This window comes from Primulina tabacum, chromosome 7 (assembly GCF_025594145.1).
Source record: "Primulina tabacum isolate GXHZ01 chromosome 7, ASM2559414v2, whole genome shotgun sequence".
NCBI lineage: Eukaryota > Viridiplantae > Streptophyta > Magnoliopsida > Lamiales > Gesneriaceae > Primulina > Primulina tabacum.
Window position 1 is genome coordinate 30536395 of NC_134556.1, and position 72089 is coordinate 30608483.

Consider the following 72089-nt stretch of genomic DNA (forward strand, 5'->3'; position numbering starts at 1 on the left):
TCATTTTAATTTAAATACTAGAATTATGCATGGTTTATACGTAGTCTAAGTTACGGGTTCTACATACCGATACCGAAAATTTCGGTACGGTATGATACCGTACCGAAATGTTCGGTATACCGATTTTTTCGGTAAGTTCGGTATTTTTTTCGGTACAATTTTTCGGTATTTCGGTATTTTTTCCCACCCCTATACATGACGATACAAAAATACATGAATCCTGTAAACAGCACTCAATAATCCGTGTTACATAAAAATCCCGTAAACAGCACCAAAAACAGTGGTGCCCAACACCATTAACCTCACAAACCCCTGAACCCAGCCGTCCCAATAATAATGCCTAAACAAATACACAAGAAGAAGAAAGGAGCGAAAAAGTTTATAGATTATATCAAGGAAATAATAACTAATATTAAGGGTGATCACGGTGCGATTTTGCGGTGTTTTAAAAAAAAAATCAAACCGAATTTCTATATGCGGTCGGTTAGTATTTTTAAAAAATAATCGCGTTTTACATGTAGAATTAGTCTTACGATTTTGAGCGGTTTCAGGCGGTTGAGGTCGGTTTAAGGTTTTTAAATTAAAAATATTAGAACTTATTTTTCTAATTTATTTGAAAACAACAAAAATATAGTGTTCAAATAATACAAAGATAAAACTAGATAAAATAATAATCAAAATTTAAAACTAAGTTAATAATTTAATAATACAACACACTCACAACAAAAATAATATTTACACTATTTTATCTTCTTTTTTTTATTTATTTTTAAACTTCAAACAAAATTTTGTTGTAAAATAAATAAATACTCTAATAAAAGACTAATATGAAGAATAATTAAGAAGAAAATAAGTTTTCGTTGTAGAACTAATAATTTTGAGAATAATTGAGATATAATGAACGATGACTTCTTTAATTGAATATGTTGTTTACAAATTATTATAATCATAAGTTAAATATTATGGAAAGTGGTTTAGGTAGTATGGTTTGATGATTCTTGACAAAAAAATTAACCGAATCGTGATTTTTATAAAATATTTAAAAAAACGGTGCAATTCAGTTTGGACGATTGATAAAAAATTTTGATCACCCATGACTAATATAGAACGAAGGAAAATTTTTTAAGTGAGGGTAAAATAGTCATTTAATGGTCCATGGTTATATGCCTATATTCCCCAGAAAAAACCTCACTCTTCTTCAGAACCCTAAAAATGGCGGCAAATGAACGTCAATTGAACAAAATCCAAGCTTTTCGTCATCTGGAACTCCGCCTGCTCCGCTGCTCTCTGCCGTCTGACCACCCCTCATCTCCGCCATCCCCCACCAAATCCCTTCCGGCCGTTTCTTCCTTGCTCCCCCTCATAAACGACGTCGTCACGCTGATTGAATCCGGACATTATGCGCAAGCCCTCTCCTCTTCCGCTTCCCAAACTCTATTCTCCAGTCTGCAGTTCAGCTCGTGTGAATCTGCTCAACGATTCTACTCCGAATCGCTACCCCAGTGTGCAAACTCGTTTCTTGATGTTAAAGAAGAAAGCTGGGAGGAGACGTCTGGTAAAGCGTTGCTTGTGGTGGCTGTTGGTGTTGCGGCTTTGCTTGCTTTTACACAGTGCAATGTTACTGGGTCTGTTTCTTATTTCTTTCACACATCCGTGCTTCAGCATATCCTATTTCTGGCATGATTTGTTTTTTCTTATTTTGTCGTTTATAAAAAAAAGCAATAAAAAGGTGCAAAAATTAGATTTTTAAAGCTCTATGTACAAGATTGTATACAATGTTGAAGCTGGATTGCTCTGTTTAAATGTTGTTAAACTAATATTCCAGATTCCTTGCATGATTTTTTTTTAAAATTTTAGCATTGACGTTATTTAGTTTTATCTTATATCCTTGATATACTTCTTATATTTGGATGTCATACACAATTTATTAAGTTTGATTTATAAGATTCCAGTTAAACCCTCTATGTCGGATCACTTGATGATTTTTGAACAATGCAGAAAGACCATGCCAATATTTTGCTAATTAGTAGCTAGTTATGGAATAAATGTTCTATTATACCTGTGTTTAATGGTGAATCAACGTTCACCTTCTTTTTCCGTGCATGCTTGTAATAGGCCACAAGATAAGCTTCCCTTGATGCCACTTGTGGGGCTGCAGAATGTAGAAAGAAAGGCAGAATGTTGTGATTGGGAAGCATGGGCAGTTAAAGAAATGATGTCTGTTGGTTCTGACTTGCATGGAAAATGTTCTAACTTGCAGGTACTTCATGTGTTTTTATCAAGTATTTTCACCATTGTTTTATTTATCGGTTTAAAGACTTATATTATTATGCAAAAGAAATTATATAAACGTTTTTTGACAATCTTTTACATGGTTATTAGGTTTTGAACCGGTTCCTTTCAAACGAAAACTTGTGAGAAGTATGCATGTTTGGAGTGGACAATGTATGAGCATAATTTGAATTTCTGAATTATTTTGACAGCTTTGACACTTCAAGATGTATGATAAGAACCCTGACTATATCTATTTGTGTTATTTGGAAATTATGCCAAAAATATGTCGGGATTTGCAATCAGATGAGAGGAGAAGAGATTTGATGAATTATTTTTGTTCATGTATGTAATGAAGAAACTTTATTTGTTTTTGCTTGACGGCGAAATGCAAACATCATAAGCTTAACTCCGTGATTGGTTTATAACCTCTTGGAAATGTCAGTTTCATCTGGGACCCATATGACTTTTTATTATGCAATTAGCTTTGATCTTAAACTCATCAATGGGCTATGCTCCCATGGCTGGTGTTCCTTTTAATTTTAATCAGCTGGAATACATGCATCAAAACTGTCACAGTCTACTGGCAACTATATTTGAACAGTCATAACTAATTCTGGTGATTTAAAAAATAATTATGTAGCTTAGAAGGTTAGAACAATCATAATACAAGATCCAGATGATCTAAAAATTGTATTTCACTCTGGGTATCTATTATTGTCTTTCTACAGTCTTGGATTTCTTTACATAATTCCGATTCACTATCTCATGGCCTTTTGAATTCAATTTACTGAGACAGAAACGTCCAAGTTTGATGTAGTTTTGGTTATGTCTAAGGTTTTTTCTTTTCTGTCTGGTGGTCACTATGTACCCTTGACTTGTAATCCTTAACCTTCACTTAAGTCTTATCTTTAGGAAAAACATTTGAGTTTTTACAAGTATTGTTATAAATGGTGCTGTTGACTCTTAGATTAGTGATAATTATTTTAATAACTAGAATCTTCTGTTTGAACATGAGACTCTTGTACATATTCTTGTTACCATATTGCAGTTGCAAATGGAATTATGTTTTGATTCGTTTTTCTCTTTGCAGTACTTAATTTTTGCGAAAACTCTGCTAATGAGGACAAAAGATTTGTTATTTGAAAAGTTTTCTTCAATAGACGGAGTAAGAACCATCACATGGTGGTTAGCCAGAGCTCTATTCTTGCAACAGAGATTATTGGCCGAGCATTCCTCATTCGTGTTTGATTTGTTACAAGTCTTTATGCGTGAAAGTTTCTGTCATATGGGCAGCTTGGAGAATCTAAAAGATTATTGGGGCACTAGTGATGATTCTTTGACTATCCTATCAATGCTCCATTTAGAAATGGGGATAATGGAACTATACTATGGGCGCGTGGATTCTTTCAGGCGAGTAGTTATGGTTTATATTTTCTAATTTAAGGTTTGACTTGATGGAATTTCTGCCAATATAATTAGTTTATGAATCGCTTATCAGAATTTAAGAATAGATATAATGTATCTAAGTTTATTTGCATTCTGAGAAGAATGGTGTATGTCTTCTATGGAATTCAAGTAAAATAGCACGGAGATGGCATGTGGTGCAATTAATAAAGAAAGGGTATATCATGGACTGGCTCTTTAGTGAAACCCATGAAAGTATAGCTTAACTGGCAATGGTCCTTGTGTTTGGAAACATCAAAGACATGAAAAGTTGATGGTTGCATGAAACATTTCTCTTTATCACTGAAGTTTAAAAACATATAAATGTTATGAAATATTGTGCTGTTTCACGATTATTTGCAGTTTGATCATAGAACACAAGGATTTCATTGGTGTTCACTTGGATATGAATGAAGCCGCCCAGCGGTCTTGCTCCCCCCCTCCCTTTTCTTTGTTCCTCCTGTTGATGTTACCATTTCTATGTTCATGTTATTTTCTATTTCAATGCATTTACAAACCTTATAGCTAATCATCTTTTGCTAAGCCTGTTGTGGGCGGCATTACTTTGTGCAGTGTGATGCTATGTATTTTGAAGCTCTTTTAAAGAGGCAATTATGAAGCTTGCATTTTTTACTATAGGCTGCATAATGACTATCTTATGCTTGTATCAAATTACAGGAAGCATTTCGAATCTGCTGCAGGGATATCCAATTACAATTTTTTCGTCAGTGGGTCTCTGGGTTTTAGGACCATGCATCAGGTATTCAATTGATATATGATCACTTGAAATTTGTTGGCAATGGTTGGCTTCTTATGCATCCATTAATGACACCTTTGGTACAGGTGGAACCAAAGCCACAGCTTCGCCTTGTTGCAGGAACCAATCATGGAGATGCATGTGCTCCTTTGGGCCACAAGTCAAACATTATTGACAAATATCCATATCAACCACCTCAAGAAACATCCGATGTATTGATGACCCCGAAATTCATAGCAGATATGAGCAGTAGTGCTAGTAGTGAACATGATGTTCAAAATCATGCTATTGCTACCACCCAATTGAAGGCAGTACACCAAGCTATGATTTTGGCCAACTGTCTTTCAATTCAGAAAAGTGCCCGTAATGATGATTTTCAAAGTAAGTAGTCAGTTCAAACACGAGTTTCTCCTTGTTATTCTTTATGTAATTGTAGTAGGGAAAACAACCCGTCACTTAATCAAACAACCATGTTTTACAGCCTAGAGTGAACTGACAAGATCTATCTTTGACACCTCAAACCACACAATTTATCCAATGCAAATAATTTCAACGATCAACCCTAAAAATTTTATGTATCATGGAAAACCCATATTATTTTGCATGAATTCTTTTTGCTATTCAAGAATATTGGTCGGTAATAGCAGTTAAAGACCTTAAAACGCAGAATTTAAAAAAAAAAAACTCTAAACATGAAATGAGGGGAGAGGGTAATACAAAGTGCGAGAGCTTAAGGGGAAGACGAGATGAATAAAGTTAAGGTTCATTGGTGAGCAAGATACTAGTAATGTAGTGCCTTTTCTTGCTTTTTCTTCTTCTGAAATACATGAAGTTGTGCGTTACTTATTTCTTAACCTCTTACAAGTCTGCAAAACGATTTCCAAATATCAAACCAACTCTTGATTTAAAACAAAAACAAAGTCTCCACTCCATTACCCAACCAGAAAGGGGTGCATTCTATTTGTTTTAAATTAGCCAATTTTATCTTGGATTTTTACCCACAAAATTGAAGAAAATTATTGGTCATGTTTATGCATAAAGCAGCTGCATCCTTGCTCAAAACATTAGCACCCAAGAAAAGAAAATCATCAAGTCTTAAGATTCAATGTTGGCAATAAGTCATCAAACTGTTGAGAATGATTGGATCACTTAGTATAGCTGCTTTATCACTAAATATATATAGGCAAATTTGAAGCATAGATATTGAGCAAACTGTCTGGCCCAATATATATTCTTTAAGAACAATTTACTGTTTGTTCTTATGGCCAATGAAATGGATTTTGAAGTATTGTACCTATAAACAACCATGCATTCAGCTATATTGTTCATGCAATTGAGATTCTAGCATTTTAGTGCTGGGAGGGAAATAAAACAGTGGAAATTTATGGGGCAAAAATAGTCGTGCATCTAGTTTTTAAATTGCAAGATATCGTAATATTGCTTATGGTAAATGTACTCCAAATTTACGAAAGTAGCATATTCTTGTGCTACTAATAAATATCCGAAGTATTGCTTCATGAAAGTAGAAGAGTTGTTTTCTATTGTACACATATTTAAAATTATGTTGTTTCAATTTAATTGATATTTCCATTCTAACTACGTTCAGTATAAAAACCTTTATATTGTTTTGTTTAAATACTTATTGTTTAATGTTTGTAATGCAGTATTCATATTCTTTGTCCAACCAAGAATTGACAAAAATAGGTAAAACTTTACCAAAACTGATCATTTTTTAATCATTAATCTTAAGAAATTGTTACGGAAACTATAACACCAAGGATGAGATAGACAATCAAGAGCCTATTTTTGGTTATTTCAAGGTTATTTGATCACATGATAGGGTATCCAATTTTTTCCAGAAAATTTCAAGCAAAACGTAATTCAAAGGATGAAATTGATTAGCTCGTGTACATGATTTATTTAAAGCAATAAAACTTCAGGAACAAAAATAAGTTGTATCCACCATTTAGCTATGCACGGAAACCAGTCATCTCCAAAGTAAAGATCTTATCCTTAAGGCTCCTCTATATCAGAAGTCATTTGTAATGGTTGTTAAGATTGTGTATGCATGATAAAGCCAGTAGCAAGCCGACTCATGATATTTTAGATCATTTTGATTGTGGCATCCTTGTATTGCGATGTAGTTTTCAACATATCTTTCACCGTGCTTAATCTTCATATAGGGTTCTCACTTGTTCTTGTTATTTGTTTTAGAGTGGGAAATGGCTCCGTATATAGAGGCTATCGATTCTCAGCCTTCATCACCATTCATTGTAAGTAAAATGATGCTTATATTTATGAATTTACATCATTTGATTTTATTAGATCTTGATGTGAATTGGCTTTAGTTGCACAACTTTGGATTCAAAGTTCTGTTTATTTGGATGTTTGTGTTGGATTTAAATTTGAAGTCTAATTAGCTTCTGTCAAATAAGAATTCTATTTTTTCCTCTTGGAAGTGGCAATTTGGTATCACTGAAGATGCTTTATTGTTATGATGTGTCCATTGACTAAGGTGATAGTTTCTACTATAACCAATTGGAACGTATCTTGGGCTGAGTTTTTCAGTAGTAGTAGAAGGGGATGGAACATTATACACCGGTAGGTTTTAATCTTTTTATTTTTCCATTTTTAAGTGAGACCGTTGAATCAAAATTCCAAGAAAACTGGCGTATAAAAGTGGTGGCTTTCTTCTATTTGAAATTTGTGTTGATAGCATGCTCTGAATTCAGGAATCATATGTGTCGTCTTATTGGTTATTTGTTATTGAAGCGAGTCTTTGTGAGCCCATATATTTTTTTGTGCTGGAGAACAAAAAACTTATCATTTTAAAAAAAAATTTGGCAGCTTATGCAGCTGGATCTTCCTAGAATTTTGGACAATACGTAGTTGTACCTTGCTAAAGAAGAGTCCAAAAGCGTCCCCCATATTCTGCATAGTTACTTCTTTTATATTATTCATTGATTTATATGCTTGCTATATATGCATATCATTTTTTTTAGGTTGATTCCATCCTGCTCCACTACTTGCTTTTGTCCTAACGTGACTTATGCATTGTATTATCTTATAATGATAGTCGAGAGCACCTATCTATTCAGATTAGTGACTGTATAGATAGGCTACAGGAAGGCGGCTATTTTGATTCCTACATCATGAAGGCCACAAGTGGTCCGGAGGAGCTACGAGCTTTCTATTTAGGATAATCAATGTCAGTAACGATACACTGACGAAGAACAACGGCTCCATACGGGATACAAATACTGGATTGGTTTAGAAAGACCTAGCTCTATCGGTTGTGCTCCTCACCCGAGAAGCATGCCCTTGTTCATTTAACGTTACAATAGTAGTTGATGAGTAATCTGCAAAACGAGTTACTGTTAAAATCGAAAAAACACTACCACACTATCGTCATGACCATATAAATTTCCAATCCCTAACAAAGTATGAAATAGATAAGTGATTAAACTCTGTCAGCTTAGTCGTCCGACTCGCAAATCTGAATTTGATCTTCCCCCATACGTCATCCACGGACTCCGACAAATATGCGAATATTATGTTGTTCCTCTCCAGCCATATTGACCAAAAAATGCAATGGATTACCAGATACCAGAATCTCGTTAATCTTCTTCCGGTGGGCAGGCCCTTCTCCATAATGAACATGTCTTGTGTCTTACTCGGAAAAGTTCATTCAAAGCCCAACTGTTGCAACACTTTAATCCATATACCACTTGAAAAAGAACAATGCACCAATAGATGGTCCTGGTTCTCTCCCTTTAAATTTTCCCCGTGGCCTTCCATCGATAAAAATCGAGAAAGAAACATTAGACACGCACCCATAATCCACCTATTCCATCTATCTCCAAACTCTTTCTTTTGTAACACAAAATCCAGAAATCTCTAGTCGACGTTATCGTACGCCTTTTCCAAGTCAACTTTAAGCGCCCAACCTTTCTTTTTTTTTTTCCCGTCGATATTCATCTACAACATCATTCGCAATAAGGCAACAATCCAGAATCTGTCTTCCTTTAATAAAAGCACACTGGTTCTCCGCTATTGTACTGCCCAATAATTTCTTCAGTCTATTTGTCAAGACTTTGGCCATGCATGCTCGTTGTCAAACTAAGTCATTAACCTTAATCGCTTCTTGTTTCTTTGGGATTAGACAAATATAGGTTTCGTTTGTGATGCCATTAACAACTCCTCCTTCAAAAAATTCAACAAACACCTTCATTAAATCCGCTTTGACCGTATGCCAACTCTTTTGAATGAAAGCCAATGTAAACCCGTCTGGCCCTGGAGCTTTGGATCCATCACTATCAGAAGCGGTTTCTTTTAATCTCTTGCTGGACATCAGCGCTGATACATTACTTTTCCGTGATCTTGAATCTGATAAGATTAAGGTGAAAGGCATTGAAGGAGGGTTTATTCAAAGCAGGATACAGATTCCGTTGGAAGGAGGGAATATATAGATTAGAATTTGGGTAGAATCCTTCGATCCTATAGCTTATGAGCAGTATGAACGGCAAACATATGTCAAGTTGTGGTGGATGGCAAGAGGAACTTGGTGGGATGGGGCAACACAAACATCCACAGGAAACAGATAGGAAAGGCGGAGTTCATAAGCTGTCCTATTAAAGGAAAGAAAGAAACGGGGGTTATAATAGATCAACCAACAAGCACGGAAGACAAGAGGACAAGATTTGGGTATGGGAACAATGGGGAAAGGATGGAAGACGCGCAGAGGTCTAGGCCTTTGAAGGTACAACAGAAACGATCAGCAGGAAAGAGTGAGACTTCGCCACCACAATTGGAGGGAAAAGTGTTCAAGATATTGAGGAAAGTCGTCCCAAAAGAAGCAATAAAATTCAGATGCTCGCCAATTCATTCTATGACTAATACAGACGCCGAGGAGCAAGACAGTAGGGTGGGTGCTGCAAGCAATAATTAACTAGTGCCTACTTATGGGAAAATCTATCGCAGAAGACATAAGAGAGGCCGTGTTGAGGAAAATGTGGGTCATGGCGAAGATGGGATAACAGATTCAGGCCTCTTTAACAGGGAGGATAGCAAGAAGTTGGGGATACATGATTCAGATGACATAGTAGAAATCGAGTTTGATGATTCACAAGACGATTTGCTGGAGATACAATTCCTCAGAGTTTGATAGTCAGGTTTCTTTCCGATCAGAGGAGTCAACTAAAACTGCAAAAGAGGCAGCGGTAATGGAGGGGATGTTCTCACCATCGAAGGGGTTTATGTCTATCACCGAGCCACATCAACCTGAAAATGCGAAACCTAATGTGGGACAGGTACTAACCTGTATTAACTCTTCAATTCTAAATCACTCTTTCAAGATCCATTCTATTCTACCAGCGTCGTTCTCAGTCCTGGGGTTGTCTAGTGGTCTATTAGGAGGAGGGACTGCGAGGGTAGATGTCTTGTCTGTTCCGAGAGAGAAATTTCCAAAGGGGTTGAGGTGGAGAATAATATGTGTGCTGAACTCATTCGAATTCAAGGGCCACCATACTGCTTTGTTGGCTTGAAACGGAAATAGTTCTATCGATTTATTTGTAGAGTTCCCAAGAACGACTTGAATTAGCTCCCAAGAGATATTCACCCTACCTTTGGTAAAAATGAGTGCTTCATGCCACTTCATGTCCGTTCTTAGCCTACCACTGTCCTCCATAGCTTTCAACTGCCCTCGTTTAGGCTCCCTCTCTATTGTTCTATCATCATGTTTTACTGTGTTGATTCTCAGCGGGTTTGAACCGTGATGTAGGATAGGTTGTTGAGTCCTCCTCTGATAACTCCCTGACAGCAACTTCCCCAAGGTAATCGATATGTTCTTCCACCCCCCTGAATTGTATCCGCTGGGCACAATTGTGGTTTGCTTTCTGCCCATCATACAGAATTTGGACACCTCAAGGAATCTTCCATGCTTGTTGGTAATTCTCTGTAATGTGAAAACCGCGTTCCTGCCTCTATATCGATGAAAGTCCGAGCTTGAATAGGGATTATTGATGAAGTCCTTGAATCTTAGGCTTATCCAGCGTTCCTCCTCACGGTCAAAGTCCAGCATGTAACTCGATCTCCTAGTTCTTTCAGCCCACCATATCAAACAGCCCCATTTCCCAACCACAGCGTGAATACTTTGTGTTCAATCTTTATCACTTTGTCCCGTGCTACTAGCCTAGATACAGGGGGCGTTCTCAATCTGCTCGTTGCATGCATTTCTGACGAGGTTAAACCAGTGAGCTATTCCAGTACCAGTCGTAACCGGCGTGCGCCACAAACAAGAGAAAAGGTTCGGCGGAAATATGCGGGAGTGAAGCTAGAGTTTAGTCGCGAACAAGACAGCAGAAAATAAACCCCGACTATAAGAAGACGAAGCCGGTGAAATTGAAAAAAGTTTTCCGGCAACCAGCGGTCGGCGCCGGGACCAGTGGTGAAGGTGTGGTCGACGATGATGGAGGTCAAGGAGCACTGTTTGGGAAAGAGAGTTGGACGGTGGGAAAAAGGTGACACGAAAGGAGAGAGCATTTTTAAAATATTCTCTCTGTGACTAGCTATTATCATTCAACATGAACCTATATATGCATATCAACTGACCTTTAGTTGAGAATCATGTCTTGAAAGAACAAAGGTTGCCGAGTTTGTTTGGATTCCATTTCCACTTCCTAATCTTTTGCTTTTCTTGAGTAGAAAACGACTCGCTTACACCTTTGTTACTTTATTTGCTTTAGATCTCTGCTAATAAAAATCGAAACTCTATGTTTTTCAGCTTCAATGTTTCTGCAACATACTGCGTATCCGGTGGGAGTCCACTCGTGGTAGAACAAAGCAGCGAGCACTAATGATGATGGAGAAAGTGGTAGTTTTATCAGTCATTTCTCTCATTTATGGCAGCACTTTTTTTTACCTCGTGATGTATTCTGTAACCTCTAGGTATCGTTGATCTAATTTTGTGACATCTTCGTATTAAAACTTTTCAAGTAATCAATTGAATGAGACTCACATTTTAAGCCCAATAGGATATATGGGGACGAGGGCCCTTTAGGTGATTAACTCTAGTGTGTATCTCCTGTTTGCTATGTTATTTTTTCTTCCTCGCTCTGTGGCATATAGCATACTTTGACGTGTGTAGCAAAATCTTACTGGGTCTGTCCAGCTCATTTATGAAACAACATTGAGTGGCCGGGTGGTTACCTGTTTATTCGGGTCTAAACTATTACGCCTTTGCAAATTGTCTGCATGGATTGGGGAATTCTTTTTTGTAAATTTTGTTTTGGGGCAGCATTGTCTTCAGATAATTTATATACTTATGTTCGATTTTCACATGATGGGGAAGCATTCCTTTCGTTTTTTGTGACACAAGTCATTCAATTATAGGTGGAGAACATCCATAACCTTTCTCCTGGAGTAGCTGAAAGAATGTATTACTGTTTTGGAGTTAATATGCCTTCAGTTCCTGCACTACGCAAGTATGTAACTTTTTCATTCTAATTCATCTCAAAGCAAAGCTTCACTTGTACTGCATCTGTCTATCATTCTGCTTTCTCCTGCACTTTTTATGCTATTAAAACTTAAAAGAACTTTTCACATTAATTGACCGGCATATCATCATTACATTATTCAGGGAGTATAGTGATCTATTAGTCAGTTGTGGCTTAATAGGAGAAGCTGTTAAAATTTACGAGGATCTGGAGCTTTGGGATAATCTGATATATTGTTACCAGTTAATGGATAAGAAAGCAGCAGCTGTTGAACTCATTAGAGCACGATTATCTGAAAATCCATCCGACCCTAGGTTATGGTGTTCTCTTGGTGATAGTACAAATGATGACGCTAGCTATGAGAAAGCCCTGGAAGTTTCAGGAAATCGGTCTGCTCGAGCTTTCCGCTCTCTTGCTCGCTCTGCCTACAACCGCGGAGACTATGCAAAATCAAAACTTCTATGGGAATCAGCGATGTCTTTAAATTCCATGCATCCTGAGGGCTGGTTTGCATTTGGCGCTGCTTCCTTAAAGGCTAGGGATGTTGACAAGGCACTAGATGCTTTTACACGAGCAGTTCAACTTGATCCCGACAATGGGGAGGCCTGGAATAATATTGCTTGTTTACATATGATAAAAAAGAGAAATAAGGAGGCGTTTATCGCGTTTAAGGAAGCTCTAAAATTGAAGCGTGACAGCTGGCAAATGTGGGAGAATTTTAGTCATGTTGCTGCAGATATAGGAAATTTCAGCCAGGCCTTAGAAGCAGTACAAAAGGTGCTTGACATGACTAAAAAGAAAAGAGTAGATTCTGAGTTGTTGGAGAGAATTATGCTAGATATTGAAGGGCGGGCTTCGACCAGTCCTGTTCAGTTCCTTGTGCCAAATGATGATAGTGAGAATATAGACTCTATCAAGGTTGATTCACTTGTGGATCAACTCAAAGAATCCACAAGAATGGAAGCTGAATCATCAAGAACTCGTGAAACTGAGCATTTGATTAATCTGTTGGGCCAAGTATTAAGACAAATTGCTCAAAGTGGCGGGACTGCGGACTCGTGGGGATTATATGCGCGGTGGCACAAACTGAAAGGGGATCTTACAATGTGCTCAGAGGCCCTTCTTAAGCAAGTTAGATCGTACCAGGGATCCGATCTATGGAAAGATAGGGAACGATTTGTGAAATTTGCTCATGCTTCCTTGGAACTATGTCGTGTATATCAAGAACTTGCTTTGCGTGGCTCCAGCCGTAAAGAACTCTTCACTGCTGAGATGCATTTAAAAAGTACAATTAAGCAAGCTGCTAGTTTTTCTGACACTAAAGAATATAGAGATCTGACTTCTTTGCTCGAAAAGGTGCAAGGTTCATTGAAAGCTACCTCATTGCCTGGTGCATGAAGCTGAACCTCAACATTTTTTGGTGCTAACTAATGCTAGTCGTTCTTCCCCACTATGTCCTATCAATAATGGTCTACGCAGACACAAGCTAGTCCTCGGAAATTGAGATTACATTTGGGGAGTTCAAGAGATTGGCCCTGGATCGGATAGGTGCGTATTTACATCCAATAATCTGTTTTTAAGGATTCTTCAACAATTAAACTATTTACATGTAGGAGTGCTGGTTCGTTTTATGTTACTTATTCAGTTCATGTACAATATGTTTATAACATCGGGTCATTTGCGGAGCTGGCGAAAGATTTTTTTCTGTTTGTTACTTAAAAGGCAAGTTATTTTGAGATAAGGTGTGTGTATGAGCTTATTATTGTACTGCATATCTTGTAGTGATGCTCTAGATCTTCATAATAGTATTTAAAGTTGGTCATGTCAAAATTTCTTATTTGTTAGAAGACTTGGCACTTATTAGTATATATTATACATTAACGAACTTTGTTTGTGAAAGGACATGCACGCTCCCTTGAGACTGCATCTTTCAATTTCACCATATTTAATATCGTTATTTTTGAGTTTTTAAATTCCCACACAATTCAGGTTTGTCAAATTTGTCTTATTTTCATATAATTAGTTAATGCAAGTTTTAGTTTTAACGCTGAACATCTCCTTCAAACAACGGACGAGCACAAATGGTTTTGGATCGAATTTGTTTCGTGTTCTACTAAAAAAATCTTGGAAAAATGAGTACAAAAAATGCAGTCAAATTTCTTCAACTTGCACAGCAAGAACTGAGGTAATTCTTGTGAAAACAGAAAAATAGTGACAAATATTTTGCAGTAGCACCACTAGTTCTTGTCTAATTCCGGCATCCAGGCAGAAAACATCAGAAACTTGTCAATTTGTAGTAGCAGTTGTTTCCATTAAGCAGAACCTGATAGCCATTTCCACAGGGGCACTTGAAATGGAGAACCAAGCAGTTCCCATTCTGCTCCACCCACACAGCTTCCTCCTGAGGTTTGTCCGTTTCGGTCTCGGGTTCGGCCTGGAATATTATCGAATACATACTTTCCGTGATCAGAAATTCGACAAAGATGGCAAATATTACTGAAGGGTTCTTGTTATACTGATAAAAAATGGCCTGCTGGATCAGAAAATGCTACTAAAATAAAGAGGGAATAAGCTCAAATATTCAGCATCATGCATAAACAAGATTACCATATTATCTATTCAGAGTATAAAAAAATCCGTGATCAGAAATTCGAGAATGTTCCGTAATCCAAAAACATCAATACCCAAAAAATCCGAAGAAAAATGAATAATTGGTAAATATTAGTATCAAACTGTAAAATATAGCAAACTTCAAATTCAGGAGACGAAAAATTTATGATAGAAAGAAAGATCAGAAAAGGTGAAACCTTCGGTATGTTTTTACATTCATCTTCTTGATCCTCTTCCTCTTCAGACATGACGTGATTCCACCATTGATTCATCTCACTTAACCTCTCTTTAATTCTCTTCAATCTCTGCAATAAAACCCAATTATTATAAGAACTTCTTAATCAAGAAATAGATGAAATTTTACTAGGAGAACAAACAATCATCGATCAAATTGAAAAGATTCGACAGAGCATTCAACCATGGTATCAGGGCTCTCCCCGAGGCTCAGAGACTCCATAACCTTCCTTGACGGTGGCGGGCGTGGCGGCGTGATGGCGTTCGACGCCTTGAGATTGGCAGCAGGGGTGGGATCCGATATTGTTCGGAGAATTGTTGACGACTCCGCTTCCTTTTTATTGATCACGGGGCCCTCCTGCAATGGCGGGGTCAGTATATGGCCAGAAAAATGAGTTGGCTCGGAGATAGTGCGGCGAAGAGGAAGTGAAGGAGAACTCGGAAATGGGAGTGGAAGCGCAAGAGCGGTGAAACCAAGAAAAGGGTTCGTGCTGCTGTTGTTGTTAGCGGCGGCGTTGGGGGCATGGGGACAAGAGCAGTGGAGGTTGGCCCTCTTAGATGGTTCTTGAAACGCCATTGGAGGGAGGAACTGTCTTTTCTTCGTGTTACTGTATGTAGTGCAGCTTTCAGGTGGCTCCGCGGCGGTTTGGTAGGGTATGGCGGTTGTTTGGTGGTGGTGATGGACGGCGGTTGAGAGGTGCAGGCGGTTCAAAGCATCGGCTTCAAAGTTGGTGTCTTCCTGTTGGATTTCATGGAAGAGGATCGTTTCTTGATCACTCATCTTGATTTCTCTCTGCAGATTTTCAGCTCAGCTTTGTTCGAAAAAAAAAAAAACAGATATTGTTTAAAAATTTAGTCAGCATATATAGTCCGTTGCATGCATTTGTTCTTTTTTTTTTTTTTTTTTTTGAGGGAAAAGAACATTTATGTATTAATCAAGTGAGAAGTAGCTTCAACCATCAACCCAACACGAAGATGATGGTTGAGACAAAACGTAGTGTGTCATACAGTGAATTATTTCGTTCGCACGTCTACTAACATGATCAAAACTCCTAATTCCTAAATCTACTAGAAGCTAGCAGATCCAAAATATTCAACACAAACAATCATTGATCTTTAAGATTTTCAGATCTTCGACACAAACAATCATTGATCGTTAAGATTTTCAGATAAAAAAAGTAACATCTTGAACAACAATTAAAGAATCCGAGAACACCCACACACCACTAAAATTACCTTGCATTGCTAGCCGAATACCAAAATTAATAGTTGTAATCTCTGCTTCCACCACTGCTCCAGGTTGGCGGATGCTCATAGCATATAATACCAAAGAGATCTCGAATCAAAGCACCCACACTATAATTACCAAGGAGATCCTGAAAACCAACATCAACATCAAGTCGCAATTGTCCCAAGGGGGGAGGCTTCCATTTTGTTTTTTTAAATGCTGCTATCAAATACTTTTTATCTTTAAAAATCATATTCATGCAAAGTTCTCCTCTATCTGTGTTATAATAACTCAAATTCGAATCAGATTGAATTCCAACATAATCAGGGCATTGCTCGTCATGTATTGTACTAAAGAATTGAAGTACATCATACAAGGATGGGCCAACAGGTGTGACAGATGGACAAATATGAGAAAATGTTGCATTCCCATCATCACGCTCATCTTCATTTGTTTCACTTGCAATTGTATCAGGTTGAGTAACTATCTTGGTGGCGTCAAGGTGAATATATAATGACAACTCACATGATATTTGTTCTTCAGGTACAACAGGTGTCAATACCTGACCCGAACCACTAGTATGTGCATTCAGTGAACAATCACTACCTGAATGATTTGCGTCAACTGAGTACCATCCTCTTGCACCATAATCTCATCCTCGTGTTGGAATCGGCCAACAAACCTTTTCTTCTACGGTGCCCATAATATACCAATCTCACTCCTCAGTAAAATACTCCGAATTAGAACGATTTTCATCTATTGGTCTGAAAAAAACAACAGTAGAAGTATCATCTTCATCAATAAATCTCACATAATCGAACCCTTCAATTATACATGGAATGTATAATTCAGGAACCTCAACATGTACATTATGCTCGATGAAATCTGTTTCAATATAAAATTCAATACACCACATTTCGTTACTAGAATTCAGCATACACTGCAAATTGTTGTCATCATTGATGTCAAGATGCACTTCTACACGACGTGACTTGTCCATGTAGGAATATGTGAGGCCCAATATCTTAAATTACGTTTAATTACGAAAAAAATGATTTTTTTCAATTTGCAGCGGAAAAATGGTTTAAAATACTTTAAAATGGACCTCAAGGCCTGGAAAAATTTCAGCATGAGCTCCCCATAAAGTGGACATACTAAAAAAATTTAAAATATCTGTCAAAGAAAATAACTCAAGGACGATGTTGGGGTATTCATAAATAAACACATGCAAGTACCGACCAGGCACAAAACATAAACATCACAGACAGTAGATCAAATACTCCGGCAAGGCTCCCAAACAACATAAATTAAATTCAAACAAGCAACGATCAATCCAGATACTAATACAAATACACGGGGTATCTTCTCGAATAATAAAACGTGACAAAAACTGACCACAACTCAGAATATATAAATATTGCTGGCTGAGAGACTCTCACGAACAAAAACAAATAATTCAACCTCAACCACGAGCTCCGTCAGCGGAACCTCTGCCTGCTGCAAAACCACTTGGGAGATCTACTATGGTGCCCAAAAGCAACCACATCAGCCCTCTTCCCCCCCATAAACAACCGAGATTAGGATTCTGATGTGAAACAGTTCAACAAACATAGCCATAACATAAATCATGCATAAATATATATGTAGATGAAATGTGAAATGCATAAACATGGATCAATATCAACGAGGTAAATTGAGCCAAACGAATTATACGATCAACAAGAATAATGCTCGAGCAACACATAGGGGAGTTACATCGTCATGCAGCTAAACCTCCCTGCTAAGTATACGAGATATGACAGAGTGTGCTAATCAACACCCCAACTCGGCCTCCATACAGCTGTAACAGTATATAACAGGAATGACACAAACAAACATAACTGGATATCACAATCTCAGCCCTCACCCCGGGGGATACATTAACAACGGGATTTATCAATTTTAACTAAGATTTCATGTGTATCAATATAGGCCTATCATCCACACACTGATCCCGAGTTATAGAACACTTAGTGCCGAATAAAAATGAATAATAGTAATTGATCAACAAGAATGATAGGGCTCAACATGTATGTAACTCCAGAAAATTTAACGACGTAACCTGAATGCATACAATCTAGGTTTTTTATTTAAGTTATGTGCTTAATGATTTTATGAATTTAGTGCATAATTATTGCATGGTTAGTATTTAATTCACGAGTATTTTAAAGTTTCATGCATTAGGATTTAAGTTGCATTTCGCGCTCGAACGAGGATTAGAGACCGGGGATCAACAAAAATATTTTTATTGAATAATTATTTTTAGTTATTTTATAGGAGGTGTTTTAAGTATGATTTTTGAAAATAGGGCTTGGTTGAGTATTTTTACCCGTCAGGTTATATTTTTAACTGGTACGCAAATTTTAACGATTCAGAGGAATTTTTGAGGGCTCGAGCAATATTTTCTAAAACGTATCAAAACGAAATATTTTTCGAGAGTGTTATTGGGCTTGATGAGTTTATTTTTAAGCATACTAGGCTCAAAACCTTTTTATCCTTTAATTTTCATATTAGGGCCCATTAGGGCTTAATTAATCATTTTAAAAGCCCCATTAAGCCACCCTAAACCTAATCCCCACTTAGCAATCACCCTCACCCTCCGTCAGCGGCCTCTCTCTCTCGTGTTCCTCAACAAAAAATTCCAACAAGCCTCGGCCATTGGTGGTTTCATCAAGGAAGCTTCACCCCTCCTCTCTGTTTCACGTCCCGCACGCGTACCTTCAAACTTTTGATTGTTAATCATCAATGCACGCTTGTACTTTCATTTTCTCCTCATACACATCGTAAGTATGCTGAGTTTTATGTATTTGCATGAAAATTTTATGATCTACCTTGTGTATGCATTTTTATATAAGTTTGACATGAAAAAGTTGCCTTTCACTTGACTCATGCTCACGTTTTATGATTCTTGTGCAAGGGGACTGCTGAGTTTGGTTACTAAGGGGCTGTTCACGTGTAATATATCATGTCAAAGGGCTGGAGCATGTAGAGGGTTGAGTTTGTGCATAGGCCGAATGTTACATCATGTTTGCTTGAGGTGGGGTGGCTCGATCGGAAGTTTTGGGTACACCTGCTGTGCAAGGTCTTCCCTAGCCCTGGACTAGACCCTGGTGGGTCTGAGCTATGGCCCAGAGTGGCTCGAACATTGCTAGAGTTTGTGGAGAAATCGGTCGACGGTGTGTGAGTCGAAATGTGCTGCAGGTGAATGTTTTGGGATGTTTCTCGGCTGTTGGCATGTTGCAGCTTGCATGGGCTTTGGCCGTGAATCAAGTAGGTCCAGGAGGGTCCTAAGGTGGGCTATAAGGGGCTGGTGCATGGCTGGTCCCGTTGGGTGTAGGCTAGGACCGAAAATATGGAAGGTGGAGCATTTAGGGTTTCGAGTGGTAAACTTGCAGATTTTTCCAGCAACTTTCAGCAAGGTACTGGGGGTCATACATGGTCTGAAATTGTTGGTTTAGGGGCTGGTATAGTAGATTTAAGATATGAAGTAAGTTTGAAAAAAAATTTGTTGACTTCGAGTTGATTCGGGTTAAAACCGGGACTCTGGAAAGTTTTAAAACGAATCGTGTAAGTTGTGAAACAGGTTCGAGTTTATGTTTGAGAAATACTTTTAGTTATGTTTTGGGATGTTTTAAGGAGTTTGGTAAGCTTCGGGTCGAAATGTAGAGGTTCAGGGATAAAATGGTCATTTAGGGTTTCCAGGGGCAAAATGGTCATTTTGCACCCGAGTCGAGATTTTAGTTCTGACAGCGCCTTGAGCACAAATTTATCATGTTTTTAAAGGTTATGTATCATGTATATGATTTTTATGAATTATGAACAAAATATGTTGCATGCTGGGTTTTAAAGAAAATTACGTATATGCATGATTTTTGTTAAGTGATGAAAATGATGATGTTTGAAGGATAAGTTTGGTTGTGACTGACGATATATGTATACGATGATAATGAGGCCTAAGCCTAGTGGATGGATAATTATGTTGCTGAGGTCCGACAGCCGCCTGATACCACGGTTATATGTAGATGAATCCATCAAATAGAGCTGATACGAAAGTCACAAATAATTAACGGAATTCAATTAAAGTAAATATATAAGTATATGATGATACGATGAGCTGTTCTTACACAATATGATTTCTCATGACATGTTTGTGTTTATGCTTTTAAGTTCATGAAACACATCTTATTACAGTATTTTTCACTGTTGCATGTTATGTATATATATTTGAGGAGGGGACTGGATACCAAACTCTGAGTAGGCAAGGCTGGATGTGTGCAATAACCCGAGGACCACACTTTTCTGCACATCACGTTTTTATGAGCTTTGAGTAGACATGATCGGTTTTACACGTTACTATGATATGATGTGATTTTCAGCACTTTACTCGTTTTATTTTGTTCATGCATGGTTGAGGGCCAAGTTAGCAAATTTTAAACTACAGTATTTCATCTGTTATTTAATCATGATCCTTTTGTTAAAGGTGTATTTTTCAGCAGTCGTGCATGCATGCAAGATTTTAAATTTAGAAATTGAGTTTACAAAAAAAAATAGATTTAGTATTATTAGTAGATGTTTCAGTTGGTATCAAAGCAACGTCTTGTATAGGGTTGTGCCACCTCCAGCTTCTGCAGCTCAGTATTCAAGTCTCAAGTCTATAAGCTTTTATGTTTTAAATGTCTTAAATGATTTTATTGCTATCACCTGCATGATTACACGATTTACGATTTTCAGTACATGTTTAGATGCTTTCACGATTTAAGAATTTACTATTTTGAAACTAGATTAAATTGCATGATGGGTTACGTTTAGAATTTGGACTGTATTCAGATATCATGCCTCCCAAACGCGACCCCAACGCAAAAAGACAGGACGATATCCCTAGTGGTAAGCCGTTTATTTTTTAGGCAGCCAGACACCAGCAGATTCCACACATTATTTCCTGCGTGTGTGCGAGGAAGCTCGTGAAGAGAGGCTGTCAGGCATTTTTTGCCAGTATTGTATCAGTTTCAGAGCCATCCAGTCAGAGGTCAGAGGATGTTGATGTGGTCAGAGATTTCCCCTGGGTTTTTCCCTGACGATGTTTCAGGCATTCCACCAGACAGAGAGGTGCATTTTTCTATCGAGCTTATGCCAAGTACCGTACCTATTTCTAAGGCGCCCTATCGACTAGCACCTGCAGAGATGAAGGATTTGAAATATCAGATACATGATTTGCTAGATAAGGGTTTCATCCGTCCTAGAGTTTCTCCATGGGACGCACTGGTACTATTTGTAAAGAAGAAAGATGGCAGCATGCGACTCTGCATAGATTACCGAGAGCTGAACATAGTTACGATCAAGAACAAATATCCACTGCCGAGGATTGAGGATTTGTTTGATCAGCTTTAGGGAGCATCGGTATTTTCAAAGATAGACCTCCGGTCCGGATACCATCAGCTGAAGGTTAGAGAGTCTGACGTGCATAAGACGGCATTCAGGACGCTTTATGGGCACTATGAGTTTTTGGTGATGCCCTTCGGTTTGACGAACGCGCCAACGACCTTAATGCATCTAATGAATCGCGTGTTTCAGCTATGTTTTTATAGATGACATACTGATTTATTCGAGGAGCTGAGAGGAGCACAGTCAGCATCTGAGGACCGTATTACAGACTCTATGGGACAGACGACTCTACGCCAAGTTAAGTAAGTGCGAGTTCTGGCTTGACAGAGTGGCATGCTTGTGCCACATTGTATCTCGAGATGGTGTAGAGGTCGACCCCAGCAACGTGGAGACAGTCAGAGATTGGCCAGTGTCTAAGAGCGCCACATAGATCTGTAGCTTCTTGGGACTGGCTGGTTATTACAGGAAGTTTATTCAGGGATTCTTTTCTATTGCGGTGCCTATGACAGCCTTGACAAAGAAGAATACCAAGTTTATCTGGGGAGCAGAGTGCCAGGAGAGCTTTGACAGACTGAACCATGCATTGAACACAACACCAGTTCTAGCTATGCCATCGGGGCATGGTGAGTTTGTGGTATATACAGATGCTTCGAGGCTAGGTTTGGGAGCGATTTTGATACAGCATGACAGAGTTATAGCTTATGCGTCCAGAAAGCTGAAGGTCCATGAAAAAAATTATCCGACTCATGACTTTGAGCTAGCAGCAGTGATTTTTGCCTTGAAGATTTAGAAACATTATCTGTATGAAGAGAAGTGCAGGATTTTCATGGGCCACAAAAGCCTGAAGTATTTCTTCACACAAAAAGAGTTGAACGCAAGGCAGATACAATGGTTAGAGCTAGTTAAGGATTACGATTATGACATTAGCTACCACCCGGGTAAGGCTAATGTGGTTGCAGATGCCCTGAGCAGGAAGCATGCAGTGATTGCTCATTTGTTCATACAGAGACCGCTCCAGGTAGAGATTCAGAGTTTCGAGATTGTGGTTTATGATGGATCGGTTCGGGCACCTGCGAGGGTGCTTCAAACTCAATATTCTCAATGGGCTGTCATAGCTCATGTTCTAAGAATATATACACCGATGAATTAAATCGAGTTTGGTTTCAAACCAAGCGGAAAACACTCGAAATAATCATTTGTTAAGAAAAACTGAGATATTTTAATAACTAATGACTTGTGTAAACTGATCGACTTGAATACGGTGAATCAATTCTGGCTTCTATCAGTTCAGCTATGGACAGAACTGAATTGATATCAGTTGAACTGATCAAATCAGTTTAAAACACAGTTAAACAGTTAATACACAAGATATGTTTATGTATGTTCGGAGACTTCTAAGTAACCCCTTCTACCACCTCGGGTAGGATTCACTAGAAGATTTTGATACAACACTTTGTACAAACCCACCCAACTTATGACTTACTCACTGCTTAACTGAACTCTTAGTCTAGACTGAAGGCATCACCTTCCAGCCAACACTTGTTTAACGTCTATATGTCAAAGAATACATACACAATTTTTGCGTCTTTTTGCAAGACGGTATTGAGTGGTGGTGTGTATGTATGTGTGAGAACTGATATCTGAAAACAAAACGAAAGGTGTTCTCACACATTGAGGGAAATAAGCTTCTATACTAAGCTGATATAACTCGAAGTGTTCCTTCGACTGGGCTGATTGCTTCTTCAAAGCTGATAAGCATTATGCGTGCCTTCTCTGTATTTTATCTTTTCACTCTTCAACTCTCATCATCATCTTCACTGAGCTTCGGCTTCTATTTATAGGCGTTTGGCTGAACGTATAGTGAGACTCGGTGAATGAGTCTGTTGCAGTTTGAATTTGTTCCTCCAAATAATTTTCTGGAACATTTGGCTTTAAGCGCTGCAACGTCTCTTATTGTACCTTGGCCGTACAATAGCTTTTGTACCTTTGTGCACAGCTGGATTAAGCTTGTCTTATCTGCAAACTTGTTCGCTCTTAACTGATGTTCTGAACTGGTGAGGTGAAATTAGTTGACTCGTCAGCTGAACTGGTTTCACTGATTTAGTTGAACTGGTCAGTTGGATCTTCATCAGCTGGCAGGACTTCTAAAGGTTTTCTGCTGAACCACCTATCAACTGGACAATCAGTTGAAGTACTCTTGATACTTCAGTTGTACTGGTTCAGTTCGATCAATCAGTTGACACTTTCAGTTTAAGCTAGGTAACTAATCATTTCGAAGCCTGATCAGTTTCAGTTTCTACGCACTTAGGTAAAATTATTAGAAACACAATAACAAGTTTTGTTAACATCAAAATCAAGATTGCGAAAATGAAATATTCCAACATTATATGACTAAAAATGAAAAATGATTATGTTATAAAAACAAAATGGTAATTTTTTCCCTAATAAAACTGAAATTTGAGAAAGATTACTCTCTCAGGATTATACTTTTTAAATTCTCTTGCAAATATTTTTGCCAGGATAATTCAGAGTGAAAAAATGAACTTCTATGCTTTCCAGCATTCCAACCGCATTCAAACACTTTGCAGCTATTAGCTACGATCTTTAAGTATGTTGATAGATTTTTGGAATAATGTATTACATTTAATTTGGACTAACATAATATTATAGTTTTAGAAGTATAATTTTTTGGAATTTTGCGAAATGATATGTTTTTTTTTTTTTTTTTTGAGATCTGAAAATTATGGAACCAAATGATACGAACATTATGAACTCTACTATGATACGTGACCTAAGAACAATATATGCATAAAATTAAATTAATTTGATATTCACAAAAATTAAGACTATATCACGTATCAATTTTTTTATATGGATCTCATTCCAACACTATCAAACGAAAATATATTATTTTTATGATAAACACATAAGTTTTCATTTCAAATATGTATCAAGTCGACTCATCTCACAAATATATATAGAAACGAAGCTAAGATATATGGAGACAGGTGGTTGCCACCGCCCCCTAAACTTTGTCCCCATAGGTTAGTGTGGGTGAGGGCACCATTTTTATACAAGAATTCGCCATGACCCAAGTGCTATTTTTACCAAGACTTTGCTATTTCAAGTCTTTTAAATGAAATACAAAAATCTACAATATTAGTATCACCTCTTCAATCTCAGTGGTTAATAACACTCTCTGAAAATCTTTATTAAAAAAAATTCTTTCTATCGGAATCCCTCTCTTTTATGATTTTGTTTTGCAAAATTTGTGTTTAAAAATAAATAAATTATGTGTTAATCTTTTAATCTGTGTTGTTTTTCTTTAAAAAAATTTGTTATAAATAAATTATTGTATTGTAGATTTTGGCATTCTAATTTCTTCAAATAGTTTTTTATTTATAAATTTTTCATGTAGTAAGTTAAGTGTTTTACAAAATTAATTACAATATGTCGAATATAATAAATATTATTATTACAATTATTTTGCACGTAATATAAAACAATATATATGTGTAGGTGAACTCAATCAAGCCAAATATGAGAAAAATTTGAAGACTCGAATTCGGCTCGAATTAGTTCATCTTCGAGTTCAGTGTTAATTATTTTAAGAAAAAATTTGCCTCCCCTAAAGGAAAAATCTAGCACCGTCCCGAAATGTAGATCCATGAAACCATATCAAAAGAGACATACTATTTGTTTTTCAATTCCAAAAGACATGAAACCAAGTACAAATCTCTCCATCAAATCAAATATAACCATTTTCTTCTTCTTTTTTTTTTTTTGAATATATCACCAAATTCACATCCATATTCTCTAGATTCAGTTCAAATGCCTTGTTTGCGTCTTGTTCAGCTCAATCCGATTCGACCAAAGCAATATGTTTTTGTGCTCTTATGCTACATTGTTGAGATTGCAAGTGAGATCGAGTGATGAACCCTTTTCTTTTCTTTTTTTTCCCTTTTCTTCTTTCCTGTAGCTGGTGTAGCTCAAAGAAAATAATATATTTCCAAGAAATAAACTCTCATTGCAACACTCAGCCGCTATTTCTAGACTAAATTTCACAAACATTTCAAGGTTGTCTCAATCATTTTTATCCAGTCTTTGAATTACCAAATATTGCATAAGAGGATTTGTTATTTCATAGTCCACCTTTCAACTATAAATCTTTCTCGTGCCTCATTATTTTAGTCTTTAGCTTTTCTTCCTCTTTCTTTCCAACCAAAATTTTAACTATATGAGTCAAAACCAACAAAGCAACATATTGTCTTCGTCGATACTACCTGCAAGAGCACTACCCTCAACCATACAAAAAATGCCACGTGTCAATTCGTTTTAAAAAAAACATAAAAATTGACTTATTTGAATAGGTTGGGTTTATGTGAAAATCGTGTAAACCATGGTTTTGGCAGTATTCAAGCAAGGAATTAGACTATTTGACAATAAAATGGCTTCAATGATTTGGAACTATGGAATTTATTATTTTAAGACGCCATACAATGATTTGTTAGATAAGTATAAGTGTATAAGGACACCCACAATAGGGTGTTAAATGGGTGTTATGATTTGTTAGATAAGTATAAGTGTATAAGGGCACCCACAATAGGGTGTTAAATGGGTGTTATAACACTCATTTAACACCCCTCTCCATTGTGAGTGGACGTTATTACGCCCACTCACAGGAAAGAGGGTATGGGGCGTTTAATTCTTTGAACGCATGAGTGGACAGCGGGACCTACAAATAATGAGTGTGAATGTTAAAATGAATGTGGGAGAATAGATGTGTTAATATAATGTGTATGTGGCATGTGGACCATACGATTTTTGATGAGGTGACACCCACCAATGCGGGTGCTCTAAGTGAATCAATGCGGGTGCTCTAAGTGAATGAACACTAGGAAAAGTGCCAAAAGTCTCACATTGGAAAATGTGACAATAAAAGACATCCTTATTAGTTCTATGTTTGAGCTATGGGTTTGGACCTCAAGGGGTACCAAAAGTTTTTGGAAAGGGAGAGGACGCTGATATTTTTGGACAAAGTTTATTTGGAATAATATTTTTGAAACAATCCGATGTTTGCACACTTCAGTCAGTGCTTAGTCTGAATCAGCTCGAGTGACTGTCCTTTGGTATTGCACCACGTCCCTTCACATTAAACCGTGCGTCCTCTGCCTTGAAGGGTGCGTCCCATGACTTATCGCAGAAAAGTGTGTCCTCTGGATATGTCCCTTGGCGTATGAGGCTCTCGCTTTAAATAGTCCATCTACATGCTTTCATACTGCTTTTTTCCTTTTCGAGCGTACATTTCGTTGCATTCTCTTCTTCCAAACTTGAAAGCTTCGGCATATCTTTGTTCGCTGCCATCCGGAACTTGTAGTGTTGCACTTTCTGGATTAGAGTTGTTGTATCTTGGGAACGATTGACGTTTCGTATAGCACGTGAATACGGGCAAATTCGTCTTACGGAAAAATGATATTCCTTACCTCAACTCGTATTGTTCTCTGCTTCAAAGATTATGGGGAAACATATTTACTACATAATTCTTGAAAAAACAATGCCCTAACACAGACTCTATAAGTTAGATGTGAGTATTAAATATTTTGCATTATCTGTGCTAATTATAAACAAAAAAATACATGGTGAATGGTGATTCATTCAATTTTAAGTTATTTTTTTGTTATAATATTACTTTTTTCATGCAGTGATGAAACATACGTTGTTTTCAAAGGGGAAAAAATTGGTGTTTATGAGACTTGGATAGAAACACATGCTCAAGTGGATGGATATAAAAAAGTTGTATACCAGAAGTTCTCGAGTAGGGCAGAAGAGCTTTTGAGAAATATGTAGAGAAGCAACGCCTAAGTACTGCTTCTTTCAAGGCTAGTGGACGAAGAAAGTTCGTGTGTCACTTCCAGTTCATATGCTTCTACGTACGAAAGTTGATAAAATAGTACACTGTCTGATTTACAAAGTGGATTGGAGAGAAAATGGATGAGATAAAACAAAAGTTACAGATATGAAATTGAGTGAAGATGGTTAATGTTAATTAGGATGAGAAATCTGTCGCTATTTTTAGAAGCTTTAAAGATGTTTGATTACTTGTTTTTTTTAATCAAATGCTATCCAAATGGAGCACACATGTTGTTCACAAACCTGTCTTTTGCGTCGTAACAGTGGAACAAGCATCGGTTGACTGTAGTGGAACCGACGTGGTGACGGTGGTGTTCATCGGTTGGTGACGGTGGAAGATTTGTGAGGAGAAAGAAAAATGGCGGATGCTGTGTGGATAAAAAGTGGGAGCTGAAAATTTTGAGATTTCATATTCAAAAGAAACCATGCATGGTTCAGATTTAAGATATTTTTTTTTTATTATTTGAAAAAAAATTGATACGTGACATTTTTTGAATATCCACTAAATCCAACATCTTTATGTTTGTCATTACTTTAAGTGGAACCAAAAACTTAAAATACATTAATGTCGCCGAAACTGATTTTGGAAAGACCAAAGTGGCAATAAAAATATCAAAATTGTTGAAAATAAGAATGTTAAATATTGAAAATTAGTACGTGATAACGTATGTAATGATATAATTATTTTTGGATTATTTTCAAATAAATTCAATAAATAGATCTCTTAATGTGTGAAGAAAAAACACAATTGAATGCAGAAAATTTTATAGAGTGTGTAGTTTAATATATTTTGTGAGTTTGAGATTTTTACTGTTTACCATAAATTTTTATTTTTAACACGTTATCAACACGATACTCGAAGGTTCTCTATATTTTTCCAAGCTCCAAAACACAAGAAAAATGTAAAAATATTCAAAAGTGAGAATATTTATTTTACTGTGTAGTTAATTTTCTTGTGTATATATTTAATATATAATATCATGTTATTATATAAAAAGAGTTTATGACACCTTATTATAATAACGTGATGTGATTATATTATTACATTGTTTATATATTTTTATTGTTTATTTATTATATATATATTTGAATAATATCATGTTACTATATAAAAGGAGTTTATGACACCTCATTACAATAACGTGACGTGATTATTTCATTGTTTATATATTTTTATTGTATTATATATATATATATACTTTTATAATGTCACAATATTATATAAAAAGATTTCATGACACCTCATTATAATAATATGATGTGATATACATAATTATTTAAATATGATTAATATTATATACATCATATTATATCCATAAAATTACGTATATACATACATTTATTTTTTAAGATTTTGTATCTGTATAAACGGTCATAAACGGCTAGTTTTTGTCCTATAAATATGATTTCACAAATACATCAATCACTTCAAAATTGCTCTTCCTCCCTAAAAATTTTTATTCATCAATTTTTCGAGAATATGAAGATGGTTCTTTCAATGTTATTTTGTATAATTATTTTGGTTATTATATGCGCTATCTTGTATTTATCAGAGAATATATGCCTTGAATTTTTTTTTATTTTTAAGAATACTTCTAGTTGTAATTTATCTGTTACTTTGTATTGTCATATTAATATATTTAGAACTTAACTAATAAAATGTATTGTTATTTTTCTAGTATCACCACGTCAAATTTGGCAAAGCTCGAATTCGTTGTGCTTGACTTTACGGAAAAATTTATATGTCATGAACTCTCGACGTAGAAATGCATATTGAGTCATTGGGTCTAAATGTGACCATTAAAGAAGTGGTACCTCATCATCACAAGAAAAATCAAAAGCTATGATATTTTTGCGTCGGCATCTTGATGAAGGATTAAAATGTGAATGTCTCATTGAAAAAGATCTCATGGCTTTATGGAAAGGATTAAAGGAAAGATTTGAACATGTAAAGGAAGTTATACTTCCGATTTCCCATGATGAATGAAATACGTTAAGATTTCAAGATTTTAAAAAAGACGGTGATTACAACTCGGCAATGTATTGAATAATATCGCAATTAAAATTTTGTGGACATGAGGTTACAAAATCAGAAATGCTTGAAAAAATGAAGGACCGTGTGCTGGGCACCTTGAGGTGCTTTGAACACAATAAATCAATGAGCTGCAATAGCTCGTGTTATAAGAATATATACACCGATGAATTAAATCGAGTTTGGTTACAAACCAAGCGGAAAACACTCGAAGTAATCCTTCGTTAAGAAACACTGATATATTTTATATCTTGTATAACTGAATAACTGAAAATAATAGGGAATCAGTTGTGACATATATCTATTCAGTTATGATGAAAAGTACTGAACTGACGGATGCTCTAACTGATCAAATCAGTTTGAAAACAGTAGTTAAACAATTAAATAACACAAAATATGTTTATGGATGTTCAGAGACTTCAACTCCTCCTACGTCACCCCTTCTACCACTTCGGGTAGGATCCATTAGAAGACGTTGATTAATTACAACAAGTGTAATAACCCACCCAGCTTAGTACTTACCCGCTGTTAACTGAACTGCTAGTCTAGACTAAATGCAGCACCTTCCAGTCAATACTTCTTTAACGTCTGTGTGTCAAAGACTACATACACAAGTTTATTGTCTTTGTGCAAGACTATGTTTGAGTGGTGGTGTGTGTGTGTGTGAGAACCGATCTCTGAGTTCAATATGAAAGTGTTCTCACACACTGAGGGAATTGTGCTTCTATTCTAAGCTGATAACAGGATGAATGTTCCCTCTGGACTGATTGCTTCTCGTAAGCTGATAAGCAATATGCATGTCCTTTTTCTTTGTATCTTCACACACTCTTATTGTTCTGCTCATGTTGTATTGTTCTTCACTATTCTTCTATTTATAGGCTGGAAACTGATCGTACAGTGAGACTCAACAATTGTATCCGTTGCAGCTTGAATGTGTTCCTAGATATTTGTGTTTCGACTTTTCCAACATCTACACTGGAACATTTTGTCTTTAAGCTTTGATGCAACGTCCATTATTGTATCTTTGATCGTACAATAACTTTTCTCAGTGCCTACAGCTGGATTCCATTGAATAAGCTTGTCCTGTTATGTAAACTGATTAATTCCTAACTGATGTTCTGAACTGGTCAGTTGAACTGATCTTGAACTGGTTCGGTGAAATCAGTTGGTTCATCAGCTGAAATGATTTCGTTGCTTCAGTTGAACTGGTCAGCTGAACTCTTCATCAACTGGCCGGGCTTCTGAAGGTCTTCTGCTGAACTGCCTATCAACTGGACAATCAGTTGAACTTATTCAGTTTGGTCGATCAGTTGATGTTTTCAGTTTGCGCCTCGATAGCTTTAGTTTTGGCTTAATAACTGATCAGTTCGACGCCTGATCAGTTCCAGCTTCATGCGCACTTAGATAAATCATTAGAAACAAAATAACATGTTTTGTTATCATCAAAATCAAGATTGCGAACATTAAATGTTCCAACAAAAAACAATTTCAATTTTCACACATCAAATATAACTCTGCAACAACAATATAGAGTTCGTGAATTTGCGAGATATTATGAACTTATTGCATGTCTTCTTGTGGCGAAAAGGAACAAGGAGCTGCTAATGAGAAATCATCAATCCCGACCCACTGGATCAACAGTTTTTGGTCGAGGTCGAAATCGAGGTCGTGGTCGTGGCCGTGGTTTTGAAAACAATCGAGATAGTTACTTCTATAACTCATCTCAAAAGGACGTCACAAACCACACACTAAAAGATATCATGAGAACATGAGCGTTAATGAAAATCACTAAAAACGATTTGAAAGTTCTTGTTTTATATGTGGCACTTTAGGACATTGGTCTTGTATTTGTCGAGCCCCCGAGCACATTTGTAAGCTCTATAAAGAATCAATAAAGAGGGAAAAAAAGACCAACTTCACTGAACATAGTGACCGTTTGAGTGATTCAACTCATTTTGATACTGCAAATTTTCTGAATGATTTCTCTGAAAATGATCAATATACTATTGGAATAGATATATAAAATATTTTATTTTTCATGTATTCGTATGATGATTTTTTATTGTATAATTATGATATATGTTATAATCAATATACTCGTGGAATAGAAATGTAAAATATTTTATTTTTCATGCACTCATATGATAATGTTTTATTATATAATTATGATATGTGTTATATTTTTCAATAAATTACATATGTATTGTCAGCATTTTTTTTTTCATTGCATATTTTTTTTTAAGTTCAAATATGAAAAATACTATGAACAAAGCTAAACATGAAACTAATCACATGTGAGTTTGCATACCTGATAGTGGTACAACGCACATTATTATCCGAGATAAAAGATATTTCTTGGAACTAAAACCAGCAAAAACAATGGTGAATACAATATCAGGTCCTGTAGACTTGATTAAAAATTATGGTAAAGTACATTTTTGTTACCTAATGGTACAAAATTTATGATAAATGTTACTTTGTATTCACAACAATCGAAAAAAAATTTATTGTTAATAATATATATTCCCATGAGTATGATACTCAGACAATAAATGAAGAAAATGATAAATATATGTGTCTTACCACATATAAATCAGAAAATAAATATGTAGTTGAAAAACTGTCAATTCTCCCTACTGGATTGCATTATACACATATAAATCCAACTGAATCAATTATGGTAGTTGATAATTCTTCAATATTAATTAATTGGCATGATCGATTAAGACATCCTGGTTCAATAATGATGCGAAGAATTATAGAAAATACACATGGTCATCCGCTAAAAGACCAGAAGATCTTTCAAAATAATAAGTTTAAATGTAAAGCATGTTCTCTTGGAAAACTTACTATAAGACTATCACCAGCTAAAATCCAAACTGAATCACCCATTTTTCTTGAACGTATTCAAGGTGATATTTGTGGGTCAATTCATCCATCGTGTGGACCATTTAGATATTTTATGGTATTGATCGATGCTTCCAACAGATGGTCACATGTATGTTTATTATCAACTCGGAATGTGGCATTTGCAAGATTACTTGCTCAAATAATAAAATTGTGGAATCAATTTTTTGATTATACAATCAATACAATTAGATATGATAATGCTGGTGAATTTATTTCCCAAACTTTCAATGATTATCGTATGTAAATAGGAATCACTGTTGAGCATCTTGTTGCTCGTGTACATACACAAAATGGATTAGCTGAATCATTGATTAAACGTTTACAACTGATTGTTAGACAAATGATTATGAGAACAAAACTCCTTATTTCTATATGGGGACATGAAATTGTATATGTTGCTGCATTAATTAGCATCAGACCAAAAGCATATCATAAATACTCCTCATTGCAGCTTGCATTTGGTAAAGAACCAGACATTTCTCTTCTGAGAATTTTTGGATACATGGTATATGTGCCTATTACACCGCCTAAACGAACAAAAATGAGACCTCAAAGAGAGATCAAAATTTATATCGGTTATGATAGTCCATCAATCATTTGATATCTCGAGCCTCAGACAGGCGACGTGTTTACAACACGTTTTGCTGATCATCATTTTAATGAGGAAATCTTTCTAATGTTAGGGGGAGAAAATAAATATATCGAAAAAGAAATTACATGGTATGCATCATCGTTGTTACATCTGAATCCAAAAACTAAACAATGTGAAAAAAATGTATAGCAAATTGTGCACTAGCAAAGAATAGCAAATCAAATACCAGATGTATTTGCAGACACAAAAAAGTAACTAAATCATATATACATGTTGTAAATGCCCCCTACTCGAATCAAAATTCCAAATAAACAAATTGAAGACACTCATGATGTCATAAAACGGCTAAGTGAACACTTAATGAAAAAGAAAATTTAAACAATTCAATATTCTCTTGCGTTTTAATTAAGAAAACAACGTCTAAATACTTAATTATTGATGTATATGTTGATGATTTAAACACAATTGGAACGAATAAGGAAATTCAAGAAGTTGTATTGTACTTGAAGGAAGAATTCGAAATGAAGAACCTTAGAAAAACAAAGTATTTTCTGAGTTTACAAATTAAACAAAAAGAATGTGGATTATTTTTTCACCAGTCAAATTATACAGAAAATATCCTTAAATGTTTTCGTATGGATGAATCAAATCATTTAAGTACTATAATGGTTGTTAGATCATTAAACATAGAAAAAGATCCATTCCGTCCATGTGAAGATGATGAAGTTATTCTTGGTCCAGAAGTGTCATATCTAAATGTTATTGGTGTACTTATATATCTTGTAAATTGTACAAGACCTGATATATTTTTTGCTGTAAATTTATTGGCAAGATTTAGTTCATATCCAACAAAGAGACACTGGAACGGAATTAAACATATATTTCATTATCTATGAGGAACAATAGACTTGGAATTTTGTATTCAAAAGCTATCAATCAAAGTATAACTGGTTATGCTGATGTTGTGTACTTATCTGATCCACACAGGGCACGTTCCAAAATCGGATATGTATTTACTCGTGGAAGCACTGTAATTTCTTGGCGTTCACAGAAACAAACACTCGCAACAACTTCATCAAATCACGCCGAGATTATTGCACTATATGAAGCAAGCCGTGAATGTGTGTGGCTAAAATCAATGACCCAACATATCCAAATCTCATGCAGATTATCATTCGACAAGAAGCATGTGACATTCTATGAAGATAATGCTGCATGTGTTACTCGAATGAAATAAGGATACATAAAAAGCGATAGAACTAAACATATTCCCCCTAAATTCATCGCATTCAACCAAGAGTTTGGGAAGAATAAAGATATTGATATTTGTTACATTCAATCAAGTGAAAACTTATCAAATCTCTTCACAAAGTCACTTCCTACGACAATATTTAGAAAGCATATATATAATGCGCAATCTATGAAATTTGTGAAGAATCGTTCGTGTTAACATGAGGGGGAGTTTACATTACTGAACTTTTTTTCTTTACTATGGTTTTTATCCTAATAGATTTTTCCTAATAAGGTTTTTAACAAAACGGTATAAAAATACGTAATGAAGACAATAATTGTATCATGATCATCACAACAAGTGAAAGTGTTGAAAATAATAGTTGGAAATATTAAAAATTAGTGTGTAATTATGTAAGTAATGATGTAATTAGTTTTGGATTATTTTCAAAAAAATTCTATGAATATGTCTCTCAATTTGTGAAAAAACACAATTGAGTGGAGAACATTTTATTAAGTATATAGTTTAATATATATATTTTTTAAGTTTGAAATTTTTACTTTTTAAGGTAATTTTTTTTAACAAAAATTATAATTTTCTCCATTTATAATTAATTGACAAAAACTTGTGTGAGACGATCTCACGATTCGTATTTTGTGAGACAGATCTCTTACTTGGGTCATCCATGAAAAAATATTACTTTTTATGTTAAGATTATTACTTTTTATTGTGAATATCGGTAAGATTGACCCGTCTCACAGATAAAAATTCGTGAAACCGTCTCATAAAAAACATATTCTAATTAATTTGTCATTTTCTTGTCATCCACCACCGCCTCGAAAGTCCAACAAAAGAATGTCAAATCTATCTTCACGTTCTTGCTATCCCAACTCCACAAAAATCCAACCAATGGGAGCAAAATTTGACTTCATTTTCTGTCGATCCAGAACCGTCCAATCCTCAAATCCCCTTTATTTTAATGCCCATATCTTCATGGTCATAACGTGTTATAAAAAACGTGAAGGGGAACGGGTCACAATTACAGAACTCAAGAACACTGACCGGTGAATCGTTGTTCAAGAAAAGCTACAATGATACGTAAAGAACTCTCATTTTGCATTGACGATAAGTTTGGCGGAGAGACAACACATCAGAATGAAGACCCATTCAAAGGGAAGGTTGAGAAGTTCACAGTCGGAGAAACTGTGGAAGATGATGAATTTAGTTTTGGGAGTAATGCAATGAACATGATTGAGGAAGACTGTGGTGAAAACGAAGGCGCAGAAGGGGGATTTGGGCCGTTGGAATATGGTGCAGTTGATGGTTGGGATCCTTCCGATCCTCTGTTCTTGAGGAATTATGCTCGGTTTCTTGAGGTTGGTACCTTAAATTTGGATTTTGTGGTTGGGGTTGCTTCCCTTTTATTCTTACTGTTGAAAGAATTTTAACCGTGAAGGTGAACTGGATGGTAGTCAAGTCTTCAAGAGAGGCAAATTTTATGATTTTCCTTATATATTATTATAATTAAAAGATGAAAATATTTTGGTGTTCATCCTAATTCCTACATGTACTATAATGATGGGGTGAATTCTAGTTTTCTGCAAATTATAGACATTCAAGTCGAGGAAAATGAAAATAAAATGTGAGGTAATAGCTTTTCGTTTTGCTGCAGATTATCCCATGAATATATAAATCAATGGATGGGCAGTATATGTTGTAGATGGGTCGGAGATTGATCCTTTAATGGGTTTGATACTATCAACTTATTTACAAAGATAAAGGAATAGTCTTAATTCTGTCAAATCAATTTTGAACTTTAGGTGATACGTTAATTTGGCAAATCAAAGGAAGCATACGGCCAAAGGAGTGAAGAACATCATAAGCATATAGTGCCATATTTAATGTTTCAATAAAACGATATGTGGATTTAAGCTGGTCAATGGAACTGCATACTGTTATCATGCCATGGATTTCAAGTTTTGAGACAAAGCTATCCAACATAATTAAAGTGATTTTGGACTATATATTCGGCCCCTACTAGTTAGTGATAAAGGGAATTTAAGTAGCAAATATTTCCTTCACATATTTCTTCTAAGTAACATGTCAAAATATTATGTGACAGTCCAGAGGAGAGTTTTTTAAAGCTGAGGAATACTATGATCGTGCAATTATGGCAGACCCGAACAATGGTGAAGTACTATGTCTCTTTGCCAAGTTAGTATGGGAGCTCTATCGTGACAAAGAACAAGCCTTGACTTATTTCGAGAGAGCAGCCCTGGCTTCTCCTGGGGATAGGTGAGAATTCTCATTTCAATTTATGTTTCGCTTTCAAGAAGTGGTACGATGATTGAATTTTAAATCTCATGTATATATCTTAATGCCAATAAAATGTTTCATCTTCAAAATACTTCTGAGAGAATAAGACTTATTTCAATAAACTGAACATGGACACAAATTCATGAATTGGTTTTATACAAAAGCTGAATCAAGCGAAGGGGCTGGAATGGCAGTTCCTTGTCCTTAACCTCTTTTGATATTATTAAGGATTTTCTTATAGAACATGTTTTACGAGTCAAATGTCTTTTAGCATAATTATTCTTTAATTAGCCATCCTACCCAACTCTGAATCCTAGCTGCATCTCTAGTATAATGGTGGAACTTTTTGGAATTTCTTTCAGTGATATTCTTGGTGCTTATGCGAGTTTCTTGTGGGAAATGGATGAAGAGGAAGAGGGTCATTTTTCAGACAGTCAGGTTGTTGTCCTTTCACAAGAAAATCATTGTTAAAGAATATTTAGTGTGTGGAACTTATGTTACAATGGAAATGTCAGGTTGATGATCAAAATGCAGTATCATGGAACGATATGAACAAGGATTTTGAGGAACAGAAAAGACCAATTAGCCCTCCTCTGCATTTTGCCATGGGGCTGGGACTCAACATGCCTAGCATTATTAAAGATGCTGATGTGAAAACTGAATCGACTGAAACTACTGATGTTGAAGAGTATTACAGGAGAATGCTTGAGAAAAATTCTTGTGACGCTTTGTTTTTGAAAGATCATACCGAGTTTCTAAATCAGGTAAAACTTGTGTTTCTGTAAATATGGGTTCTCCATTAGAATTATTGGCCAAGTTGAGGTACGGGCGAGTGGGAACGAGCAAAAAACGTAAGTTTTGCCTATCTAATATATTAAGTGGGCTCTTAACAACATTCATGGTTCTGGCCTAGAATTAAGTGCTAACTAGTATTAGCTAATATTTATAATGCGGAAATCTTGGTTATTTACTCGACAGTCAAAGGGAGAACTTCAAGGTGCCGAAGAATACTACTCACGTGCTATACGGGAGGATTCGAGTAATTGGCCGATAATTTCGCAATATGCCAACTTAATGTGGCAGCTTTATCAGGACAAAGTAAGAGCTGACACATACTTTAATCAGGCAATTGAAGCAACTCCCAGAGATAGGTAAGAATAATATTTCTTAATGAAATGAACATTATGTTATCTTCAGTCAAGGAGGAATGACTGCATGATGATTATGTTCCTACTTGAAATGATGCCAAGATTAGATCAAAAGCACTCTGATTATGGTGGAAATATTTTGGATTTATTGCAACCTTAGTGGCAAAAAGACTGAATGAAAGAGATGACAGGAAATAAAGATAATCTAGTTCTTTTGTATATGTTTCTCTAAAGTCTAAGGATGTCTTATGTGCAGTTTCCGGGTTTATTTGTTGTATTTTTCTTTTGGTTTCAGCGATATTCTTGCATCTTATGCAAAATTTCTGTGGGAAATCGAGGATGAAGAAGAAGAAGATTCAACTAAGGTAGCTATAATCAGTTGTTATTGTTGCAACAATTTTGTTACTTTGAAGACTCAATATCCGAGCGCTTGGGGTTGATGTTGTTATCTCCAGTTAGTCTACATATTAATGGAGAAATTACTGTTGCTGATCTTGAAAGTGACAGTTTAAGCCACCACCCCAACTCGGTTTCACTTTCTTTCTTGGGTTTTATGTACCTAATGTTTCTCAGCTGAACCGTCATTTCCCTTTTCGGTGTCCCTTTGATTATTGTTTCCATTAAATTAACTTTGTGAAAATTCTACACAATTTTGTAGTTCAGTGCATATCTCCGACTGTTTCTAAAACGTGTGTCATTGTTTGCGTCATTACCATTGTTGATGCGTTTTTGTTTCTTACCCGTTTAACAGTCTCAAGGAGGTCTAGAAGAAGATGAGCAATATTACTTAGGTGCAATGCGGGAGAATCCAAGGAATGGCCAGATAATGTCTGAATATGCTAGCTTAGTTTGGCGGATCCATGGCGACAAAAATAGAGCTGATACATACTTCAAACGAGCAATTCAAGCGACTCCAAAAGACAGGTAAGCAAGGTTATGATTGTAAGTATATTGCGTTGGCAGAGAAGTGGTAGAGTGTAGACTAACCACCTCTGAAATTAATGAAGTGAAGATATTAGAAAGACGCTAAAGGGTAATTTGATATATAGCTAGTAAAAACACAATATTGATTAATGAAAATTACAAAAACTTCAGTTTTCTGTTTATAATAAGGGATTATATGACGGTATCTTTAGATATATAAAGTTAGTATTAACTTTTAATTAACAAAATTCAAGTCTATTCATGATGTTTTTGCTTTATATAATTTCTTGTAATTGTCTGCATACGTCGAAACTTGTAAATGTTGTACAGTATTTGTGTGACAATATAATTTTGTTTACGATAAATCAACACATCCATATTAAAGTAGCTGTGGTTTCCAGTTTAAATAGGGTTAGGAATTTGTTGGTACAATACAATGAATGACAACAAAACCAAATCTACCATATATAAGTTGGGTTCTATATGATAAACTTTTGAGAGCTTAAAAATAGAATACACATGTAGCATCAATTTGTGAGGTTTAAACAAAATTTATCATTATTATATCAAAAATCCATCTTTTCATCTTGATTTGTAAAAATTGACTATGCATAATGAAAATTGAAAGACTTTGAACGAGAAATATAAGGTATGGAATTTTATCAAAATTAATTAACTAAAAATGGGCTTGGACGGGTGAATTTGATTTGGAGAATTTGAGGAATAAGTTTCAATGATGCTGTTCTTGGACGTATTTAAAATTCACCACAATTACTGCTGAAATTGTTTACCTCCTAGCTTCTTTGTTCAAATATCATTACCATCTGAACCTTGAATTGCCTCATTTTGGAAGTTCTTCTCCATAGTTTCCTATGAATGGTTGTAGGAACTAAGCTATTGTTTCTCTCCATAATTTCGAATGATGATTGAGAAATAAGACAAATTTTTCCTTTTCTATTTTGAGAAGAATCAATGCAACTTCTTTCCCTTCAATTTCCATGCCATCCAGTTTATTTTGTGTAGCTAATTTTCGTTACAGCGACGTGCTTGCTTCATATGCCAAGTTTCTGTGGGAGATAGATGATGATGAAGAAGAAGATTCCGCGGAGGAAGTTTAACTCTTTTCTTAATCTGGTGACACATTAGTTAATTAGAACAGTTGAAATAATCTTACAAGTCTCTCCAGCTGCTGTGACTGTCAAGAATGTTGTGTAGTATGCTATTATGAAAACTTGTACCTGAGCATAATGTTGTTTACCCGCCTTTTGTCATCAAAATCAATCCTAATTTACAGAATCACTCTTGAGTGGACCATGAATGGACTCGGCGGATGGGTCAATTAATGAGCCGAGCTTTTTATCTATGTTATACCATCATATGATAAGATGTATGGATCACCTATTAGTTTTGTGTAGGACAGGAATATGATAAATGTATCAAATGATATCAGGAGTATATCTCAGTGTAGCATATTCTGTATCATGAAACAAATTAAACCAGCCGATTAATGATGTCTGCACACTGGATTAAATTAACTGGTTTAAGAGTGAACATGAACATTCCTATTTGCTCTCCATTAGTTGTCTTGTCTTCTCTTGCCTGCCTGTCATCTCCTCAGCAATCCCTTGCGATAAATACTTATACTTTTGCAAATGTATCATCCATTTTCAGTGGGAACAATCTTGATGTAATAAGTCCAGATTCGAGAACTTTCACCACAACATCCACTTCAACAATGTGGCAAAATTAGTCGAATTCTTCATTTCGATGCTATATTCAGCACGGCGATCTACTTCATAACCGTGCATATAAAATGTTTAACATGACCATTTCTACATTATCAGCACTTCTGATGGCTTGTGGCATGTTTTGGTAACGAGGTCTTCGAGAACAGACTGAGATATTGGCCACTGGGACTAAGCCATTGAGGAAGTGGCGACCTTATCAAAACTCATAGCTAAACAACGAAAATCGAATCCGAAAAACATCATCGAATTGGACATTGCACTCAGCTCACAAATTCATAAAGGATAGTAAGTACAGAGTGAGAAAAAGCATCGTCACAGTCCTCATTAAGACCCTCGACATTCCATACACCGTTCACACACACACACAGTTCACACTTCATCGGTGTCTAAATAATTACTCAAAATCGTGAACTCAGGTTCTGTTCGAAAAATGTCGTCTCATTTTTGACATTTTTACACGCACACTAGTCTTAGACAGCCTACTGGAAGTTCAACTCTGGAACGGTGCAGGTGCAACCCTTTTTGAATGTCTTGTTCTCACACTTGAATCAGCTATGGCTGTTCTCGCTTTTGCTCGAACATTGTTTAGGTTCTCTGTTACTTCTTTCTTATTACTTTGTGCGGGAGAAAGACTAACAGAAACTGCAGATTTTGGAAAGACCTTGGACTGTGGCTGTTTGTTTTGACCTGAAGTGTTATTTTTCAGGCCAGAAAATAGTTCTTTTCTTGTTTGTCTTTTGCCCCCAAAGATCCCATCATTATCTGGACATTATTAGAGTTGCCAAAATAAACAAGGTAAGAATGCATACGGCAAGGCAGAGCAGAATACTCAAAAAGACAACTCCCATCCATGGATACACATTGCAAAAATTTGCCTTGTGTAACTTGAAATAACACAATATTTTCAAATTCAAAAATTAACCATCATCTTTGCCACAAATATCTATCAGTTCGAGGTCTAGAATAGAAATACTACCCCTAATGCAATTGAAATATTTCTGAAAAATCTGAATAAAAACTAGCTAAACTAGTGCTGCATCAATACTAGAGCATGAATAGAAATCCTTCGTCCAAGTAAACATAACTTATACTAAACTTGTACTCACATCACATACACACGAAAAGGAAAGCATGAGTTACCTGGACTAGACAAGACAGCGCGTGGACGTGGAGCTGAATTTGCTCTTGCATTTTTCCGGTTCTCTTCCACACCCATATTATCGTTTTTACTTGTTTCTTCTGTTGATGAACCAAACAATCATTAATTCAATTATAAATTAGTCAGTAATGTTGCACTAAATAGCAACAACATGGGTTGAATATCAAACCTTTGGGCGTATGAAAGGTAGGTGGAGGAGATTTTGGGACAAACGATCCGGGAATTCTTACAACTAAATGTGGAGACTCGTCTACACATTCAAACAACAATTCATGTTATTGACATATAAATGCATGACGGAGCTTCGTATTATCACATCTTCACGTATATAAAATGATTTCGCCTCTAAAGTTTAAATTTGCAGGAAGACGTTTTACATGATGGCTACCAAGTCAGTAGACTTTATGTTCATTGACACTTGAAGTTTAACTGTATGAATTAGTGATAAATGATGACTCTTCCTGTGCAAAAGTTTATCCAACCCTCTTTTGCTTCTTTAATTATCACTATATTTTCCCTAAGCTATTTGCAGAAAGAATATAAGAAACTTGTCTAAATCATGATAAAACTAAAATAAAATACACATCTGGTGTATCCTACAAAGGAGTCAACTTGTGCGCTAGTGAAGACTGGCCTTTTTTGTTTCTAATCTCCATCCAACACGAGAAAAAGGAATTAAAGAAAAACCCGAAACAAAGGAATTATGCAGCTCTCAGAGCTACAGTACTAGCTTTTATTGTGAATCTGTGATAAGCATGAATACTCCCATGGTTTCATAAATCCATAGCGGAACAATCAACTTTCTTACAGTTCCTCGGGAAGACTTAATTACTCAAGTCCCATGAAAAAAGATCCAAGAATTCAATTTAAACAGAAAACATGACCAATCATAATACTGGAGGAAAAAAAAAGACCCGATTCATCAAATTATTATAACAGTAAAAATGAAAGAAGATAGTCATCTGAACCTGAAGGAGAGAAATGGTGGGCAGAAAGCCATTCAAAAGCTTTCAAAGAAAGCAAAGAGCTTCTCTCATAAGCATATTGGCCAGCTTCTTCAATCTGTTCCTTCACCTTCACCTTTGGATACACTTCCAAAAACAACAAAACGAAAACACGAAACAACAAAAACCCATTTCAGAAATCAAGGAAAAAGAAACAAAAAAATTATTCCAAAAATTTTAAACCAGGATCGTGAAAAAAGACAAACTTTGCTCACTTTTTCCACGGGAAGACGGATCCTTTCTGGGATGACGATCTACAACAAAGGTATTGGTTTCAGGGTTAGAATTATTCTTGTAAACGGAAACAAGCAAGAATCATGTGTGGAAGTTCTGAATTATCTATTTTTTGCAACGGGTCAAACGAACCTTAGAATGCAAGTGTCAAGAAAGTGGATTCTGATTTGTGATTGTGCGTGTTTTCTATGCGAATTTTGAATTAACAAACGTTGAGGGAATTACTATGCAAGTCAAACACGTATACTTTTCAGCGTTTTGAATGGCACGCTTTTTTTTTTATATATATAAACATTTGGAGGCATTTTCCGCTCTATCAAATGTATAAAATCAGTATGAACAATCAACGACCCACAATACAAAATACATGATAAAATTCTTAAACTTTGAAAGCACATCTATTATCTATCCACATTCTACTACATTGATTATGTCCGATGAAGATCACTCGATGCAACATAAAATTTATCGAATTTCGAATTTCACGTTTGAGTGAACACTTTCTAGTTCAGTTCAACTCAATTTGTAAAACTAGTTAAAATAGGTTTCAACTTTTTATAGTAGTTTCAAAACATATCCTAGTAAAAATCTCTACAAATTTTTTACAAGGGTAAGACTAGTGGGCTTCATTCACGTCATAGTCTAAAAAAACAAAAATTTATGTGAGACAGTCTCACAGGTCGTATTTTATGAGACGGATCTCTTATTTGGGTCATCCATGAAAAAATATTACTTTTTATGCTAAGAGTATTATTTTTTATTGTGAATATCGATAGGGTTCACCCGTCTTACAGATAAAGATTCGTGAGACCGTCTCACAAGAGACCTACTCCTAAAAAAATTATATTCGAAATTCAGCTGAATCAAAATAAGTGAAATAGATTTGAGCAAAAACTTGTGTGAGACGGTTTTACGTATCGTATTTTGTGAGACTAGTCTCTTATTTGGGTCATCCATGAAAAAATATTATTTTTTATGCTAAGAGTATTATTTTTTATTGTGAATATCAGTAGGATTGACCCGTCTCACAAATAAAGATTCGTGAGACCGTCTCACAAATAAAAATTCGTGAGACCGTCTCACAAGAGATCTACTCATAAATTTGAGATAATCAATCCCTTTGTCACGCCAATATTGAATACAAGAATAAAAAGAGTTTTAACCTATGTGAAATTTGAATTACCTTTATTTATAATATTTATCTATATGCACATGTTTTCATCAAATTGAAAGGTTCTTTTTTTTATTATTATTCGTGTGCATGTACACCCACAAATAATGGCTATTATCAATTGAACTCATTGAATAAGGATAAATTCTCTTTTTTGTATCGGAATAGACGAGAGATCAATTTTATAAAATTGAATAATAAGACGATTTCATGAGAGTTTTTGTCATATTTATTAATGGAGTCTCTGAGAACCTCACATATCATAAATAAGATATAAAATATTCGTAAAATATTTTATCATACACGTTTATTTTGAATAGTCCAATAATATTTAATTCATAGAAATCATTTTTTTGGGGGGAAATATAAAATGCCCCTACTTATTTACAATAATTCAGTAGTGTTTATTTTTCGGTGATACAAACAATATAAAATGTCCAATCTTCTTGTTGCGTATGTTTCACGTACACTCTCTTTCCCTTCGCAGATGAAAACGTGTAAAATGGGGAATTTCGAGTATACACTCTTCAATACGGCAATTGCTTTGAAGAAATTGCGGAAATTGCGGAAAGTAATTCACATTTTATATTTTTTAAAAAATGATATCAATTAACATATAAATACTATAGAGCTTATGTTAAATCTGAAATTTTTTAGGGGTAGTTTATTTATTATAATGTTTATAATTAATTAGAATAATTTTTTAGTAAGATTATTGTGATTATATTTTAGCGTGTAATCATTATGTGGATTATCATGAGTTAGAATAATTATCGTAGTATGGGTATTTTTTTCTATGTACAAAAAACAAGAAGTAAAAAACATTTTGGTAAGAAATTAGTGATATATTGATAAATTAGTACGTGAATTATTGTAAATGATTTAATTTATACATGATCTGTTAGAATCGAAGATAACAGTTTAAAGGATAATGGATAGACTGTTATAAAATTATGACAAATAATGATAAACTCAAAGTTGTATTATCAGCTCAAGTCAATATTTCAATCAGACTTGGTAAATTAAGCTACTAAAATATTTAAGTGTGGAAACAGCTCAAGTTATTAAGTGAATATGATTTATACTAGTGCAAAAGTATAAGTTCAAGTTAGAAAGTCAACAACATAGATGATAAAAAAATTAAGATAAATAAAATGACTGAAAGTAAAGGACGGAAGAAGTTTGTTTTTGGAAGTTCGGTGACCAAAATTCTACGTCATTTTTTTTTTGTTTCTAGGAGAATTCACTAGAAGATTTGATCGGTACAATCCTTTATACAAACTACTCAAATTTACGACTTATCTCTTGCCTAATTGAAACTTTTAGCACAATCTTTTCTTAACTCGATCTGTTCAAAAATAAGCTTCTGACAGTTACAGTGATTCTCACAATACAATACAAATCGTGTAAATAAAAGATAAGTGAGAATACAAAGTGCACAAAATAATCATTAATCGATCTGATAGAACTTTATTTGTGTGCAAGAAAAGCTTAAGAATAAATCTTGTCAGAGATACCTAGTTATTTGAAAATGCTTGATGAAGATCAAGGTAACAGTCTCTTCTTTATTATTGATGCAACCTCTTTTTATAGGTGTTGTTGGAACATTTCATGTTCGCAATCTTGATTTTGATGTTAACAAAAAATTTATTTTATTTCTAATAAATTTACCTAAGTGCGCAGAAAGCTACCGAGTCTAAACTGAAGCTATCGAGACGCAAACCGAAAACACCAGTTCAACTGATTGTCCAGCTGATATGTAATACACCAGAAGACCTTCAGAAGCCCGACCAGCTGATGAAGAGCTCAACTGATGAAGAGCTCAGCTGACCAGTTCAACTGAATCAGTGAAATCAGTTCAGCTGACGAGCCAACTGATTTCACCACATCAGTTCAAGACCAGTTCAGAACATTAGTTAGGAGTCAATCGGTTTGCAGAACACGACAAGCTTATCTAAGTGGAATTCAGCTATGCGCATTAACGAAAGCAATTGTCAGTCAATGACAATCATGCACGTTGCAGTAGAGCTTAAAGTCAAGACGTTCCAGAATGATTGTCAGAAAGGACAAGTCACAAATATCGAGGAACGGATTCAACTGCAACGATGAGTCTTGATGTACGTTCATGAAGCCTCTAAAAATACAAGATCAAGATCATCAACAAACAAGTGTGTGAAGATAAGAAAACAAGAGAAAAATAGGGCATGCCAACAGCTTAGTCTAGAAGCAAAATTTTCATGTGTGTGAGAATACTTTCGTGTTGTATTCATAGATCAGTTCTCACACACTCACACACAATCACTACAGAAATTGAGCGTATTGATAAGTTGAGTGAGTCTTGCACAAAGACGTTAAACTTGTGTATGTAGTCTTTAGCACATAGACGTTAAACAAGTGTTGGCTGGAAGGTGCTGCCTTCAATCTAGGCTAGGAGTTCAGTTAGGCAGTGGTGTAAGACCTAAGCTGAGTGGGTTTGTACAAGGTGTTGCATAAATAAAAATCTTCTAGTGGATCCTACCCGAGGTGGTAGAAGGGATGACGTTTGAACAGTTGAAGTCCCCGAACATTCATAAACATATCTTGTGTACTTAACTGTTTAACTATTGTCTTCAAACTGATTTGATCAGTTAGAGCTATTATCAGTTCAGTTATGATTCAGTTCCCATCATAACTGAACTGATTCATGCAAGAACTAATCCCCCATATTTCAGTCATTCAGTTTACACAAGATAAAAGGCTTTCAAATTAGTCAGCTTTCTTAACGAAAGATTATTTCGAGTGTCTTCGGCTTGTTTAAAAAAAATCGATCTTATTCATCGGTGTTTACATTCTTAGAACACGAGCTATTGAAGCTCATGAAGAATATTGTGTTTGAAGCACCCTTGCAGGTGTTAGAACCGATCCTTCAGGTGTTCGTTCCCAACATTAAAAAATATATACGGTACTCACATATGTATTTGGTAGCTGACAATTAAGCAGAGAATGCCACATTTCCTTTCCGTGCTTCTAAATATAGTAGCGGTTAATTTGTAGGACCGAGCGCTTGCTGCTTTACCAAAAGTTATAGCTAGTTGTAATGATGCAACTCAAATCTTTTAAAACGCACAGTAGCTCAAGTACCACGATTCGATCGCTCTATCAAGCAAAGACAATTATTGCACCCAACAATCTCCCTCTCAATAATTACACTCCTTGCAATCAATGGGAATGGAACTCGTGACTTTGGCTCTGATACCAATTGTAGGACCGAACACTTGCCGCTTTACCAAAAGCTATAGCTAGTAGTAATGGTGCAACTCAAATCTTTTAAACCGCATAGCAGCTCAAGCAACACGATTCGATCGCTCTACCAAGCAAGGACAATTATTGCACCCAACATAATTCAAATTTCTTGGACCAATAGCTTAAAGAGGTAACCAAGAGATCTTTATTGTGTATTTGCTGACAACTCTTGAAATACACTTAGAGATAGTATGTTGTATCAAGAGAATGTTTCCAGATCAATCTAAAAACTAATATGTTCTGCTCACATAATAAATGCTGACAACTTGATTTCGCTTGAGCTGTTGCAAAATGCTTATCAGATCGGTTGAGTTGGATGGCTTGATTTGTCTGTAAAAGTTTGTATGTCTCATCTTTTGTCAGCTCAGTTGATCAGCATAGACTATCAGTTCAGTTCAGTTAATTGAATCCTGTATTTAGTAATTTAACTTAAGTCAGTATTAGTTAGTTTGTGATCATCAAATCTTATATTCAAATTTTATCTTAAAGATTCTCTCTTTTTGGTGATATTAAAAGTAAGATGTTTGTGTAAATAATAAAGACTTAACAAAATCTATACTGAAAAACAGAACTATTTACTGATAATATGCGGAGATAAATAAAAAAAATGAAACGATAAGTAAATAAAACATTATATCCCGTTTATCATTTTCTGAAAGGTTGATGTGAAGAGTAGTTGGGTCTATGTCCACTGCTTGAGCTGCTGTGATGACCACCTCACCAGGTGGTTTTTTGTGTTGAGGCGAGGAAGAATAAAGCTTAGACTGTTCTTTGGGCTTTTCCTCTTTTTTATATCAGCCATGTCTTGTTGTAGAAAAGTAACCTTAGAATTTTGTTTTCCTCACGTCTTAATATGACCTTTGAGCACATGCACTTGCTTGTCGATCCTGCAGACCACATTAGCATTGGATCTTCGAAATTCAGCGAGCAATTGAGATAAGGACTGATGAACTAATTTTACTATTAAATTGTGGAAAGTATGGTTCAAATTCTTGATCTATATTTTGAAATTGTAGAGGTGAACTAGGTAGAGAATTCTATGGCAGTACAACTTTTAGAAAATTATGTTATGTATTAAGTTGAAGACCAATTTGTGGTTCAGGGTCATCTGCAATTTCTTCGGTTGGAATTTCTTGAATCTCGGGCAAAACGTGTTGTTCTCTTTCTTGTGCTGGTAGTTTTCGAGAAGTTAGAAGCGGTGGAGCTTGGAACATGTTATGAATAAGGTCATCGAATGATGGCAGTTGCAGAGAAAATGGAACAATATGTTGTGCTTTTAATTCCTTCTGTTGATAGGGGTAAGAAACACTCTGTTGTTCGTTTGAGTCAATCTGTCGAATGATTGGAGATGATGTATCTGAATTAGATTCAACTAGTACAACTTGTTACAGGGAAATGATTGTTGTGATTACTGAATCAGTTTCTCGTGGAACATAAACTTGGATAATTTTAGGAGCAATCATGTTGTCCAAAGTTTGCAGCATGGTAGCTGTAGTAATCATTGATATTTCTAGGAAGTCGAAAAAAGTGTGTGAAGTAACTTGAACTCAACGTATCTTTCGTGAACTTTAAAAGCTTAATGTAAACGTGTCATAGGAAATCGTGACATGTCAAAATAGTTCATCATCAATCATCGTTCATCATTCATCATTCATCTTTCGTGAATTCAGTTCATTAGAGATGACTATCGTACATCATCATTTACGATGGATCCATCATACATAGAACCGCGGTACCCGGTGGCTGTCGGACATCAGTGACATGATTACTCATCCTCTGTTTACATATACGTCTTATGCATTTACATATATTTCGATATCCACAATTAATTCCTATCATTCAAAACATCATCATTTACATCACTTATAAAAATCACACACAAATGCAAATTTTCTTTAAATCCAAGATGACAATGTATATTTTCATAAAATCTTAAAACTTGTGATCATAATGCATAAACAATTAAAATATATTAAATTTGTGCTCAGAGCACTGCCAGGACCAAAATTGCACCCCAGGTGCAAAATGACCATTTTGCCGCTAGAAACCCAAAAATTACCGTTTTACCCCTGGACCACTAAAATTGACCCGAAGCTTATTAAACTTCTTAAAATATCCCAAAACATATTTAAAATATTCTTAGACGTGAAATCGAGCTCAATATCAAACTTAACCGATTTGATTTAAAACTTGGACCGGGGTCTCGGTTGTAACCCGAATCAACTCGAAACTTAACCGAAATTTTCTCAACTTTTTTCCACACTTTATAAACATTTAAAAGACCCCAACAACACTAAAAATGAGCTCTTAAACACTCGCACCCTCCTGGAACATCAGCTGGAAAAATCCAGCAAGCCATCCACCGAGAGCTAGTACACCCACTTGTGCTTTTCACCCACCTAGACCGAACCACCCATGACCAGCCATGACTCGACCTCCCTAAGGCCACTCTAGGACCCTACTGGACCCCATGAACTCGCGGCCCCGGCCCCATGCAACTTACACATTGAACCCTCACCCTAGGAATCAAATTCACCCCAACCACAACTCCCTTGTACCAAGCTCACTTGTGCTGCTGTAGGGGCCCGACCAGTGGTGTTAGGGTCCTCCCAGGCCATGGTTCGGACCTACCAGAGACAGGTCCAAGGCCTGGAACCAACCCCTCACCGCCTACTATCCTTCCCATACTCGATCTTCCCGACTTCGTACAAGAACACCACAATCCGAGGCTTCCTCACACTCTTGGCCACCTGCGACTCTAGCACCTGCCCCACTAGAATCCTTGACGTAGAAAACCCCTTAATCCATCGATCTAGCAGCCCCCTTACACAAGATGCAAGAAACGTGAGTGGATGATAATAAAAATGAGGAAACTTGCCACCAAACCGTGCGATCTACATGCATTATGTTAGATAAAAAAAGCTTCATACAGATTAACACATAACATCATATATATAACGTGTAAGATGCAGAGAGGATGGTACGTGGCATGGCTGATGATTTTGTTGGATCAGAGTTTTCTACACGCCCAAATGCAGCGAAAGTTTAAAATTTTTATTTTATTTTGACAATCAAAATATGTTTTGATTTGGGCGCTCGTATGATTTTATCATAAACATTCATAGGGCGTTAGAGTTTATACCTTTGGTGAACGATTCACACGGCTCCAACTATTCCGAGATTAGCGGAGATAGCTCTTGGTGAATTCCCTACGAACTTTCTTCAGATCTGCTTTCTTTGATCCTCCTATCAAGTCCACGACTAGATCGCTTGTTCCTCTTCCAAATTGCACTAGAAAATTTGGAAGAAGTTTCTACGTTGAGATCAAAATTTGAGATATGACTCAAATTTCTTTTCCTTGAAAAATGACCAAAAATATTTTGGAGGAATTTTTGTGAAACTCACGTGAATCACCATTGGAAGAATGGAGGCTAGGTCATTTTTTTTAGGGTAATGCTATGTGTACATAATGGGTTACATAGAGGCTTACATGTAATTATTAATTAATTATTAAATTACAATTAAATCCCTCATCCTAAATTGATAGACTACACATTCCATTCATTATTTCTTCTCCTATCAATAATATTAAATTGTTTTTTTTAATGCAAGTCCTGAGATTTATCATACAATTTTTTTAAAAAAAATATATTTTGATAAATATTATATTTTTCAATATTTAATAAATCATATAAAAATTTAATAGTAATGATTTTTAAAATTAAAAAAATTAATGATTGTAACTACGATAATAAATTATTATGATCTCTTAATGAAAACATACAACGTACTAATAGAGTTTCCATGAAATGAACATAAAAACCATAACACATTAAATTGCGTTGAAGAAATATGAAATTTCATATTCATTTCAAATCCAGAGTCTTCTAACTTGTAAAAAATAATCTAAATTCAAGTACATCTAATTGCATGTCCAATTAACTTGCTTCATAATGTATTACACCCATAGATCCGATCACTTCATCATCATTCGAACTCCATCTTGACGAGCATGGTGTTGTCGATGCTTGATCACCTCCGTAGTTGGATACTAAATGTACTCCGTAATCGATATTCCAAGGATGGTGATGAACACCCTATAATTATTATGCAAATATAAGAAACAAACATATGTGTGTGTGAGTGATTAGCAACATGAAACATGAAAAACATAATATCGTACCATTAATTGTTGTGAGAAAGAGAGCGGAGTCATCACAGCATTTTGATCAGGTGGTTGTATAAACACATTACTGGATTGAATTTTTTTTTGGTTGAGAATTTTTTTCTTTGCTTGATATCATTGATACCTACAAAAACAACATATGTATGAATAGAATGCAAGCTATTGATGCGACTTAATTAAAGAAGTATTATGAATATATCGTACCTTCGATTTCTTAGAAGACTTCTCCAATGGACCTTTCTTTCGAAGCTTCTTAGGGGCTCCTTTTGTTTTAGTGTACTTTGGGTCAAGAACTTTGCAAGTAGAAACTTGGGTTGCATCATCAACATGATCTACTTGCATACTCAGTTGTGATATCAAATTACGACCACAACCTGATCCCAACTTTGATATAGCAAGATCACTTGCTTTAGTTTCAATCCACTTGAGAAGCTTTTGAGTTTCATCATCATTATCTGCAGCCAACTCTGCAACATCTGTAAATGCTTTGCACAACTTCTCATAATTTAATTGACCAGGAGTAGTTATCCATCCATTATAATTGATCTTCACTCTCATATACAATCTATTCACATCTTTTCTCCAACGTCGAAGTATATATTGCTCAGAAACTGCCGACAATTTGTTACGGATTAAAAGTGCAATAGCATGCCTACAAATTATTCCCCTGAACTCAAATAAATGACAACTACAAGAAAATGTGCATTTATCTCTCTCAAAAATAATTTCAAACTTTTTTTCCTTAACTCTCTCATGTACTGTAAAATCTTCTGTAACAACATATCTCGTACTGAAAGACCCCTCATCACTAGATTCAATGTCACAATACATCTTTCCTGTCAATTCTTGTTGAATTTGTTTAAATTTTACAATTGTAAAAGCATTTTGAAATTGCCTCTCCAAATCAAATCGAGTAACACAAGGGACCATCTGGGAGAAGGATTTAAAATCGGCTTGAAACTCTTTCTCAATTTTACTCCTCAGAGCTTGCTCATATTGCTCCACAAACTGTTTTAAAGATGTTTTTGAATGGACATACCCGTCAAAAAAATCATTCATACCCTCACTCCGTTGGGTTGTTGACATTCCGGCCCAAAATGATGTTTTGAGAAAACATGGAACCCAACGACTTCTCTCTCTAAAAAGCCCGATCAGCCAATCATTATTTTTCAATTCATACATATCAAGCATAGAAAACCAACCATGTTCGAACTCATCTGCACTTTGTGATTCATATACCAATTTATGTACAGACGAGACTATGGAAGCCTTTTGACAATGATATCCAAATTTTTCAGGTAATTTCTTAAGTATATGCCATAAACACCACCTATGTTTTGATTTAGGAAATACAACTTCTATGGCATTCTGAATTGCCCTGTCTTGATCAGTGATTATCCCTTGAGGTGCTTCAAATTCCATGCACTCTAGCCATATCCTAAACAACCAGACAAATGTCTCTGTATCTTCATTAGAAAGTAGACCACACCCAAGTAGTGTCGAGTGTCCATGATGATTTACACCGACGAAAGGAGCAAATGGCATGTCGTACTTGTTAGTTAAGTATGTTGTATCAAAAGTTACTACATCTCCAAATTCCTTATAAGCTTGTCTACATCTATTATCTGCCCAAAATACATTTTTTAATCGACCCTCATCATCCAAATCAAAGCTAAAGAAAAAACCAGGAGAAAATGACTGCATTTTGGAGAAATAAGCTTGAATAGCAGCTGCATCTCCTTCTCCAAGTCTTAATTTTCTGACCTTATCAATATAATTTCGACAATCTTGTTCAATGAAAGTCATCTTCTCATATCCACCTGCTTCAACGACAACTGAGTTATAACTTTTATGGAGAGGAATACCTGCTATATCATTCATCTCTAGTTGTCGTTTCACGTGAACATCCAATTGACGATAGCATCGAAGTACTCTGGATTTGGATGGACTAGTTTGGTGATTGTGCTCGAGATGAACACCGGTAATGCTCCATACTCCTGCAGTATCTGAACAAGCTGACAACCTAGCTTTACAACCAGTTTGACTTGTTGGTTGGGGCTTCAGTGTAGTGCTTGTATTACTACTTTTACGACCTTCTCGGCTACATGTGAATGCAACGTACGTAACAACCCCTTCGTTATTTTTCTGTGAAGTTCTTTTTCTAACTGGAAAACCAACATGATATGCATACTTCTTGTAAAATTCAAAAACTTCATTCTCACTTTTAAATTTCATTCCAACCTTGGGCTCAGTCTCACTTTTTTCTGCAAACAAAGGTGCAACATTCACCAAAACACCATCTTCTGAATTTAAAGCACCTACACAAAACATGCATCAATCTATAATTCTTTAATAAATGGTATTCTTTAATAAATGATGGTTGCAGATGGTTAAACAAACTCATTTTTTTTATTTATGTTATTATTTCCAATTTAAATATGTAAAAATGTAGCATAAATGAGATGTGAGATATTCAATTACCTGGGTCAGACATTAGAGAGCTTCGTCGGATATGGGTCCTGTAAATGCAAGGAGAAGGAGCCAAATATAATGAGAAGATATTATAATGAGATGTATGATAATTATCTTGTTTTTCGATATATTTTATTAATTTTTTAGAATATACACACACATATATATCAACATCATCACTCTAATTGATGTTATATATTTTAAAATTTGAAATTAACAATTTGTATAATACGTCACATATATGATATAACCTGTGGATGTCAGAAAGTAAACAAACAGAGCAAACAAAGCTAGAACTTTTGAATTATTTGGGCTGGCTGATATTATTAGTTAGAATTGTGATTATTATTATAATTTATTTTAGACGAAGAAGAATAGGGATTAGAAACAACATGCAAAACAAACGAAACAATCTACAATCTCTTTTACGAATCTACATCCAAAACAAACGAAATAACAAATTGGAAGAAAAAAAACTAACCTTAATTTACAGTAATAAAGATGTAAAACAGAGAGAATAGATGGTCGTCTCGATAAGCAATAGAATATTTCTATGATCTCGATTTTTTCTTCGTCTTTACCTGCATATGGATTTGGAAGCGAGGGTTGGGAGAGGAGAAGAAAGATACGGTCAATCGATTTGGAGTGAGGGCTGAGATAGGAGAAGAAATAATTAATAGAATAGGTAGTCTATCAATTTAGGGTGAGGGTTTTATTTGTAATTTAATAATTAATTAATGATTACATGTAAGCCTCTATGTAACCCATTATGTACACATAGCATTTTCCTTTTTTTTATTTCCTTAAAAACAATAGCTTGACCTAAATTCCACAATTAACATTAATGGGCTTGATTAATTAATTAAGCTAGTCCAACTAGTTTAATTAATTAATCAAAGTCCATTAATAACTTTAATTATTTAATATGTTGGATTTGTACTCATTACAAGCTCATTAAACATACTCCCACTATATTTGACTTAATATTTAATAAACTCAACTTTTGAGCTTAATAAATTAAATCAATTATAAATTCAACATTTGAATTTAATATTTAAATTATAAATTCAACTCCTTGAATTTATCACCTCCAAAATTTAATATTTAATAAACCCAACTTTTGAGTTTAATAAATTAAATTATCAAATTTATAAATTCAACTCCTTGAATTTATTCTCTCCAAACTTCATAAATTCAATTTCTTGAATTTACTATATCATAAATTCAACTCCTTGAATTTATTTTCTCAAAATCTAATTATCATAAATTCAACTCCTTGAATTTACTATATCATAATATAAATTCAACTCCTTGAATTTATTCTGTCAACGGGAACAAATGATCCAGTACTTGTGTGACTCTCAATGGTTCAGGGATACAGCTAGCCGTGGGTTCACAACTCTTTGTGATTCAGAATAATATTTATTCTTATTCGGTCTTACCCTAGTTAGCCTCATTCTTTTCATCAACACCTTGATTAAGAATGTCAGAACTCATTTCTGATTGCACCCATCGGATCATGGTAAGAGCGTCTAGTAGCATCGCCCCATGATCCCCTAGGTATCACTGATAGTGCTTGCAAGAACCAGTCGATTATGATTAACGTACAGTACGGTCCCTTCATCTCATATATCCCGATCAAATCTGCAACCATTGGTTCATCAAGGGATTGCATAATAATTCGATAACTATGTGACAACTATAATAGTGGCATCGCGTGTACTATTGGAGAACTCCTTCTGCAACATACATCTCATACTCTGGCTAGAGATTCCATGCAATATTATTTCATTAGATCACATAGGATATCCACACCCGCAGGTGAGCGGTGAATCCCCGACTACAATGCACTGGCTCCTATATGTGTCGCAACTGTACCCAACCTCGCCACCTGATGACTCTCCTGGAGCCGGTAAACGAGTCAAAGCACAGCCCTAGCATATAGAGCCTCAGTGTCGTCCCGGGTCGTAAGGACTAATGGTGTACAATCATAACCACGGACTTATCCTCTCGATGAATGATAACCACTTGGAAAGTCCGAGGGAGGGTTGTTCGGTATAATCATCATATGACTATCCATCTGCATGTTTGGACATCTCCATGCCCTTACCAAGAAACACAGTACACAACATCACAGATGCTAGTCTCGAGCTCAAGCGACCTTTCTCCCTGTTTTAGGCGGCTGAATCGACTAGGAACGAATTTAGAATATGCAGTATTTACAAACGAGTTTCAACATCGAATTACGATTCATTTGTATTCAAGCATAATCAAGAACTTTATCTATGTTGTTTGCATGGGTATACAGATAAAGTATAACAAGACCATAAAAAGTTAAATTATATCAAAATAAAGATTGTTTATTACACTTGAGTCAATAAATTCCCTAGCCAACCGTTGGCTTGCACGACATCTACTCTAACAGATTTTTGTTCAAAAATGCTCGAAGGAATGCACACCCGAGACGTGGAGTAGAGCTTGAGTTTGAAGAAAAAGAAGAAAACTGAATCTCCTTGTTGTTGCACTCACGAGGAGGTTTGTGAGTGGAGGGGGTGGGTGGCTGAGTGGGGAGTGATTAGGTTTAGTGGAATGCTTAGGGAATAATTAGGTGTTAAATATATATTAGCTAATGAGCTCTAATTTTAAATAAAAAAGAATTAAAAGAGTTTTAAGCCCAATAAGCTTAAAAGTAGGCCTATTAAGTCCAAACATAACCCCGAAAAATATTTCGTGTTGGAAAATTTTTGAAAATATTAGCCGAAGTCCTCAAAAAATCCCCTGATTCGATAAAATTTACGTACCGGATAAAAATAAAATCATGGGGGTAAAAATACCCAATAAAGCTCATTTTTTGAAAAACACACGTAAAAACACCTTAAATTAATTAATAAAAATTAATCATGTAATAAAATAATTTTCCTGGTAATTCTCCTGTCTCGTTCCTCGTTCGAGCGCGAAATACATCTAGAAACCTTAATGTATGAACTTTTAAAATTTCGTGAAGTAAATTTTACAATGCAATAATTATGCATAAAATGCACAAAAATAATTAAGCACATAATTTTAAATAAAAATCCTAGATTGCATGCATTCATATTACGTTAATTAAATTCTTTGACCTTACACACCCACTATCAAACTTTTTCAGCTAAGTTTGGACTATATTTTCCACTCTTGCATTGCATTGCCAGATTGATTCTGTTTTGAATTGGTGACAATGGCTTGGTGGGTTCTATGAGGACCATTTTCCTTTGGCTTTAGTGTCAATATGAGGTAAGTGATTCATTGGAAGTGATGGTTTAAAAAAAATTTACACCAGGTAAAACATTGTTTAAAGGAATAGCTGGAATAAGAGTTGGTTTGATAGATTCGTTGAAATGTTTTATCAGTGTAGTTATCTTGGTTCTCTTTTTCTTCATAGGAGCTGGGAAGAAGAATAAGTTGAGTGGGAGTTTCTCATGATTGGAATCAGTCCATTATGATTCAGATAATTCAACCATCAATTTGTGCTTAACTGATTCCTTCTTTGGAAATATTCTCTTCTTCTTTGCTTCGTCAGTTTCCTTCTTTACTTTCAACATATCATCTTTTGGAATGATATTCTTTAACAATGGAATTTTATTGAGCATTTTATGAGAGTGCAGAGAAGAGGATGGTCCAATCTGAGCTCTACATTGTTCCAAAATTTTACAGATCGGGACAACGAAATCTTGGTGCAGCTTATCTGGATGAGATATCATAGTCACCAAAATGTTGTAGAGGACAACATACCAGTTGATCTTGATGTCGACAGTAATGGCAGTCATCATTTCTAGACGTTCCACAATGAAATCGTAAAAAAAGTACTTTGGCTGTCAGCAGTTTGGTCAGAATGTCATTCGGCAACCGACATTCAATATTCATGTTCTTCTTCTTCCCCAAGGATTTGAGAGGAGCATTGGACATGGATAATTTAACCTTCATTTCTTCAATGGTTTTAGAGGGCAACTTGTTGAATTCGGTAATCCCTTATGTAGGCAGACCTAAGGCGTCAATGAACATCTACTGAGTAATGGAAATGGTTTGATCACAAATTGTACATAGCACTGCTTCATTGTCAATCTTGGCATACGCGAAAAATTGTGACAGTCCTTCTTCAAAGATATAGCTTGCACAGCCAAGGAATCTCTTGAGTCCAAAGGCTTCCAAAGTCTTGAACATAGCTACAATGCCATCATTTAACAACAGATGAACTACATCGAAAACAACTTGAAGAGAACTGCTTGTGAAGGAAGACATTTTTGTAGTTTGAAAAAAAGAAACTTGAAAGCGAATAATCTTGTAAGTTTAGAAACTCTAGAGAAGATGATTAGAACACAGTAAAAAATTTGAGTCGTATATATTTTATGAAAAAATATATGGTCGCATAAGAAACAAATATGCAAGTCCACATGTCAGTATATCTTTGGATAATTTAAAATTTTTGAAAAATAAGATGAATCGTCGTACCCCTTACATTTAAAGTAGTAAATAAATGTGTCTCATAAAATTTAATATAATAATAAATCAGATAACTAACCATTATTATCATATTGTTTTTGGATAAATGTCAACAGATGAGAGGTATATGATAAGATCAAAATGATCACAAACTCGAGTTGCAAGTCAACTTGAGCTTTTGACTTCGATTGTTGTCTTGTCAGCTTAATATGAAACTTTCCCTTAATAACATGCATTATTAATTTAAATAAACAAATCATATAGTATTTCTAAATTAAGAAAAATTAGTCCCGGTTATTAGTTTGGTGAATTTTTCTGCAACTTGCTGATCTGTTGAGACATGTTCTAAACTGATATATTTTTTCATGACATAATTTCTTGTGAATTTATGTCTAATATCAATATGCTTGGTTCTTGAGTGCAACACTGGATTTTGATTTTTCCTGTCTATTTACAACCTACATAGTATGCATCAAAAGAACCAATTAAATTGAAATTGGAATATTTTGGATACCAAAGTTCAACATTTTGACTACTCTTAAAATATTTCTGAATATATTTGGCAGCAATATAACACGATTGTTTAGGATTTTTCTAAAACCTACCACATATGCAGACAACAAATATGATGTTTGGTCTACTAGCAATTAACTACAACAACTAACCAATTAAAACTCTGAAGAATGATACATCAAGTGATGGTCCAATCACATCCTTGTCCAACTTGATTGAGAAACTCATGGGTGTTGATGCTGTTGAGAAATTCTCCATTCCTAATTTCTAGAGATGTTCTTTGGTGTACTTTTAATAAAAATTCATTAGTCGAGATGTCTAACTTGCAATCCGAGGAAGAATGTCAGCTCACCCATCGTACTCATTTCAAACTGGTTGATTTCCATTCCAGATATGATAAGGTGTATTTTCATGTCCTTTATTGATCATAGATATGTTTTGAGTATAACATGCGATTTTTACAACTTCAGCTCAGAAGCACCGTGAAATTCCAGAGTCACCTAACATGGTCCAAGCTACTTTCTTAAGTGTTATGTTCCGTCTCTCAGCGACAACGTTATGTTTAGGTGATCTGGCAGCTGAAAGCTCATGTTTGATTCCATTGTCTTCTAGATAAATTTCAAGCAACCTGTTAAAAACTCAGTTCCTCGATCACTTCTGATCATGTCAACCACCAAGGTCTTCAAATTCTGTAAATGCTTTGGGATCTTTATACGTTGGGAACTGGTCTGGTCTTTGGAACTCAAAATGAAAAACCCAAGTAAATCTTGAGAGATCATCAACTATCACCAAGGTGTACTTCATTCTCCTAAACTCATCACCGGTAAAGGACCAAATAAATCCAAGTGAATTAGTTTAAAACATCGAGCTGAAGCATCTGAATTGATTTTCCATCTGACAAGCTGAACAGATCTTGTCATTTGAGAAGACAATCTCGGGCAGAACGACTACTAAGATGTCCTTACTAAGGTTAGAATAGTTTTGAAATTCAAATGATTTAACTTTTTATGTCACAACCGATTTTTTTATCATTAATAACAATAAAACATGTCAGATTTGATGGTTGTTCAACTAACCACTCTATTTCATATGTATTATTAGTCATGTTACCTATTAGTATGGTTTTACCATTTGGATTCTTGATAGCGCAAGTGTGTGAGTGAAATTCTATAATATATCCATTGTCACATAATTGAATTATGCTGATTAGATTATAACATAAGTTTTCAACTAGCAGTACATCACCGATAACAATATTACTATGGATAACCTTATCATTTCCCATAGTTTAACATTTTGAGTCATTTCCAAAAGTGATCCTTGGACCTTGATATTCAATGATTTCAGATAGTAACTTGACATTTCCTGTCATATGTCTTGAACATCTACTGTTTAGGTAGCAGGAAGATTTCTTCAACAACTTCATCTGTTGTTCATGTAAGCACATATTAAAAATGACTTTAATACCCATATCTATTTGGGATTAGAACATATTAATTCCTTTGAGACCTGTATCTAAATTATCCTGATAGATGATCCATGCATTTCTCCAATAGGGTGTATGATTATGCTAAAATCTTGATAATGTTGTATGGTGTGTATTTGCCGAATCTTTTTTAGGCATTTCCTTTTAATTATTTAACATTTATATCTTTTGAATTGGTTTGCAATTGTAGTAACTATTATTTCCGACCTTCATTGAATTTTTTCTAGCAAAACTCTTATCATATCAACTTGATTTCGAATTAGGATCATATCCATTTTTTCTTAGTCTGTTCTTGAGTCATCTTGACTTAGAATTCTCAGGTTCACATATCCAAGCCCAAGATGCATTCCTTTGTTTTTCTGATAAACATGTTGACTAACTTGAATTTCAGGCTCTAAATGTTAATATATGACATTGAATCTGACAAAATCTATGACACAAATGATTACTTATTTCGGAAAGGTTGCAATCATTATTGTCAAAGGCTAAGCCTAATCTGTCACCAGCTTGCTTTTGACCTTCTTGCATTTTTCCAAGTAAAACATAAGACTTTGTCCAAGTGTCAAATTTTTTAACCTTTGATTTTCCATCATTGTTACTTGGACTTCAGATCGCATATTTTCATTTTCAGTCACGCTCTTACCATGATCAGATAGGTGTAATCAGAAATGATGAAGGATCGTGTGCGGGCACCTTTGAGGTGCTTCAAACACAATATTCTCCAAGAGCTGCAATAGCTCGTGTTCTAAGATGTGTACACCGATGAATTAAATCGAGTTTGGTTTAAAACCAAGCGGAAAATAGTCGAAGTAATATTTCGTTAATAAAGCTGATACATTTTAAAAAATTTTAACTTGTGTAAACTGATTAACAGAAATAAGGAAAATCAGTTCGAGCTTTTATCAGTTCAGTTATTGTGAGAACTGAACTGATATCAGCTGAACTGATCAAATCAGTTTAAAACAAAAGTTAATCAGTTAAATACACAATATATGTGATAGGATCGATTAACGTATAAAGAGTGTTTAGAAGGGGGTTGAATAAACACTCACAATTAAAACTGATCTTTTCAAATTTTGAGTTCAGTTTGGTGACAAACTGATTCTCGGAATCTTGTTGGTCAATGACAATCAGTTAAACTAAAGTAGTTGCGGAAAATAACTGACTGAAAGATAGAATACGAAACTGAAATAAAATAGGCAAGGGTTGTTTCTGGATGTTCGGAGAATTTAATTACTCCTACGTCACCCCTTCTATCTCAAGGATAGGATATCCACTAAAAGACTTTGATCAAATACAAGAATTGTACTGACCCACTTCAGTTTGGACTTAACACTGCCAAAACTGAAACTCTTAGTTTAACAGGATGTTCTCAGTGCGTAACTGATCTTAGCACTATAGAATTTCAACGATTATTACAACTTGCTAATGAGCTCAAATTGTAGCCTTAACTGCTACGAATATATCAAGTAAGATTGAGCTGAGATTTGGACAGAGTGACAGCAAGCTTTTGAATAGTGTTGACTCTTATTATTTCAGCTGTTCTTCTGTCATATTTATAAGCGTCTTTTCTCCAACGGTAACTTGAGATGAATTTGAATCTTTGTATCCGTTGATTATTCCTTTGACATTGTTTGCTTCATTTATTGTGATGCGGCGTCTTAATTGCTTTCGCCGAAATGCATTTTTCTAAGCTGTATTGATTGAAGTGCGGCGTTGCAATCTTCTATGTCTCTTGACGTTTGATTGTTCTTTCCCGAGATATGTTCAGTTGAAGGGTGCTTAGCATACGGCTGAATATATCAACTGATCAGTTTCCAACTGATCAGTCAGTTGATCAGTTATTAAGTCCAGTTGCTGAGTTCAGTTTACTCGATCAGTTGTCCAACTGATCAGTCAGTTGATCAGTTATTAAGTCCAGTTGCTGAGTTCAGTTTACTCGATCAGTTGGTTCGTATTTTCAGTTGATTCATATTTTGTCAAACGCCGGAATTTAGTTTCCAACAATTTCCCCCTTTATGGTGTTTGACAAAACCAAGTAAATAATAACTGAACATCTGAGCTCATTGTAGATAAAATAAGAGATTGAATTTCTTGAACTGAAAGAGATCTTGATTTAATAACAGCTGAATCTAATAATCTGATTAACTGCTTCTGCTGTTTTCTGCTATTTTTCAAGATGCTCTTTGATCTTTGATTTCTTCCCCCTTTTTGTCAAACAAATCCATCTTCTCAGATAATTTTCGAACGTCAGTGGAAAGAATTTTGAGATCTGCGGAGATACTTGAGACAGCAGTTTGTAAACAAGTCTGCAGCAATTCCATTTTATTAAAAACAGAAGTTTCCAATCGCTCAACTCGTTGACTGATTATATCCTGAGTTGTATAGAGACTTTGAGCTAGACCTCTGTTATTTTTCATCTCAAGTACAGTTCGGGTAAGAGACTCCATGTTTGCTTGAATGGATTTCAGTTTTGCAGAGTCATATTCAATTGAAGAATCCAATTTGATAGTATAAGAGAATTGTGTGGATTTAATTTTCTTGATTTCAGTAATCATCTGCTGCATATTCTGGATTTCTTCAAGAACAAGATCCATTTCTGTGGATTGAAGAAGGAGGTGACTGATTAGATGTTCTTGGTTCATGTGAGACTTGATCAAAGACCACCATGGTTCTATCACATAATATCGTTTCAGAGACAGTCTGTGTTGGAACATCTGTTTCAGTTACTGCTACTTGGACTGGAGGAGATGAAGATTGATGTTGATCAACAATTGGGCTTTCCTGCTGAATAAGATTTTCAGTGAAAGGGTCATGAACTGCCTCCATATTTTAAGTAATCTTGTTGATTTGGTTATTGAGTAGGCACCACTGTTTGCTCCTTTAGTTCAGAAACAGCAGGCTGAACTGTTGCTTCTGTTGAGATAGAAACCTCTTGAGTGATTTGATCAGTTGAGTGATCAACTTCTTCAGAAATGGTTTCATTATTCATAGACTCTGTCACTACTGCTTGAATTATTTCATCAATGTTAGCAAAATTCAACTCGGCTTCAGAGTACAACTGATGTTCCACAGCAGATGATTGTGGCACATCCTGAACTGGTTCTTCAGTTGTAACAATAGTTTGTTCTGAGGATGGCTCTTTCTGCTGAGACGAGGGGTCTTCTTCTTCTTCTTCTTCAGAGGCTTCCTCAGGAAGAACTAACTCCTGATCCATTTCCCACATTTTTATCTGAGCTTGCAAGCTAGTAAGGATCTGTATCTAGCTGAGTGATCACAGCTCGATCATTATAGGCGGTTGGATTGGTGGGAATGTAGTTTGCTTTTAATTTCTCAAGCAGTTGAGATAGCTTCTTAGCTTGAATTTGATCAAAAAAATATGTTTTTCTCTCCAAAGCCTGAACAATTGTAGCAGCTTTGACCATCTTGAGGACAATTGCTTCCAGTTTGATGAATTTGTTCAGCTGGGATTTCTTTTTCAGCTGCTTAGCAAAAATTTGAGTTCTGTAGACGGTCCAGTCATCATAGATTTTAAGTTTTGATGCTGCAAAATTATTAACCTGTTCCCAAACAAGGTCAATATGAGTTTGAATTGAATTGGATGGCCTGGGCTCTTCAATCAATTTGCCTTTGCCTTTTTCAGTACTGAGGATGTGTGGAATTTCCAATCCAGTACGAGTAGTATCCACCTGTTCTATAATCTTTATACTTTTGGGTCTGGGAGGTGCTAGAACGGTAGGACGATTGATGTGGATTAGAGGAGTTTTGATTCTAACTGTTTCCTTTGTTGCACCAGCTGAGATTTCTGGTGGAATAATCTTCAGAGGAACTGCTTTGATAGGCTGTTGGGCATCTGAAGATATCCGTCTTTCAGTAGGAATTGATTCTACTGTGGTTGGTAATTTTGTCCTTTGTGTTCTTGGTTTCTTGGCAATTTTTGGAGAGGGCGTCTTCTCAGAATCGGATTCACTAATAATCAGTTTTCTTTTAACTGTCTTCAGTTGAGCCAATGTCTTCTCCAGTTTAACTGATTTGGGAGCCGCCTGTTGAGTCCCAATCTCCTGTTTTATCTTTACAAACTGAGCAAGGAGAAATGTCTAGTTTAGTCTTGGGTGGCAGAATATTCTTCCCATTGAAAATTTTGAATTTAGATAATCGCTCCGAATCATCAGCCACCAACCCTTTGACTTTCATCAAATAGCTTAGCGGCACTGCAAATCCTTTGGATTGCTTGGTGGAGGAAAACATGTTCTTCAAGATACTAAAAATAAGTTGCTTCCAGTTGAATTTTCTTTCAGCCATAATGATCGTAATAGCTTGAAACTTCTCCAAAGTCAGGGCAGCATACGATCCTGCCCTGGCCAATAGCCCTTTGGCTACGATATCAGCCAGAAACTGAACCTCATGCTTCAGTTCCTTCTTAGGATCGGAAACTTTGATTTTCCGTCCATCAGCAGAGAGTGCAGTTTTCATTTCTTCAATATCTGATGCTTTAACATCAGCAAGGTGTACTAATCCATCATAGGGTAATGAAAAGATTTCTCCGAAAGAATCTTCAGAAATGGTCACCGACTGACCGTTAATAGTGGCAATGATGTTTCCATCAGAGTTGATATATCCATTTGAGTAGAGGTCTTGGAGTTCTTTTGGGTAAATCTCCTGCGAGTATTGTCCCGAAAACATTCTGAGACCAGCATATTCAATCTTCAGAAAGACGTTCTTAATTTCAGCTTCGTGAACAGATAGAACTGAGTCAAAATCAATGGCCATAGCGTTCAACATGTGAGCTGGGATTTGATTCGCCATTGCTGAGAGTAAGGAAACCTGAAATTTTGCGAAATACAAGCTCTGAATGTATGAGTTTGCTCTGAGAGATGATGTACGCGTAAGAAAGAAAGCTGAATTGAAGCGGGAAATTATTTATATGTATGTGACTGTTTAGATTCTGGACACGTGTCAGTCCATCAAAATTTTGAATAAAAACGTGTGTTCGTGTGCTATAAGCTTGTATACAATTTAAACGGTTCAAATGCTTCCACGTTTTCAAAATGAGATTCATCATTAGATAATAGACAGTCACGTCACTTGATTTGGAATATAATATGTTTTAATTAGTTAATTTATATGAGAAGATTAGTGAAATACCCAACTGAACGATCAGTTGTAAGACTGTGTCCTTTCAGTTGAGAGTTTACTAACATTTGTCTTCTCAGTTAACCTTTTAAAACCATTATTCCCCCTTAATTAGTGCATAAAATAATTAAAGCGAATAAATTTAAAGGTCAGAAAGATTATCGTTTGCTGAAACGTTGACGACCCTTCAACTTCCTTGATATTCTGCTATAAATAGAAGTAACACGATTAGTTTCAGTTATATTGGTGAAAATATTCAAGACGAAAGAATGGTAGATGCGAGTAGCTCGAGTGCTTCGCCATTTTCTCTGGAAGCTAGGAAGGCTGTTATAGAAGACGAAGTCTTCTACAAGAGTCTTCCCTACTGGGAAAAGTTACAGGAGCTTGCGTTCCTGTATAATTCTGGAGAGGCTATCACTCCCGAACTGATGGCAGAGTTGAGAGAAGTGCGGGAGCACTTGAATATAGCTGTGTGGGTGGACATCTTTACGGATGGTCGTATCTATCAGCTGATGCTTCGAAAGGAACTGGAGATCCTTAATCGCATAGCTTCTTCACACAGCTTTCTCAAGACATCTTCCTCATCTCTATCCGTTTGGTTGAGAATGTGGATAGATGATATAGAGGAAAAATATGAAAATGTAATCCAAGCAAATATTTATGGTTGAATAAAACATTTATTTTGGCTTAACTTTGTTTTTTTTTTTCTTTTTCCTGCAAATAATAAGTTTCATTAGTTATTATATATGAATTACGATCATAAACAGATGAACTGATGATTGGTTAAGCGTTAAGTAATAAATGTCAAACTGATATCAGTTGATAATGAACAACTGATAGTTAAGAAGCCTCGGTAAATGAGAGAGACGCTTCAGGTTGATTTGAGTCTCTTCAGTTTCTTCAACATTTAAATTTCATCTGTCATTAAATAAGATGATAGAATGTGAGACAATAACAGTTCAATATGTCGGATTCAAGTAACTCTGATGCAAGCAGTAGTTCGCATATTCAAGTTAATGAGCAGTTAAGTTCTTATTTAGAAGAATTGAAGAAGACAATGGAAGAATATGTCTTGATGAAAGTGATGTCAACATGGTTCAAGATTCATGATTTGCATAGGGTAAGTAGTAGTGGTGCTGTTCCTACTCGTGCTCAAGCAGCAACAGCAAGAAAATACATTGATCGTTTTGAAGTTAGGCACGTTACAGATCTGATTGATGACAAATGTCTGTTAGAAGCAATGTTATGGAAGGAATGGCATGTGGTTGAGAAGATTTCTACAACTAGGTCATTTTCTAAAATCCAAATTTATGAGTTGAATGATTGGATTAGAGAATGGCAGGATTCAGTCGGTTCTATAATATCTTCTGTAAACTGGGATCGATGGTATTCTTAATAAAGTATTATTTTCAATTTGTTGTATTCTTATTTTCTGCAGATAATTCTATTAGTAAAGCAACATTAGTAATAATTTTAAGACAGATCAATTAAACCAAGAATATTGCGAAAGTAAGAAAACTTAGTCTCGGGTAATGGTTTGGTGAAGATGTCAGCTGCTTGTTGCTCAGTTGATATATACTCCAGTCTGATGTTCTTCTTCAAAGCATGATCTCTTATGAAGTGGTGTCTGACATCTATATGCTTTGTCCTTGAGTGAAGAACTGGATTATAGGTGATGGCAATTGTACTCGTATTGTCACAAAATATGGGCAAATTATTTGTAATTACTCCATAATCTCTCAATTGTTGCTGGATCCAGATCAATTGTGCACAGCAACTACGAACAGCAAGGTATTCTTCTTCAATTGTTGAGGTAGCTATAATGTCTGCTTCTTGCTGAACCAAGAGATCAGCCTGTCTCCTAGAAACTGACAAGATCCACTTGTACTTTTACGATCAAGCTTACATCCTGCATAATCTGCACCTGAATATCCAACTAAATTGAAAGTAGAGTCTTTAGAGTACCATAACCCAACATTTTGTGTACCCTTAAGGTATTTCAAAATTCTTTTAGCAGCTGAGAAATGTGATTGCTTAGGATTTGCTTGAAATCTAGCACACATACACACAGCAAATACAATATCAGGGCGACTGACAGTTAGGTATAACAATGACCCTATTAAACCTCGATATAGTGTCGCCTCAACTGATATTCCCCCTTGATCAGTGTCCAATTTTACTGATGAGCTCATGGGAGTATTTGCAGCTGAACATGATTCCATACCAAATTTCTTTAGCAGCTCCTTTGTATATTTAGTCTGACTGATGAATGTACCAGTTTCCAGTTGCTTCACTTGTAGTCCAAGAAAGAATGTCAGTTCACCCATCATACTCATTTCAAACTTATCCTGCATTAGCTTAGCAAATTTCTCGCATAATTTGGGGTTAGTTGACCCGAATATGATATCATCAACATAAATTTGAACTAATAAAATGTGATCATTCTTAGTAAATTTGAACAAGGTCTTATCAACTGATCCAACAGAAAAATCATGATCAGTTAGGAATTTTGAAAGAGTTTCGTACCAAGCTCTGGGAGCTTGTTTAAGACCATATAAAGTTTTGTTCAAATGATATACATGATCAGGAAAGTTGTGATTTACAACAAAACCTGGGGGTTGTTCAACATATACTTCCTCTTGTAGCTGGTCATTTAGGAATGCACTTTTGACATCCATTTGATAGACTTTGAAGTTCTTGTATGATGCATAAGCAAGAAACATTCTGATTGCTTCCAGTCTTGCAACTGGAGCATATGTCTCATCATAGTCAATTCCTTCCTCTTGCCTATATCCTTGTGCTACTAGTCTCGCTTTATTGCGCACAACTGAACCATCCTCGTTCAGTTTATTCCTGTACACCCATTTTGTACCTATAACAGTTTTTGAAATTGGTCTTAGAACTAAGTTCCAGACATTGTTATGAGTGAACTGATTTAGCTCTTCTTGCATTGCATTTACCCAGTTAGGATCAGCAAGAGCTTCATCAGTTTTCTTTGGTTCTAGTTGTGAGACAAAAGCTGAATAGATAAATAAATTTAGCATTTGATTGCGAGTTCTTACTGGATCAGATGGATTTCCTATTACCAGCTCAGGTGGATATGATTTTCTCCATCTGTACTCAGTATTTGTTGTATCAGCAATTTCTTCAGTTGGTAACTGAACACAGTTTTCAGTCTCAGTTGGTGCTTCGTCAACTGGTATTTGAATGTTATCATTATGCTCTATCAACTGATCATTAGGAATGGCTTCTGGTTCAGCTGATTGATCTGACACTTCTGGTTCGGGTGTTTGGAGATTGTTTTGATTAATATGATTGTCTTTTTCATCATCATCCTCCAAACTGATATCTGTAAATCGATCAACTAGCTCAACTTGATCAGTTGGCTTATTAGTTAGTTCAGTTTCATCGAAATCAACATGAGCTGATTCTTCAACATTTAGGGTTTTCTTGTTGAAGACTCTATAAGCTATACTAACTGATGAGTATCCAAGAAATATTCCCTCTGCAGATTTAGCATCAAACGCTTTTAAATAATTTTTACCATTATCAAGAATAAAACATCTGCAGCCGAATATTTTGAAATAAGTAATTATACTTTTTCTTCCATGCCAGATCTCATATGGTGTTTTTATATGATTTTTATTAATCATTGATCTGTTTTGAGTATAACACACAGTGTTTACTGCCTCTGCCCAAAACCTTTGAGAAATACCAGAATCAGCAAGTATTGTTCTAGCAGCTTCTTTAAGGGTCCGATTTCTTCTCTCAGCTACACCATTTTGCTGAGGAGTTCTGGCTGCTGAGAGCTCATGCTTAATTCCAGCATTCTCTAGAAAATTTGAAAGAGTTTGATTGATGAATTCAGTTCCTCGATCTGATCTGATTCGATCAATTCCAACTGATTTTTCATTTAAAAGTCTTTTGAAGAGCTTTATTAGTCGTGAAGCAGTATGGTCTTTAGATTTGAGAAAAATAACCCAAGTAAATCTTGAAAAATCATCCACCACTACCAAGGTGTATTTCATTCCCCCTAAGCTCATGACTAGTATAGGACCAAAGAGATCCATGTGCAACAGTTCTAAGCATCGGGATGAAGATTTACAACCCTTGTTTTTAAAAGAAGATCGCACTTCTTTACCATATTGACATGCTGAGCAAAGTTTTTCTTTTGAAAAGTCTATTTTGGGCAAACCAGTTACAAGTTCATGTTTACTCAGATAGGCAATGGATTTAAAGTTTAGATGACTTAGTATCTTGTGCCACAACCAGTTTTTAGATGATTTGGAAGCAATAAAACAAACTGGTGCATAAGTTTGATCATTCCAACTGATTTTATATGTGTTTCCATAACGTTTGCTAGTTAGTATGATTTCATCAGTTGAAGTTTTGACTGAACATGAGTTTTTGTCAAAATGTACTGAGAATCCACCGTCGCATAACTGACTGATGCTGATCAAGTTATACTTCAGGTTTTCTTACTAATAGAACATCTTTAAAAGTAAAGTTATCATGGATAAGCTTACCCTTACCCACAGTTCTACCTTTGGAATTGTCCCCAAAACTGATATTTGGACCACTGTATTTGATCAGTTGAGATAGCACACTTGCATCTCCTGTCATATGTCGCGAACATCCACTGTCCAAATAACATATTGAGTTCTTGTTTGTACCTGTTACCTGCAGTCACACACATAATATAATTTGGTACTCATATCTATTTGGGTCCTGAACTGATTAATCCTTTAGGAACCCATACTTGGATTAGTCTAACAGGCTTTCCAGTAGTTGTATTCCAAATGATTTTTCTCGGCTTTTGTGTGCTTGTGTGGTGTACGAATGATACAATATATGTTTTAGCTTTATTCAACTGATTGTTCAGTCTATATCTCTTCTGAACTGGCTTGCAGTTATAGTAATTGGAATAGCCATTCGAATAGTTTTTGTAAAATCTCTTTGATGACTGACTTTGTGAATCAGTTGAGAATTTTTGACTATAACCAATCACATATCTTCTAGCCTTGTTCATATTCTCAGTAGGTTGCTCAATCAGTTTACTGGACTCAATTTGTTCTTGTACCACTGCTGATTTGACAAAGTGAATGTATTTCCCTTTGTCTATTGTTAGCTTTGGTTGAGTATCATTTGGATACATTTCTCCTTGAGTGTTTAACCCTAAACCAGTTTTATCAGAAACTGATTTTTGTGAAATCTGCATTTCATTTAGTGCAGTAGATGATTTGTTCCAAGACTGAATAAGCTCAGTCTGTTTTGAGTTTTCAAGCATACTGATTTTTGTTTCTTTCTGCGTTTAACTCAGCAATTTCCCTTTTTAGACTCAACCCATCGACTGATTCATCAGTTTTGGTTTTATTGTCTGTGGGATCAGTTTGCTTTGCTTTGATTTCTTCAAATGATGATGCAAGCTTTTGATACTCATTTACCATGTCATGTAGTGTTAGAATGAGTTCTTCTCGTGTGAAATCAGGTTGAGCTGAAATCAAATACCTGTTGGCTAGATGATTCTTCTGCTGCATCATTAGCCATCAAGCACTTTACTTCCTCATCATCACTAGAACTGCATGAGCTTTCTGGTTCCGACTCTTCACTGTCAGTTTTTGCCAATTTAGATTTGTTTTCTTCAGCTAAGAGTACCTCACGTTTCTTTCTGAAGACCTTCTTATCTTCCTTGGATCTTCTTTTGCGTTCATATGATTTCTTTCTTCTGTCAGTTGAGCCTTGACTGTCCTTCTTGGGTTTAGGACAATCAGCAACGAAGTGACCTGATTTGCCACAGTTATAGCAGGCATTTGGTTCATCTTTGGAATTGTTCCTTTGGTATGGCTTCTGGAAGTTCCCTTGATTCTTTCTCATGAATCTTCCGAATTTTTTGATGAATAATGACATAGCATCATTACTCAACTGATCAACAGATTTTTCGACTGAACTGATTTGTTCAGTTCTGACAGCAGCTAGAGTAGTTGTGGCTGCAGGGGTGGATGGTTCTCCTTCTCTGGTCTGCAGCTCGAACTCATAAGCCTTTAAATCAGCAAATAAATCATGAAGTTCAATCTGGTTTAGATCTTTGGACTCCCTCATTGCCATGGTTTTGACATCCCATTCCTTGGGAAGACATCTCATTATCTTCAGTGCAATCTCTTTGTTAGTATACACTTTTCCAAGTGCATTTAACTCATTGATGACACTGCTTACTCTTTCACCATACTCGTGCATCGATTCTCCTGCTTTCATTTTGATGTTATCAAACTTTTGCATAGCAACAGAAAGTTTATTTTCCTTGGTTTGATCATTTCTTTCATACAGCTGGATCAGCTTCTCCCAAATTTCTTTGGCTGTTTTACACATCTTTATTTTGCTGAAGGTTACTTTGTCTAGCTTTTTGTACAGAATGTCATTTTGCCACATTATCAAGATTTGCTTTTCTTTTGTCTTCAGCTGTCCATTCATCTCTGTGCTTTTCTATTCTTTGTGGTGCCCCTTTTGTTATGGCAACTACTGTATTTGCTTTTAGAATCTTCATGAGTCCATCAGTTATGACATACCACATGTCATCATCTTGTGCAGCCAAATGAGCCTACATTCTGATTTTTCAATCATCAAATTCTTCTCTGGAGAACATGGGAATTTTGTTGAATGAAGTCATGCTGGCAAGTTTTTAGATCAAAAGTATTCAAGAAC

At 35.6% G+C, this 72089-nt stretch overlaps 5 protein-coding genes and 1 long non-coding RNA gene across 6 annotated transcripts; 2 read left to right on the forward strand and 4 right to left on the reverse strand.

The window, feature by feature from the left end:
- The first annotated feature begins 1187 nt into the window (after positions 1-1187).
- LOC142551240 (uncharacterized) lies at positions 1188-13801 on the forward strand. The gene is made up of 9 exons (XM_075660368.1): positions 1188-1625; positions 2116-2260; positions 3365-3688; positions 4400-4477; positions 4561-4855; positions 6689-6747; positions 11256-11345; positions 11864-11955; positions 12111-13801. The coding sequence occupies exons 1-9, from the start codon at positions 1213-1215 to the stop codon at positions 13363-13365; spliced, it is 2751 nt and encodes a 916-aa protein (XP_075516483.1). The 5' UTR covers positions 1188-1212; the 3' UTR covers positions 13366-13801.
- A 259-nt stretch (positions 13802-14060) lies between these two features.
- On the reverse strand, positions 14061-15623 carry LOC142550854 (uncharacterized). The gene is made up of 3 exons (XM_075659902.1): positions 14996-15623; positions 14775-14882; positions 14061-14401 (listed from the first exon to the last, which is right to left on the reverse strand). Exons 1-3 carry the CDS (start codon positions 15590-15592, stop codon positions 14243-14245), a joined length of 864 nt encoding a protein of 287 aa, XP_075516017.1. The 5' UTR covers positions 15593-15623; the 3' UTR covers positions 14061-14242.
- Positions 15624-34983: 19360 nt separating this feature from the next.
- Positions 34984-39822, forward strand: LOC142551241 (uncharacterized). The gene is made up of 8 exons (XM_075660369.1): positions 34984-35511; positions 36258-36430; positions 36814-36889; positions 36967-37215; positions 37430-37602; positions 37895-37964; positions 38351-38523; positions 39563-39822. The coding sequence occupies exons 1-8, from the start codon at positions 35227-35229 to the stop codon at positions 39639-39641; spliced, it is 1278 nt and encodes a 425-aa protein (XP_075516484.1). The 5' UTR covers positions 34984-35226; the 3' UTR covers positions 39642-39822.
- A 659-nt stretch (positions 39823-40481) lies between these two features.
- LOC142551242 (uncharacterized) lies at positions 40482-42933 on the reverse strand. The gene is made up of 6 exons (XM_075660371.1): positions 42801-42933; positions 42650-42688; positions 42399-42521; positions 41600-41680; positions 41412-41510; positions 40482-41033 (listed from the first exon to the last, which is right to left on the reverse strand). Coding segments are annotated over exons 2-6 (576 nt in total). The 5' UTR covers positions 42651-42688; positions 42801-42933; the 3' UTR covers positions 40482-40761.
- An 8533-nt stretch (positions 42934-51466) lies between these two features.
- LOC142550674 (protein FAR1-RELATED SEQUENCE 5-like) lies at positions 51467-53188 on the reverse strand. Its single transcript, XM_075659748.1, has one exon. It carries the CDS (start codon positions 53186-53188, stop codon positions 51467-51469), a length of 1722 nt encoding a protein of 573 aa, XP_075515863.1.
- Positions 53189-53254: 66 nt separating this feature from the next.
- Positions 53255-54349, reverse strand: LOC142550863 (uncharacterized). Its single transcript, XR_012821435.1, has 3 exons — positions 54261-54349; positions 53789-53826; positions 53255-53625 (listed from the first exon to the last, which is right to left on the reverse strand). It is a non-coding gene; the product is annotated as an uncharacterized LOC142550863 (long non-coding RNA).
- Between the last annotated feature and the right edge of the window lie 17740 nt (positions 54350-72089).

Coding starts and splice junctions, on each gene's coding strand:
- LOC142551240 (XM_075660368.1), top strand. CDS start 1,213: ATGGCGGCAAATGAACGTCAATTGAACAAAATCCAAGCTTTTCGTCAT. Junction 2,261..3,364: donor GAAAATGTTCTAACTTGCAG/GTACTTCATGTG, acceptor TTCTCTTTGCAG/TACTTAATTTTTGCGAAAAC. Junction 11,956..12,110: donor TCAGTTCCTGCACTACGCAA/GTATGTAACTTT, acceptor TACATTATTCAG/GGAGTATAGTGATCTATTAG.
- LOC142550854 (XM_075659902.1), bottom strand. CDS start 15,592: ATGAGTGATCAAGAAACGATCCTCTTCCATGAAATCCAACAGGAAGAC. Junction 14,883..14,995: donor GGGAGAGCCCTGATACCATG/GTTGAATGCTCT, acceptor GTTTTATTGCAG/AGATTGAAGAGAATTAAAGA. Junction 14,402..14,774: donor AATGTAAAAACATACCGAAG/GTTTCACCTTTT, acceptor ATAATATTCCAG/GCCGAACCCGAGACCGAAAC.
- LOC142551241 (XM_075660369.1), top strand. CDS start 35,227: ATGATACGTAAAGAACTCTCATTTTGCATTGACGATAAGTTTGGCGGA. Junction 36,890..36,966: donor GTCATTTTTCAGACAGTCAG/GTTGTTGTCCTT, acceptor TGGAAATGTCAG/GTTGATGATCAAAATGCAGT. Junction 37,965..38,350: donor AAGAAGAAGATTCAACTAAG/GTAGCTATAATC, acceptor CCCGTTTAACAG/TCTCAAGGAGGTCTAGAAGA.
- LOC142551242 (XM_075660371.1), bottom strand. Junction 41,681..42,398: donor CCACCATTTCTCTCCTTCAG/GTTCAGATGACT, acceptor TTGAATGTGTAG/ACGAGTCTCCACATTTAGTT. Junction 41,034..41,411: donor CGCTGTCTTGTCTAGTCCAG/GTAACTCATGCT, acceptor AATAATGTCCAG/ATAATGATGGGATCTTTGGG.
- LOC142550674 (XM_075659748.1), bottom strand. CDS start 53,188: ATGAATGATATAGCAGGTATTCCTCTCCATAAAAGTTATAACTCAGTT.